Source organism: Pinus tabuliformis, chromosome X (assembly GCF_031772625.1).
Source record: "Pinus tabuliformis cultivar Carrire ecotype Pingquan chromosome X, CPIR1, whole genome shotgun sequence".
NCBI lineage: Eukaryota > Viridiplantae > Streptophyta > Pinopsida > Pinales > Pinaceae > Pinus > Pinus tabuliformis.
This window is the reverse complement of record NC_142308.1, coordinates 151,650,658-151,722,746: the sequence shown is the minus strand read 5'-3', so window position 1 is coordinate 151,722,746 and position 72,089 is coordinate 151,650,658. Positions and strand designations below refer to the sequence as shown.

The 72,089-nt window shown below is 35.6% G+C and overlaps 1 protein-coding gene across 1 annotated transcript; it reads right to left on the bottom strand.

The window, feature by feature from the left end:
- Positions 1 to 39,888: 39,888 nt before the first annotated feature.
- On the bottom strand, positions 39,889 to 44,239 carry LOC149138900 (peroxiredoxin-2-like). The gene is made up of 3 exons (XM_089447477.1): positions 43,782 to 44,239; positions 41,645 to 41,724; positions 39,889 to 40,314 (listed from the first exon to the last, which is right to left on the bottom strand). Exons 1-3 carry the CDS (start codon positions 43,934 to 43,936, stop codon positions 39,959 to 39,961), a joined length of 591 nt encoding a protein of 196 aa, XP_089303603.1. The 5' UTR covers positions 43,937 to 44,239; the 3' UTR covers positions 39,889 to 39,958.
- Positions 44,240 to 72,089: the final 27,850 nt, after the last annotated feature.

Below are 72,089 nucleotides of genomic sequence, written 5' to 3'. Positions count from 1 at the left end.
AATCACTAGGCGATCAATTGGATAGACTAAAAATGTCTGAACAACCGTCGACATCTAGGACTGTGTCAAATGACACGGCGACGGCAGAATTACCTGCCGCAAATCCAACAATGTTCGCTGGCATACCATCTGTCCCAACTAGCTCTCAATCGCTAGAAGGAGTCCACCAAGAGACTGTCTCGACAGTATGGTCTGTTCCTGTTTGTTCCGGAGTAATGTATGGTAACTCTCATGGTGAGACTCATCAAATTGACCCTTTTGGGAATCAAATTAGGCCATCCAGTCCTCCAGGACAATCAATTGCCTTGAGTTCTGGATTGCTACCGTATGGGGGGTAGTATGCCCTTTCATTACCCCCTCCGGGAGGGTACCCATACGGGAGTTCTCAACCTTATTCAAGTTATGGTGGAATTGCAACGAGTAGTTGGGTACCTATGCTATCCCAGCCACCAAGAGTTGTATATTCTATGCAACAGTGTGTACCTGTGACAAACATCCCAACTACACCGGCTATTGTGACCGTGTCGCAAGTTCAAACAATGCCTGTTGTGTGTCAACCTCAGATTTCTCAGGTTCTCATGCAACAGCCCCTTGACCCTGCGACCCAACCACAATCATCTACTGGTGGGGCAACACAAGTACAGTCGGGTACAACTACCCCACATCTTGGTCCAATGGTTAGTATAGCGCAACAACCCATGGTGTCGCAACCGTGGATAGTGCAATACCAACAGCCGCAATTCCAACAAGTGTACCAGGGTTCTGAACAGCAAATCTTTGCGAATACGGGACAACCATATATTCAAAATGGTCAAAATCAACCACTTTATAGTGGTCAAGTCCATCAACCGTATCAATCATACCAACATCAACTCCAGTATGCTGGTATGCAAAGACCAACTGTTCAGGCGATTCCATCGTATCCTGGTTACGCTTCACCTAACTTGAATCAATAGTTACCATTCGTGGCGACTTTAGAGTTGCCTGATTTACATCGGTTAACCAATGATCCAATTGCTTACGCCCCATGGTGGCCAGTGATTCCGCACAAACTTCCATCCGACATTCCTAAATTCAATGGAAATCCAGGTGAAGACCCGTCGAATCATGTGATGACATTTCATCTATGGTGTTCGTCGAACACTTTGAATGATGATTCGATAAGGCTTCGCCTCTTTCAGAGGACATTGACAGGTCCAGCGGAAAAATGGTATATAGAATTGCCTAGAGCTTCGTTCGACAATTTTAGCTCCCTTGCTACGACATTCTTAACCCACTTTCAATTACCAATAAGGTATGAAACGGGAATAGAGATATTGACCAACTTCAAACAGACAACCGCAACTCATATATCAGATCATATACATGAGTGGCGACGTCGACGAAGAATGGTTAAAACATACGTTCCTGATCAGATTTTAGCTGAGTGGTTTATAAAGTCGTTACTTCCGGCCATAACGGAAGATGTGGCAAAGGGAGGAGTCTGTTGTAGGGAAAAGTATCCGACTCGGATGACCCTATCCCACTCTAAGGGTGATAGTTCCTTAGCAACAACTGTAAAACAAACTACTTAAGGTTTACTTCTTTATGAAAGCAAAAGAGAATGGAGAAATGCACTAACCGTTGCCTTGCGCTTAATGTCGAATCCAAACTCTTCTCTTTGGCCGCTTGCTCCTAGCTCCTTGTTATTTTGCTTGCCCAGCTACAATGAGATCCTGCAAAATAACAAAGAAGGAAACTACAAGAGGCATGCAATCATAACTGGTTCATGGATTAGTGTAAACCAAACATGCAATCATCACAATATATTATTGAAACAAGAGCACATAGAAGAACCTCAATAGCTTTTATTAATGAAGAAGTAAAGGTTCTGAGAGTATTACAACCATTGAAGGCTCCAACCCAGCAACACCTCCCAGCAGAAATAATTTCTCCTCTTCACCTCTCTCAAACAATCACCCAATAGCTCTATAGTGAAACCAACAGCATATCATTACTTTGCACAAAATTCCAGCCTCCTGAGCTCATAGGAGAGAGCTCAATATATAGATGAATTGAGAAAGGATGAGTCAGCTTGCAACTGATGTGTAGCTGCCTTGTGTCCTCTCTCTCTTCAGTTAATCTTCAGTTGATCTTCAGTTCTTGAGTCCACTTGGAGAACCTTGCTTCCACTTGGAGAAACAGAGCCTCTGACTCATCACAAGGTGAAATACCTGATCCAAGTGTCATTTTTGGAAGATTCCAGAGCAATGACTCAGTGTGCCACTTGTCCCATCTCACTCAGCGCAGGTGGCCTTTGTTCCACTTGCTTTGCAACGCAGGTACACCATGGAGCAACTGAGTTTCAGCGCAGAAACCTAGTGGAGCACCTGCTTTGATTTCAGGATTGCTTGTTTTTGAGTGTTTTCAGGTGGAGAACTGATCTGAGAGCTGTTGGTTTGCTGACCTTGTTCCTCTAGGGGTAGGAACACCATGTTTAGGGAACTTTGGATCCCTTGGATTATTGACAATTCATGCTTGTTGCTGTAAGGCACAAAATTGTCTATAACAGATGCCCCCTAAAGTATGAGGTCGTTTATCGGGTGAAATGCTTTATTGAGAGGATCCGAAGTTCATTCAATCTGCTGAGAAGTGTCCTGTAATAAGATACAATACGATACATTATTTTTCATACATTTTCATGATCTAGCTAAGGCGGGCATGAAATGGATGAAGGACAATGTATGGCAGTGGATGGGACACGGTTGACTCTTTGCAGAACAACATCTCTTGAACATATAATGACACTGATGTGATGGATCGGTAGCATTACCCCAAATGTGGATGGTGTGGCGAGGACCATGGTGATGAGACCGGTGAATGAAACAACCCAACCCGATGTGATACGGAGGACAAAGTGTCATGTTCAAGAGCGACTTGCTACCATTAAAGCTGTGAGGTTCTCCCAATTTTTCCCCAGTCATTGCTGACCAGTACCTCTTTATTTTTGTCAAGCTTGAGGAGGATAACATATGCTTGTTCTATAACCTGCCCTTCGGGCAAGCCCATCGCTATGTTTTAACGAGCCTAGCGATAGGGAAACTCGTTATCGTCTAAAGACAAGTTTGTCGCTATTTAATGAATTTAACGAGTCTAACGACAAGGATAACTCGGTCCTTTTCATTTTTAGAGAGTCTGAAAAGGTACGTAAAGTCAACTCCAAAATTCCTTTTTCGTCATCTAATCCCTTCAGTCCGGAAAAGTATAAAACAATACAGAAGGGATGAATTTTCGATTGCTTTAACGAGCCGAACAAAACAAGCGCTCGATCTTTTTGTGCAATAATCCCTCAGGTCCAAAAAGATTAAAATCTAGAGGAGGGATAGCTTTCCGATCGCTTTAACGAGCTGGAAGGCCAAAACTCGGCAATCTTTTCATATTTTACGAGTCAGTGAAAAGAGCTTAAAGACGACTCGTCTTTCGAGGAACGAGTGATGAACAGGGCAGCAGCAGATTCCAGGTACAGGTTGGAATATTCCAATCACGGCAGTGTCACAAGGATGGCTTAGTGAAATCACTCTTCGCAGCTGTTCCTCAAAACGGGTAAACAAACATATGGAGATGAACGGTTGGCCAAATGAACGGATGGAGGTGAGACTGCAAGAACACGACCAAGGGCTTTAATATGGTTGTCAAAGGTTACATTTACCAAGGTTATTTACCGGTTCATTGTTTCTGGGTGAGCTTGAACTCTAGGGGAAGATTGCTCACAACTTATGTTTATTTTTTAACGAGCATGAACTATGTGCTAAAACTGCTCGGTTCTTGCGTTTATTTTTTAACGAGCATGAACTGTGTGCTAAAACTGCTCGAATATACCAGTCTTAATACAAGGAACGCCTCAGGTGAGGTAGTCATATTTAAGGAGCTATACCTCACTAGTTACTCCGATTTGGCAAGTTTTAACTTTTGCCCCACATCCTTTCTTTATGCAAGCTGGAAACGGCTAATCCTACGAGTTTAACGGGTTAGACCTACAGGTTTAAAGGGAGGACCTAAAAATTTAAAAAATAAATAGTCGTCCCGTGCTTGCATTCCAAAAGGTTCGCATGCCCCCAGGTATAAAGTATAATTTCTAGGTTCGTCCTCTTACTTATTATCCGAAAAATGGTTTTGTTCGCTGCCGCAAACTAAACTCTTTTTTCCGGCGATGTCTATTACTAGGTTGCTAAGGATGGTGACTACTTGTTGCAGCAACTTCATCTCTTTCTTTGGAGGCTGCCCCTACTTATCCTTTAAAACATATGTTTTAATGGGTGAGGCTTGAACTCTAAAGATGGTGGCTACTTGCCGCCACAAATGGATCTCCTTCCTCAGGAGAGCCTAATTTCTAGACAAAGGGAGCCGATTATTTCGCTCACATAACTTTGACAAAAGAATTTTATCCTAGAACAACCCTCTCTTCCTTCCTTCGGACAGGGTACGGACTAGTCATATTCTTCTGCGGAAATTAACTTTATACCCAAGGTTTCCTCTGCCCAAGGCAGGCCAGGGTGCATGCCCCCTGGGTCCCAGTTCTTTCTTCCGAATCACTCGCATTCATCGGGAAGTAGAACCAGGGGTGGAGGCATTCCTTGAGTGAATAAACCGTTAAGGGATGGTATTTGACTATTTGCGATGCGTGATCCTGGAAATGAAAGTTGGTCTACGAGCTTGACCATTCTTCCTTCGTGCGGAAAACACATAACTCTAAAGAGTGGGGACACTATCGCCTCCATGCAATATATATAGTCTCGTCCAAGGAGTAAGTTATACACTAAGGGTCCCTGGACGACCATGATGTTCATATGAACTGTCTTCCCTTTCAATGTAACTGGAACATTGGGGAGAATCCCTAACAGGTGACTGGTTCCTTTATCAAAACCTGATAGATTTCTCATCTCAGGTAAAAGCGCCGGGCAACCCAGTGCTTTCCAAGCAATAGAGGAAAGGATACTCACAGATGCCCCTTCATCAATGATAGTTCCAGCCATCACCATTCTGTAGATTTGGACGATGATTCTGAATGGGATACTGGCTGGTAACCGGGGTCTGCCTAGTTGATTCCAATCAAAGGATACAACTAGGTTGCTTGGTGGTGGGATCGAATATACGGCCGGATACGACCCTGACGATGTTCCTTCCTGCGATAAAGGAATGGGCGCATTTCCCTGACGCTCATCAGAGTCTGTGTTGATGAAAAGAATATGGACGGTGTCATCCTTATCCTCTTCAGTGAGGGTGTCATTTGAAGATGGGTCTTCAATGACGGAGTCATTTGAGGACGAAACCTCTGAAGGAAGAACCGGGTCAACTGCCGTTTCGACCTTTAGACTTTCGTCTGGTCTGGATTCAGTAGGTTCATTCTCAATGACCGACACTTCAGCTGACCACTTGATCGGGCCAGCTGGATTTTCAACTATCGAGGGACTTGGCACGAGTTTTTGGTATCCAGGAGGAAGTCGTAACGGTGAAACCGGACGATCTTCCAAAACTCTCTTCGCCTCATCTAAGAATGGACATCGGTGGATGGCGTGATCGCCTTCACACAGCATACAGGGTGATCTTGGTCTCCCTTTTTGTCCTTCACTCTCGCTAGTTGACGGACTGCAATCAACATGACTACCAGAGGTTGATGCTACCGGATTGTGCAACCTGGGGGACCAGTCCCTTAGTATCCGGGGAATACAAGGACAATCACGATGGAAGTGGGCCCCTTTGCAAATGACACATGGCGATTTAGGCCCGGTCGGTGCAGTGTGTGGATTTCTGTCAGATGTCTTTTGCTTGCCCCCAGTCGCCTTCGCCATAGGCCCCTTCTGCTTCTTTTCTTTCTTCTTCTTTTCCTTCTTCTCCATGGGAGGCTGACTTTTGCCGGCTCTACCTTGCGAAGATGAAGGATCAGAGGAAGAATTGTAAGAAGTGGAAGGCTGGTGGGTAGCTCTAGACTGGTCTGACTGTTGATTCGACTGCTCAGGATTAGTGGTGATTTGAACTACATTAGTTGAAAAGAGCCATACGGGTAGGCCAATTGTCAATCCTGGAAGCGACAATGTGGCCATATGAGGCGCACCAACATCTCCCCAAGAGGAGAAGGGATTGGGATTTCCACCAAGGTGACTTCCTTGGTTGGTGGGCTCCATACTTTTCAACTGAAAGATCAACGTGGGAATAACAGGTGATTATGTTCCGTTTAAAATAAATTTTATTAACGACGCTTTTAGACACAAACTTGCTTTTTCATGTTTTAAGAGTCGAGAAAAAACTAAAGATGACTCTAGTCGCCTTCGATGTTTTAACGAGCCCGAAGTGACAAATGCTCGGATGGACTTTTTCAGTTATAGAGTTTGAAAAAGGCCAAAAGAAAATTCTCTGGAGTTCTAGGCAGAGGGTGTGCCAAACTTTTCGCGAAACCACAGAATACGTTTTACGGTACGGGTGGTCGATCTTCGTGAATGCTGTGTTCACTGCATCGCGATCAGTAGGGCAGCCGACACGGCTTCCTATGGATAAAGGATAATTTCCTATAGGGGTCTCCCAATATATACGCGACGGTACGTGGGAGCACAAGTCCGTATTAGTGCCACCGACTCTCAGGAGGAATCACCCACCTTCGTAGAGATCGACAGTCACTATGTTTAACGACGCCTGAACACGTCTCTACCTAGACCTCTATTTGTTTTTGTTATGTTACAAAGCGTTGTTATGTAAATTGGATTTATTTTAATGTTGATCTTGCTTAGCAGTTTGCCTTTAAGGATCACCGCGAGATGTATATGACAAATTCCTGAATGCAGTCTAAGATGAGAAGCAAACTTTTCAATCTTTCAACTTTGAAAACCTTAACTACTGAGGGAAAAGAAAGGCAAATCTTTTCACACAGATCATAGAGCACACACTAAATGCAAATTTTTCCTAAATCGTCAAGCAAACAGTCAAATGCAAAATGCACAATGCATGTATTTTCTTTTCCCTTTCTTAATGTGGATGGGTTACAAAAAGAAAGTTGTTATATAACTTTGATTTCGATCTAAAGCGAAAGTAAACAAGCTTGTCCAAAATCAAAAGACACCTTAAGATTCACTTGCTCAATCACTGGAAATACATGAAATCAAACCATAATGACGAAAGTAAAATGACTAATCAGCTATGGACAGCAAACAAGCTAACTCTTTAGACCAGCAAAATGCCTAACACAGGTTCAGATCTAAGAGGCCAAAAGCAAGACTAGTTTACTCTTCGTTATGGGAAATTGTAAATGAGTAAGAAATACAAAATAACAAGTACAATTTCGTTATATAACAGAGGCGGAATGATGGCAAGTAATATTGGTTTCAGAATAGGTGCAAGACTGGTAACTGGCAGCCAAATCAATAGTGAAAACAGGCAAGAGAAAGGGAGGAAACCCCAAATGCACTAGGCAAATTTGGGCCAACGCAGGTGCTGCACAGCCAATCTGGCTCTCAGCGCAGGTAGCCCCTTCGGGACCTGCGTTGCAAAGCAGGTAGCCTTTGTACTACCTGCTTTGGAAAACGAAAGTTGCGTTTTCTCAGTTTTCGGGTCACAATTTTCTCAAAAATGCACAGTTTTTGCTCAAATCAGAAGCAATCAGTCAAGCACACTCAAAGGGATGATTAGGAAGGTGAAAAGCTATCACTAAGAGCTTACAAGGATCCTTGTAGATCAGCTCTTCAAATCATGAACTTGCTCAGAAATGAGCTAGAGTAGCTGCCCTCTACTTCGCTTTTGATATAGTCAAAAGCTTTTCGATTTGGTACTCTTTTGTTCAGGAAATGAATAGCAAAATACTACAAACACAATCAAACGGATACGATCCCCAGTGGAGTCGCCAGTTTGTTGTAGGGAAAAGTATCCGACTCGGATGACCCTATCCCACTCTAAGGGTGATAGTTCCTTAGCAACAACTGTAAAACAAACTACTTAAGGTTTACTTCTTTATGAAAGCAAAAGAGAATGGAGAAATGCACTAACCATTGCCTTGCGCTTAATGTCGAATCCAAACTCTTCTCTTTGGCCGCTTGCTCCTAGCTCCTTGTTCTTTTGCTTGCCCAGCTACAATGAGATCCTGCAAAATAACAAAGAAGGAAACTACAAGAGGCATGCAATCATAACTGGTTCATGGATTAGTGTAAACCAAACATGCAATCATCACAATATATTATTGAAACAAGAGCACATAGAAGAACCTCAATAGCTTTTATTAATGAAGAAGTAAAGGTTCTGAGAGTATTACAACCATTGAAGGCTCCAACCCAGCAACACCTCCCAGCAGAAAGAATTTCTCCTCTTCACCTCTCTCAAACAATCACCCAATAGCTCTATAGTGAAACCAACAGCATATCATTACTTTGCACAAAATTCCAGCCTCCTGAGCTCATAGGAGAGAGCTCAATATATAGATGAATTGAGAAAGGATGAGTCAGCTTGCAACTGATGTGTAGCTGCCTTGTGTCCTCTCTCTCTTCAGTTAATCTTCAGTTGATCTTCAGTTCTTGAGTCCACTTGGAGAACCTTGCTTCCACTTGGAGAAACAGAGCCTCTGACTCATCACAAGGCGAAATACCTGATCCAAGTGTCATTTTTGGAAGATTCCAGAGCAATGACTCAGTGTGCCACTTGTCCCATCTCGCTCAGCGCAGGTGGCCTTTGTTCCACTTGCTTTGCAACGCAGGTACACCATGGAGCAACTGAGTTTCAACGCAGAAACCTAGTGGAGCACCTGCTTTGATTTCAGGATTGCTTGTTTTTGAGTGTTTTCAGGTGGAGAACTGATCTGAGAGCTGTTGGTTTGCTGACCTTGTTCCTCTAGGGTAGGAACACCATGTTTAGGGAACTTTGGATCCCTTGGATTATTGACAATTCATGCTTGTTGCTGTAAGGCACAAAATTGTCTATAACAGAGTCGTAACAGAAGAGCAGGTTATCGCTCGTGCACAATATTTGGACTTAGTATATACTCAGTCCGGCACGCTCTATGACAAAATACCAGACGCCCCTAGACCAGAGTTTTCAATCCCTCCTCCTCCTAAATCAAACAATGACTCTCATGCCGGTGATGGCGTGATAGGCACGGCAAACACGAATCCGAAAAAGACCCAACAAAAGAAGGCCCGTAAGGATTCAAATCAAAATGCGCATGAAGAAATTCTTGCTTCGGAAGTAAATGCCGTATCGACAGATAAGGGCAAAGAAACCAATCAACCAGGAAGCAAGAAGAATCAAAACGAAGGGAAGAAAGATCAAAGAAAGTCATCTCCTTGAAAAAATCCTCGTAGAAAGGAGAAAACGTCTAGGAGATGTCACATATGTGACGATGATCATTGGACGGCAGTTTGCCCGTACAAAGCTGAGTTTAAAAGATTCGTAAAGAATCCGCACACTCCAGCCGTATTGACTGATCCATTTCCCGACCCAAGTCAGAATCTGGTTGACAGTGGAAATGCTTCCCCATCACAAGTTATGATGTTGTCAAGTTTTAAGCGCCAAGATGATGCTTTAATTTCAACATTAGACAAAAGCCATGGGAATTCACAGTCGTTGAATGGCGAGAGAAAAGGTCGATCAGGCAGTTCGACAACAACTTCGACAGAAGTTGTGCCGCCATCCAACACGAGAGGCATTCCAACGATCCATGGAGGCAATCATCCTCTCCAATATATCGGAGTAATTTTCCTAAAAGGCCCTTCTTTAATGGGCACTTTTGCCCCACCATCACCGAGTAATCTTACGGAGATGGGTGCAACGGGATATGAAGCCTTCTATTTTTAATGGATCTAAAGGTTTCGAGGATAGTTCCTATCTCAAGTCAACCTCGTTTAAAAAATGAAATAAAGAGTAAAGAGGATAGTTATTTACGATGTCAACCTCATTAAAAAAATGAAATGTCCCCTTAAGAATTAGAGGACATATGCCTCGTCCGCATTTTTATGCTGGGGGCATCAGAATTGAGCAGTTTTAGCAATGTTCATGCTCGTTAAAAAATAAACGCAAGAATTGAGCAGTTTTAGCAATGTTCATGCTCGTTAAAAAATAAACGCAAGAATTGAGCAGTTTTAGCAGAGTTCATGCTCGTTAAAAAATAAACATAAATTGTGAGCAATCTTTCCCTAGCAGTTCAAGCTCACTCAGAAAAAATGAACCGGTAAATAACCATTGAGAAAAGTAACCTTTGAAAGCCATATTAAAAGCCCTTGGTCGTGTTTATATGCCATCACCTCCATCCGTTCATTTTGACCAATCGTTCATCTCCATATGTGTGTTTACCCATTTTGAGGAACAGCTGCGAAGAGTAATCTCACTTAGCCATCCTTGTGACACTGCCGTGATTGGAAAATTCCAACCTGTACCTGGAATCTGCTGCTATCCCTGTTTATCACTCGTTCCTCAAAAGACGAGTCTTCTTTGAGCTCTTTTCACTGACTCGTAAAATATGAAAAGTTTGCCGAGTTTTGGCCTTCCAGCTCGTTAAAAGGACCGGAAGAGCTATCCCTCCTCTAGATTTTAATCTTTTTGGACCTGAGGGATTATTGCACAAAAAGATCGAGCGCTTGTTTTGTTCGGCTCGTTAAAGAAATCGAAAATTCATCCCTTCTGTATGGTTTTATACTTTTTCGGACTTAAGGGATTAGAAGACGAAAAAGGAATTTTGGAGTTAACTTTCCGTACCTTTTCAGACTCTCTAAAAAAAATGAAAAGGACCGAGTTTTCCTTGTCGTTAGACTCGTTAAAATGATTAAATAGCGACAAACTTGTCTTTAGACGAGAACGAGTTTCCCTATCGCTAGACTCGTTAAAACATAGCGATGGGCTTGCCCGAAGGGCAGGTTATAGAACAAGCATATGTTATCCTCCTCAAGCTTGACAAAAATAAAGAGGTACTGGTCAGCAATGACTGGGAAAAAATTGGGAGAACCTCACAGCATTAATGGTAGCAAGTCGCTCTTGAACATGACACTTTGTCCTCCGTATCACATCGGGTTGGGTTGTTTCATTCACCGGTCTCATAACCATGGTCCTCGCCACACCATCCACAATTGGGGTAATTCTACCAATCCATCACATCAGTGTCGTTATATGTTCAAGAGATGTGGTTCTGCAAAGAGTCAACCGTGTCCCATCCACTGCCATACATTATCCTTCATCCACTTCATGACCGCCACCCTGAATCATACATCACAGTTTGTTTTCACCTCATCACAATCACTAGCTCCGTTCCGTGTCACTGATGTGGGATTCATTAAGGCCCTCCTTTAACGGATCACTCCTTGTCGACATCAGCTCATTATCCAAGGAGTTGATCTAGGAACACCCCCTTCAGTACTTTGAAGCTTGCATGCCTCAATGGCAAGTTTCTCACTTCCGGCGACAGGTATACATCAATGACCTTCGACCAGAAGATTTTGCATGGTGGTCGACGCCAAGTCCTTTATTCCTGCCATGTGAATTGTACTGCCGTACCTTGAGGGTCATCATCCTTATCGGTGATTCCTCTCGCGCTTGTTAACGGTTTACATCATTGACCGGTAATCAAGCGATGTCTTTCCATGTTCGACTTCAAAAAATTCTCACATGGATCGACTTGTACATCGAGTGAAGATCGGAAGAGATTGAAGACCCCGGATCTAGTTTCATCCATCCGCGCTGCGATATATATTCAGGACATAAAGACATTTGATATGTACATCATTACAGCAGATGATCATCCTTCTCAAAGGATGATAATTTCAGCAGAGAATTATCAATCTACAATCAGACAATCGTCTGTTCTATGTACCAAAATGTATTTATAAAGCTGAGCATGGGAATGCCCGCCTCAGCTAGATCATGAAAATGTATGAAAAATAATGTATTGTATTGTATCTTATTACAGGAAACTTCTCAGCAGATCGAATGAACTTCGGATCCTCTCAATAAAGCATTTCACCCGATAAACGACCTCATACTTTAGGGGGCATCTGTTATAGACAATTTTGTGCCTTACAGCAACAGACATGAATTGTCAATAATCCAAGGGATCCAAAGTTCCCTAAACATGATGTTCCTACCCCTAGAGGAACAAGGTCAACAAACCAACAGCTCTCAGATCAGTTCTCCACCTGAAAATACTCAAAAACAAGTAATCCTGAAATCAAAGCAGGTGCTCCACTAGGTTTCTGCGCTGAAACTCAGTTGCTCCATGGTGTACCTGCGTTGCAAAGCAAGTGGGACAAAGGCCACCTGCGCTGAGCGAGATGGGACAAGTGGCACACTGAGTCATTGCTCTGGAATCTTCCAAAAATGACACTTGGATCAGGTATTTCGCCTTGTGATGAGTCAGAGGCTCTGTTTCTCCAAGTGGAAGCAAGGTTCTCCAAGTGGACTCAAGAACTGAAGATCAACTAAAGATTAACTGAAGAGAGAGAGGACACAAGGCAGCTACACATCAGTTGCAAGCTGACTCATCCTTTCTCAATTCATCTATATATTGAGCTCTCTCCTATGAGCTCAGGAGGCTGGAATTTGGTGCAAAGTAATGATATGCTGTTGGTTTCACTATAGAGCTATTGGGTGATTGTTTGAGAGAGGTGAAGAGGAGAAATTCTTTCTGCTAGGAGGTGTTGCTGGATTGGAGCCTTCAATGGTTGTAATACTCTCAGAACCTTTACTTCTTCATTAATAAAAGCTATTGAGGTTCTTCTATGTGCTCTTGTTTCAATAATATATTGTGATAATTGCATGTTTGGTTTACACTAATCCTTGAACCAGTTATGATTGCATGCTTCTTGTAGTTTCCTTCTTTGTTATTTTGCAGGATCTCATTGTAGCTGGGCCAGAAAAAGAGCAAGGAGCTGGGAGCAAGCAGCCAAAGAGAAGAGTTTGGATTCGACATTAAGCGCAAGGCAACGGTTAGTGCATTTCTCCATTCTCTTTTTCTTTCATAAAGAAGTAAACCTTAAGTAGTTTGCTTTACAGTTGTTGCTAAGGTACTATCACCCTTAGAGTGGGATAGGGTCATCCGAGTCGGATACTTTTCCCTACAACAATCACGGAAGCAAAAGATCCTGGTTAAATTTGGGTGTTGATTCAACTTAGATCAAATTTGAACTTCGAGATCAGGTACATTAAGGGAAAGGAGAATAAGGTTGTAGACGCTCTTAGAAAAAGAGTGCTGGTAAATCGCATTACAACTACGATTTCATATGGGACAAAATTGTAGGAGCGGATATTGTAGGAAGGGCAGCAAGATCACAAGTACCGACAACTTAAGCATAGGTTACAACATCAGGGCATACGTGATCAAGATGTGGATTGTCATCTCATGACAGATAGCTTGGTTAGATTCATAAACATGATTTATGTACTAGACGACAGTGAGATCAAGAAGCTTATCTTGAGGGAATTTCATGTGAAGTCATATTCAGGTCACCCGGGATATTAAAAGGCTTTGAAACTGGTGAAGAAGTTTTACTACTGACTGAACTTGAAAAAGGAAGTGGCTGAGTTTGTGGCTAGATGTTTGGATTGTCAATAAGTAAAAGCAAAGTGCAAGCATCCATGTGGGTTATTACAACCAATTCTGATTCCAGAATGGAGATGGGAGGTCATTTCAATGGATTTCATTACATGAATGTCAAGGATATCTAAACAACATGATTCCATTATGGTTGTGGTTGACAGGTTGAGAAAGGTAGCTCAATTCATTGTGGTGAAGTCTATGAACTCAACAAGTGACATAACTAAGCTTTTCATTAGGGAGATAGTGAGATTGCATGGTGTTCCTAAGAAGATTGCATCTGACAAAGATGCCAAGTTCACTTCTTGGTTTTGGAAAGAGTTGTTTGCAAGTATGGGTACATAGTTTGATTTTAGTACAACTTATCATCCACAAAAAGATGGACAAACATAAATGGTTAACAGGATTCTTGAGGACATGTTGAGGATGTACGTTATGCATCAACATAGGAAGTGGGAAGCCTTAGAGAAATTTTGAGGTCTAAAATGGGCCACAAAAAAAATGTACTACAAAATCAACTTTATAAGAAATAATAGGATTCAGTATGATGATGTCAAACATGGCATATGATTACCATTTTTTGAGTAAAAAAATAAAGAGATTAAAAAATAAAAAAAAATAGAAAACTTACTTTTCAATTCGTATTTTCAACTTATCTCCCTATGGTTTTACACAAATTTCGTGCAGGAGCACTCATTATATGAAAAATTTAATTCCTCATCTAAGGAGTACCCATATTGCATACTTTCAATGGACCCTACTACACAAAAAATGAGAAATACATGAAAAACATGATTGCAATCACTTTTTTCATGTATTTCTCATTTTTTGTGTATCAGGGTTCGTGGGAAGTATGCAACATGGGTACTCCTTGATTGAGGAATAAAATTCTACATCCAATGAGTGTTCCTGCTCAATATTTAATTAAAATTGTAGGGAGATAAGTTTAAAATATGAGTTTGAAAAAGTACTTTTTTCTTTTTCCCCTCTAAAATTTGATGATGTAATCTAATTTTATTTTATTATTTCCACTATTATTTTATAATATTCATTAGGAGGCCCATTTTATACCTCAAAATTTCTCTAATGAGCATCTACCACTAGTTGAGTTTGCTTATAACAATGGGTATCAGGAGTCCTTGAGGATGAATCTGTTTGAGGCACTTTATAGGCAGAGTTGTAATACTCCCATCAACTGGAGTGATCCAGTGAAGAAGGTACTTAGTGGAATGGATACGTTGGCAGAGATGGAACAAGAAGGTTATTAAAAGGAATTTGAAGGAAACATAAGGCAAACAAAATATTTATGCAGATCATCAGAGGGTGTTTGAGGAGCTTTAGGTTGGGCAACATGTGTACTTGCACATCAAGCCCAAGAAGAGCTCCTTCAGGACTGGATCATTTGCCAAGATGGCACCTCAGTATTCCGGGCCTTTTGAGATCATTTAGAGGATTGAACTAGTTGCCTACAAACATGCACTAGCTCTGACAGTGAAATTCCATGATGTTTTCCATTTTTCATTTCTTAAGAAGTATGTCCAAGATGTTGATAATGTGATTGACCAATCTATATTGTAGGTGGAACCAGAGGGAGAATTCTAGCCATAACCATAATGCATATCGTAGCGAAAACAACTCATGCTCTGAAACTGAGAAATCAAGTAAGTTAAAGTGTAGTGGAAGCACTTTGGGCCCAATGAAACTACATGGGAGAGGCTGATCAGATGCAGGCATTGTATCCTTCATTGTTTGTGTTGGGTTTGGAGCCTGATTATCTTCTTAATTCAGAGGTCTCAGCCGTGTTGGACCCTAGTTCCTAAATGGGGAGGTAACCCCATTCGTATGATAGCCGCCATGGGGGTTCAATAGAGGTGATGACTAATTTTAAATATCCTCCCCCTGGTGGGGGTTTGGGGGAAGTGCCCCCGAAGCTAAAAATAGACGAAATTTTTCCTTGTAAAATATTGTAATTTTGTATTCAATCTGGGTCGTTCATTAAGAGAATGATCTGACTGTAGAAGTTATGTTAATTTATGGTTTTTTCCCTAGAAGGAAACCCTCATTTCATATGAGGGAATTGCATTGCAATTGTGTAGTATTATTCAGAGAGAGAGAGAGAGGAGGTTGTGTGAGAGCGAACAAGAAATTACAATGAATTTGTTGTATGTTGTATCTATTCATTTTTATAGATAATTTAAAAGGAATGACTGACTGTTTATCCATGGACATAGCCCAAATTGGGTGAACCACATATATTTGTGTCTCTCTTATTTTATGTGTTTTTATATTTGAGTTTCCACAATATTTTATGTGTTCCATTGCTCTGTAATATATAATTTTTTAACAGATAGTATCAGAAGTGAAGGTCTATTTAGCTAATAAACTCTCAGAAGAGAAGGGTTCCTCATTCAAGTGGGAGAAATGGCAGAAGCTGGTAAGTTTAAGGTCAAGAAATTTAACGACCATAAATACCAGTTGTGGAAGATGCAGATGGAAGATTATTTGTATCAGAAAGATCTATACCTATAGCAGAATGGGAGATTCTTTATAGAAAGGCACTAGGAACAATACAACTATGTTTGGTAGTGTCGGTGGCATTCAACATTTCAAAGGAAATGAAAACTGAAGGTTTAATGATGACATTGGCCAAAATATATGAAAAACCCTCGACCTAAAATAAGGTATTTCTTATGAAGAATCTATTTAATATGAAGATGTCAAAAGGATGATTTGTTGCTGATCATTTAAATGACTTTAACATAGTTACCAGTCAGTTAAGTTCTATAGGGGTAAATTTTGATGATGAAGTTAGGGCTATGTTATTTTTGTGTTCATTTCCATGAAGTTGGAATGACCTAGTCATGACTATTAAAAAATCCGTCCTTGGTTCAAGTATTTTAAAGTTTGATGATGTTATTGGTGTCATCCTTAGCAAGGAAATGCAACAGAAAAACTTCGATGAGACATCAGGTGTTTTGACTATAGAGATTAGGGGAAAAAAATGGAAAGAGGAAGGAACCTAGGAAATTGCAGTAAGTAAAGAAAAGACAGATCCAAATCTAGATAAGGGATAATGTGCTGGAAATGTGGGAAGAAAGGACACTTGAAGAAAGACTGCAAATCTCAGAAAAGAAAAGAAGGAGATGGACAACAAGAGAACAATCATGAAGAAAATGTGACAGGTGATGTGTTGCAAGATGCTTTGATTCTTTCATTAGGAAATATTATTGATGCCTGGGTGGTTGATTCAAGGAATTCATTCCATGCTACACCTGATAAGAAACATTTTCATGACTTTGTTCAAGGAGGTTTTGTATATGTTCGTTTGGGTGATGATAAACCTTGTAAAATAATTGGAATGGGTAAGGTTTTTCTAAAGAAACAAAATAGAGACCAATGGATATTGAAGGAGGTAAAGCATGTTCCAGATTTGAAGAAAAATCTAATTTCAACAAGGCAATTAAGTGGTGAAGGTTGTGTAACTACATTCACAGAAAAAACCTGGAAGGTCACTAAAGGAGCCATGGTAATAGAAAAAGAATAAAAGGTTGGCACATTGTATTTATGTAATGGTATTTCTAATTTTGTTAATGGTTTAACCTCCAAAGGAGAAGATATGACATTTTGGCATCATAAGCTTGGGCACATGAGTGAGAAATGGATGCAAATTCTTCACTCAAGAAATTTGTTGCCAAGTTTGAAGCATGCTAATTTGGATTTCTGTGAGAATTGTGTTTACGGAAAACATAAGAGAGTTATATTTACCAAAGTTTGGAAGGAAAAGAAGAGAGAAAAAATAAAGCTTTTGCATACATATGTATGGGGACCATCTCAAGTATCATCTCTTGGTGGCTCTCACTATTATGTTACTTTCATTGATGTTGCAACTAGAAAAACTTGGATTTACTATATTCAGAATAAATCTGATAAATCAGATGTATTTGATACTTTCAAGAAATGGAAAGCTTTGGTTGAGAATGAGACAGGAAATAATTTGAAGTGTCTCAGATCAGATAATGGAGGTGAATATTGTAGCAAAGAGTTTGATAAATACTATTTAGAACATAGAATTCACAGAGAAAAGAAAATTCCAAGAACATAACAGGAAAATGGTGTGTCAAGAAAGATGAACTAGACAATCATGGAGCACACAAGGTGCATGAGATTGCATGTAGGATTACCCTCAAGATTTTGGGTAGATGTTGTATATACCATTGTTTATCTAATAAATAGAGGGCCTTCAAGTTATTTGGATGGTGGTATTCCATAAGATGGATGGGCAGGTAAAAAGGTAGATTACTCATTTTTAAAGACTTTCGATTGTGAAGCCTTTGTCTGCATTAATAAAGAAAATAGGACAAAGATTGAGGAAAAATCAAATAAATTTAACTTTATTGGATATGGTGTTAATGATTTTGGTTATTACTTATATGATTATGAAAATCAAAAAATCATTAGGGGTAAAGATTTCATATTCAATGAAAAGGTCTTGTATAAGGATCGAATGCAGGAAAAGGAAAAAAAAAGAATATACAGTGCCTAATGAGATCACAAAAAAGGTAAAGGTGCCCGAAAATAATAATGATGAGCAACCACAACAACCACAAAACAACAGGCACCTCAAACACCTAAAAGTGGTGTTAGAATATCTATCAAGATAAAGCAATGTAAACTTTGAAACGGGAACTGATACTGTTACCCGTTTTGTGGAGATAGCAAAAAAGTGACCCGATTTTGAAAATGGGTGATGCAGAATACACATGTTTTTTTTAGAGCATAGTTTTTTGCACTTTCATTTTTTTTATGTACATTGCATTTTAGAATGGTAGCGATTTTCATGCTAATTTTAAAAAATGGTTATTCTGCATCAGACCCCTTTTTTAAAACACCTATTTTTTGACTTTAAATTTTCTAATGTATGAAATGTAAATAATTATTTCGTAACCCTTTTTTTAAAAGACCTATTTTTTGACTTTAAATTTTCTAATGTATGAAATGTAAATAATTATTTCGTAAATTTAATAATTTTGGAAGTGATCTTCTTCTTCATATTTTCTAGTTTTTATTTTTTTTATTTTTATTTTTGTAGTGGGGCTTTTATTGATTTGCATATTTAAAGAAGAAGGTCGATATTTTACATTTTCGATATTTTACATATTTATACATCATTAATTAAATTTTCAATCCACATGAAATAATTGTCTCTAAAAAACAAATATAAAAATATATATAAAAAAGACAAAAACAAAAAATAAAAAATGTTAAAAAAAATTTATATCATAAACCATAAAAGAATTTGAAAAAAAAAACAAAATTATATATATATATATATATATATATATATATATATATATATATATAAGTAAATATTGAGAAATAAAAAATATATATATTAACAAAAACTAGAAAAAAAATAGAAACAAACTAGTTTAAAAAAAAAAATAGAAAAATAACGAAAAAAATTTAAAAAACTAGTGAAATCAATATTAAAAAAAAAAAAAAAAAAACAAAAAATGTAAAAAAAAAAATCTCACAAACCATAAAGAATTTGGAAAAAAGAAACAAAATTAATATATATATAAGTAGAAATAGAGAAATTATAAAAAACATTATAAAAAACTAGGAAAAAATAAAAATAAAAAATAAAAACAAACTAGTTTAAAAAAAAAATAGAAAATTAACCAAAAAAAAAATAAAAAAACTAGTAAAATTAATATTAAAAAAACAAAAATAAATTTAAATTATAAAAAAATAAACCCAAAAAATAGTTATTTTTTATTAAAAAAACAAAAAATACAATTATCTTTTATTAAATATACCTATTTTATTTAAAATAAATAAATAAATATATATTTTTTAACAATCCTGTCTTTTATTAAAAAAAAAAAAAATTAAACAAATTTAATTATTATTATTTTTTAATTTAAAAATTCAAATTATTAAAACTACATTTTATATTTTCAAAAAAAAACAAAAAAAATTAAACCTAGTTTAAAAAAAAAATTAAATTTACATTTTTTTTAAACTATTTTTTTTAATTAAAAAAAAAATTATAATGTTTTTTTAAACAATATGTTATTTATTTCAAAATATAAATAAATAAAAAAAAATTAATTTTTTTAAAACAAATTTTAATTTTTTACTTTAAAATTTAAAAAATTAATAATTTTTTTTTTTAAATTAATATATTAAAAAAATTAATTATAATTATATGTGTTATAAAAAATTTAAAAAATATTATTAAAATTTTTTATTTTTTATTTATTACATTTTTTTTAACATATTAAAAAAAATAATATATATATATATATATATATATATATATATATATATATATATATATATTTAAAAATAATAAATTTTTTATTTATTGTTTTATTTAAAAAATAATATAAAAAAAACACGGCCCCAAGGGCCGGCTAGCGAGGAATCTGAGGTTATTTCGGGGCATTTAATCTGATTGTATCCTGCGAGGATTTTCTGGTGTTTTAGATCGAGGGATTCGGCCGGTCAGCCATAGGAATTCTGCGCAATTTGAAAGGACTTTCAACGGATTTTTCAGAGGACTTGATTCAATTATATTTTGAGGATTTGAGGATTTTCTGGTGCTTTAGATCGAGGGATTCGGCTGGTCAGCCGTAGGAAATCTGCGAAATTTGAAAGGACTTTCAACGGATTTTTCAGAGGACTTGATTCAATTATATATTTTGAGGATTTTATAGTGTCATCGATCGTGAGGCTGTAGCAATGTCAAATATGGCGTACACCTATCTTTTCAAGTATATTATTATAGGAGATACTGGTAAGAAATGCTTTTCATTGAGAATGTGGAAAATGAAGTTCCAGTGTCACATTTTCAAAAATTAAGTATGATTCCCATTCTAAAATTATTAATTTTAGATTTCCATTCTAAAATTAATTGCTATTTTTCTTTTTTTAAACATTATTAAATATAAGTTCATTTATGGAAAGAGAACATTAGGGTTAGATATAAATTCATTTAGTAAAAGAGTAAAAACATCGTGAAAGTTGAAAAGAGCGGAGAATTTAAAGCTTTTTATTCATAAGGAAGGTAAAGGACGGCGGAGAATTTAAAGCTTTTAATTCATAACAGCGGGCATTTCAGTATCGAACGATTTTGGAACTTGTTGCTTCACTAATTCTACGGGTTTTGTCTAGTGTTTTCTTCTGAAAACTGTTCTGATTTTTTTCCGCTTACTCAGATGTGGGTTTCCATTATATAATTGCGTGTCTATTTTATTTTTGATCTGTAGTATATTTGAATGCTGTTTTGATTTTAGGCAAAGTTAAATTATGGCCTTTCTTGGTATGCAGGCGTGGGAAAATCATGTCTTCTCCTTCAGTTTACTGATAAACGATTTCAGCCTGTTCATGACTTGACTATTGGCGTTGAATTCGGAGCACGCATGATAACTATTGAGAACAAGCCCATCAAACTCCAGATCTGCGTGCAGGCCCCTTGGGCCCCCGACCGTGCCACCAGCGGGCGCCGGGAGGGCCGTGGCCGATTCCGGGAACCGACCACGCCCTCCCGCCGCCCGCTGGTGGCGCGACCGGGGCCCAGTGGGCGACGGGAGGGCGTGGTCGATTCCCGGAATCGGCCACGGCCCTCCCGCCGCCCGCTAGTGGCGCGGCCGGGGGCCCAAGGGCCTGCGTGCAGGCCCTTGGGCCCCCGGCCACGCCACCAGCGGGCGGCGGGAGGGCCGTGGTTCGATTCCCGGAATCGACCCACGGCCCTCCCACCGCCCGCTGGTATTATTTTTTAAATAAAACAATAAATAAAAAATTTATTATTTTTAAAAATAATTTTTTTTTTTATTATTTTTTTAATATGTTTTAAAAAAAAATTAATAAATAAAAAATAAAAAAGTTTAATAATATTTTTTTTAATTTTTTATAACACATATAATTATAATTAATTTTTTTAATATATTAATTTTAAAAAGAAATTATTAATTTTTTAAATTTTAAAGTAAAAAATTAAAATTTGTTTTAAAAAAATTAAATTTTTTTGATTGATATTTTGAAATAAATAACATATTGTTTAAAAACAAAAGTTATAAAAAAAATTAAAATTTAATTTTGATTAAAATATTTTAATCGATTTTTTTATTAATTTTGTTTTTATTAATTTTTTTTTAATAAATTAAAATTTAATAATTTTTATTACTACTAATTAATGGATTTTTTTTTCAAATTGAAAAAAAAAAAATTACATTTAAAAAAAAATTATCTTTAATTTTTTTTTGTTTGTTTTTAAATAAATAATGAAAATTTAATAAAAAAAATTATTTATTTATTTATTCTTAAATCAAAAAGATTTTTTTTTTAAGTTGAAAATGTTCTTTAATTTTTTATTTTTTATTTTATTGGAAAATACCTATATTTTTTAAATTTCGATTTTTTTTAGGTTTTTTTTTAATAATTTGAGCTTATTTTTGTCTTTTTAGTTTTTTCTAAATGTTTTTAATATTAATTTTACTAGTTTTTAATTTTTTTTTTTTGTTAATTTTCTATTTTTGTTTAATCTAGTTTGTTTTTTTTTTTTGGCTAGTTTTTGTTAGTGATTTTTTTAATCTTTATATTTTTACTTACTTAAATTTATATATATAATTTTTTTATTTTTTTTATTTTTCCAAATTCTTTTATGATTAAACAATTTTTTTTTTAATATTTTTTTATTTATATTTTGTTTCATATATATGTATTTTTACATTTACTTTTTAAGTAATCATCATTTTAATCTTAATTTCACTAATTTTTATTTTTTATTTTTGGTTAATTTTCCATTTTATTTTTTTTAAATCTAGTTTGTTTTTAATTTTAATTTTTTTTAGTTTTTTGTTAATGTTTTTTTTTTAATTTTTCTATTGTTACCTACTTAATTTTATAGTTTTTTAAATGTGTTTTTTCTTCTTTTTCCAAATTTTTTTATTGTTTACATATTTGTTTTTTTTCCCCAAATTTTTTTAGATATGTTTTTTTTACTATTTATTTGTTTATAATTTGTAATTTCTTTCTAGTTTTTTAATTCTTATTTTTGATAGGTTAATTTTGTTTTGTTTTTTTTTTTTTTTTTTACATTTTACATTTTTATGATTGATTTTATTTTTGATGTTTGATTTTTTTTTTGTTTTGTGTTTTTTATTTTATGTTTTGTTTTTAGTATATATTTTTATTTATGTTTTGTTATTTTTATTTTTTTGTTTTGTGTTTTTTCATTGTTTTAATTTTAATTTTAATTTTAATTTTTATTTTTATTTTAATTTTAATTTTTTGAAATTTTAATGTTTTTCGGGGTTATGATATAATATTTTATGCTATTATTTTGAAATGTTGAAATTTCACCCTTGAAAAAAAAATTGTTATTCCAGCATCAACACTTTTCGTTTTGAGGGTGTTTTTTGCACAAAATTTACCATTGAGAAAAAAAAAATGTTATTCGAACATCAACACTTCGTTTTGAGGGCATTTTTTGAACAATTTTTGCACCAAAAATTGGTTTTCACCGTCATTTTTAAAACATGTGGAAAATTTAGCTTGGAAAAAAAAGGTGTTATTCCAGCATCAACACTTTTCGTTTTTAGCACTGTTTTTTATGTTTTTTCGGGGTTTTTTTGCCAGAGTTCCCGTTTTGAGTTTATAGTTCCCATTTGAAAGTTTACATTGTTATAAGTATACCCCCTGAACAATACTCTCCTTCATTATACTATGTATTGTTGACTTAGTTTAGTGAACCAAAAAGGCATGAAGAAGCAATGTGGATAAAAATTAGGAAGAAGTAGGAGAAAGCCATAGAAGAAGAGATTGAATCCTTGATGCATAACCAGACTTGTGACTTATTTAAGTTTCCTGCAGGTAAAACACCATTGCAAGATAAATGGGTTTACAGGTTCAAGGAAGAAGATGGAGGAAAATAGAGGTATAAGGCTAGACTTGTGGTGAAGGGGTTTGCACAAAATAAAGGTATAGACTTTGATGAAAATTTTTCTCCTGTTGTCAAAATGACTTCAATCAAAATTATTTAAAGTCTAGTGGCAATAGAAGATTTTCATCTTGAGTGGTTAGATGTAAAGACTATCTTTCTCCATGGGGATTTGGAGGAAGAAATATATATTCATCATCCACAAGGGTATGAGGTCAAAGGGAAGGAGAAATTAGTGTGCGGGTTGAAGAATATATTATATGGCCTAAAAAAAGGTCCAAGGCAATTGTATCTAAAATTTGATAAGTTTATGTCTGAGCAAGGTTATACTAGATGTCATTTTGATCATTTTGTTTATCTTAAGAAACAAAATGATTTCAACCATATTATATTGCTATTGTATGTAGATGACATGCTTGTTGAGGGTCTAATATGCAGGAAATAAATTTGCTAAAAGAAAAATTGGCAAATTCATTTGCAATGAAGGATTTGGGTGTTGCAAAACAAATACTTATCATGATAATAACTAGAGACAAGAAAAATCACAAATTAACATTGTCTCAGAGTGAGTACATGGAAAAGGTGTTGGAAAGATTTAATATGCAGAATGCAAAACCAGTTAGTACACCTTTGGCTAGCCATTTCAAACTAAGGAGATTTGTCCCAAGACCGAGTACGAGATGGATTTTATGTGTAAAGTTCCATATGCATCAGCGGTTGGAAGCTTGATGTATGTAATGATCTGCACAAGGCCTGATATTGCACATGCAGTGAGAGTTGTAAGCAGGCATATGAATAATCCAAGAAAAGAGAATTAAATGGAAGTGAAGTGGATTCTCAAATATTTGAGAGGTACCATGAAGAAAGCATTATGCTTTGGTGGTTCAAACATTTCTCTACAGGTATATGTTGATGCAGATACGATAGGTGATAAAGATAACAAGAGAAACACCATAGGGTATGTGTTTAATGTAGGTGGAACAACTGTCATTTGGGTTTGAAAATCGAAAAACATTGTTACACTATCAACAATGGAAGTAGAGTATGTTGCTGCTATAGACATTAGTAAAGAAATGATTTGGTTACAAAGGTTTATGGATGAGTTGGGAAAGAAGCAAGAGATGGGCAGGTTATACAGTGACAACCAAAGTGCCATTCATATTGCAAAGAACTCAACATTTCATTCCAAGACTAAAAATATACAACTAAAGTACCATTTCATATGGTTAGTGTTGGAAGATGGACAATTGAAGCTGAAAAAGATATACACTAACAAGAATCCTACAGGCATGTTAACAAAAGTTGTAACTAAGGAGAAACTGAGATCTTGCTAAGTTTCAATTATTCTTCAAGTATGATGATGAAAATGAGACACAACCAGGTCCAAAGTGGAAGCATTATCTAGCAAATGAAGCAGCGATGTATTTGTTAAAATCAGTCTCCACGTGGGATATTGGTGGGTGTGGAGCCTAATTATCTTCTTGATTCAGAGGTCTCAGCTGCATTAGACCCTAGTTCCTAAACAGGGAAACAACACCAACTATATGATAGTAGCTAGGGGGGTCTTGGGGGGGGGGACGACTACTTTCAAAGAGCCCCCCCCTGGTGGGTGTTCAGGGGATGCACCTCCAAAGCTAAAAATAGATGAAAAATGCCTTGTAAAATATTGTAATTTCGTAGTCAATCTGGGTCGTTCATTAGGCGAATGATATGACAATAGAAGTTATGTTAATTTAGAGTTTTTTGCCTTAGAAGACAACCCTCATTTTATATGAGGGAATTGTATTGGAGTTGTGAGTATTATTCAGAGAGAAAGAGAGAGGAGGTTGTGAGAGTGAAGTGAAAATTATAACGGATCTGTTGTAGGTTTTATCTCTTCATTTTGCTGGATAATATAAAAATAAGGAATGGTTGTTTCTTCGTGGACGTAGCCCAAATTGGGTGAACCACACATATTTGTGTCTCTCTTTTTTTATGCATTTTTGTGTTTGTGTTTCTACAATATTTTATGTGTTCCATTTCTTTGTAATATATAATTTTTTAACAACTTGTTGGTTCAAGAAAATTAAGTTTCGTATATGTATATGTATAAATATGGATGTTGTTGTAGATGTCGTAATGAGATGTATTAGAAAGCTCGAATACACGAATGATTTTCATGTTCATTATGTTGGTCATGGTTTACAATTTTTTATCATTATAAATACTACATCGAGCTATGTTAGAAAGCTCTATGAGTAGTATGTTTTATTTTCAGCGGCTTGCTAGTCATAAGTGTCATAGAAGACCGAGGACAGTGTTCCCCCAAGGGGGGAGGGTTTGTAACAACCCTTCGATTATTTTCTATGTAAATAAAATAAGGGCATGGTCATGGGACATGTGTTTCAAGTTGAGTTTTGGGAAAAACATAGCAATAGGTATCACTAGTGATTAATTAATGGCTATGGAAATTGGTAAAGGTATTAGCAAAGGCAAAGTGGAAATAGTTGGAATTTTATTTATGAAATAAAGTAAAAAAAGAGAAAAGGAAGGTGAAGAGACACAAATTTGCATGAGAGGGAAATTGAAGAAAATAGAGGCCTCAATGGTAAAAAGGCTTCTGAGGATCAATTCACAACCTTTCTTTATCAGTTTAGTTTTGGAGCTCTCTTTCTTCTCTCATACTCTTGCACACTTCGAGAATTATTAGAGCATGCTTGGAGCACTCTAGTATTCACTTGGATTTGGAAAAAGAAGGAAAAGGAAATCATGAAAGCTCAAGGGAACAGTTAGATCAACAACTACAATTGGATTACTTTACAGGTAACAGGTTGCATGTGTGATTTCCTTGCTGATTTTTGGATGCATGATATATGCATGTGATTTTCTAGCTATGTGATGTCATTACCATGGAAATTTTCATGGATTTATAATGGATTTATCCATGCCTTTCCATTTCCTGGATAGCCATGATGTTGTAGGTTTTCTCCTCTTTATTATTTTCTGGTTGGTGCTCATGTTCCTTATGGCTGTGGGTTGGAACAAATACTCTGGAATCCCTAAAACAACTTGGGTTGAGTTACTAGTCCTGGAGCCTAGGTTGGGACAAACACTCTAGAGCCCTTGGTGGGGTGAGTTACTAGTACTTGGAGTTGGGTTGGAAAAACACTCTAAAGCTATGGAAGCCTATGGGCTGAGTTACTAGTTCCTCGAGATCTGGACAACTTGGGTAGAGACCGATCTGGTTGGTGTTAGTGATGTTCAACTATAGAGATGGAATCAATGTTGTTGAGGTTTGAGGTGGTTTTGGCCTATACAAGCCTTGTTTTGGTTTATCCCATGAGATCCCACATTCATGCTTGGAATATGGCACGGGGGTGATTGATTGAAGAGAGATCTAGTTCAGTCCAATCTATGGTTGGATGGTACATGGAAGTCCCTAACTTGGTTGGTATTTTCATATATAAATAAGATCTATTATTTTGTTGTGATTCATGTATACTTGTAGTGATTGTATTGGTGATGTTATAGTTGAGTTGCCATGATTCCTATGCTAGTTATTTTCTGGTTATATGATGTGTACCATATGTGGCTCTTGTCATGAATTCTTTAGTTATTGATTGGTTAATGAATGTATGTACTAATAAGTGTTTTTGCAGCTATGTGGAGAGGGTATACAACCTTCATGATGATTCTCTAGTAAACTTATTGAATTAATGATAAAAATATGTATTTATAACCTACATGTACTAGTAAACAAAGTGTGTATAAATGAAAATTGGACCTCCAACTTCCCATGGTCGTAACTTTGGCATATGATCTCCCTTTAACTATCATAAAACCTTGTTTCGAAGATCTCCACAAGGAACCCAAACATAAAATATATGAATAAAATTTGGCACTTTTCTAGTCTCTTTTTTTTCCCTGAAAAAGTCGTTTAGGCCCTCAAAATGACCTCAAAAGTTTAGAACCTGAAAAACTGCCAAAAATAGAAAGTTTTATTAAATTTAAGGAAATGAAATTGAAAAGGAATAGTGTTGGGTCATGTTAGGCCGTTAACAATGGAATAATGTGTCACTTGATGTTTGTAGAGAGTTCTAGACACGTGGACCCCATTTTCCATTAGTGCATCTTGGAAATCAGGTCTCGCATAGTAACTCTCATCTCATGCGCACCCTAATGTGTAGGTTAAAGTGGGTAAATATGGGATGAGGCAGTATCAGAGCTTCCAACTTCAAACACTTGGACTGAATGGGCTAGATGTGATTGTTATGCATACATTTTAGTTGTCAATGTGTTTTCTGCGCATGCATTGTGATGGTCACTATTATGGCCTTGTGTCATTATGATGTTGATGTTGAGATGATTGATATGTTTATTTCATTTATTTACATCTATTATGCTAATATGGATTGACTTTTGCAATTGAGATAGCCTCCCCTGAACTTCACTGAGGTGTGTTTCTTATGTTTATATTTGGTTATCTGACATGGTATGTTTGCAGGAAGTAGAAGATCAGATATGACAAGCAAAATGGTGGATTACAGTTCATGTGACTCCCCTTTCAGATTATATGAACAACACAAAGATGATTATTCTCGTAACATAGAAGATACTTTGAGAAGTTTAAAGGAAAATATTAGGAGTTGCAAGGCGGATAATGACATAATCATTTAGTCATAGGAAAAACTTTCCATAGCTAAAGAAAAGCAAGCAAATGTCAATGCAATGATCCTTCAGAGTCTCTTAGATTTGTAGAGATAGGGATAGCCATGGATTAGTTATGTATATGAGGAAAGGAAAAATGGGGCACACGGTAGCAGGTCTCATGGAGAACATGGGTCAGAGAGGGATGACACATTCAGAGGTGGTAGATGGATGGATACACCTAGCAGGAGAGGTAGTGGTTATGGGTTCTATTCTAGTTCTATATTAGAGAGACAACATGGTCATCATCACTATCATCCTTATAGGAAGAGTGAGAAGAAAAAATTATCAAATGAGTTTAAGAAAGCTAAGCCTCCTACATTTGATAGAGAGCTGAAGAAACTAGATGATTCAAACTCATGGTTGCTTGGGATGAAGAAGTTCTTTGAGCCACATGTTTATTCAGAGAATATGAACACCATGATAGCTATTTTCAGTCTCAAGGGAAAATTGGACATCTGGTGAGAATGTGTGAAGCATGTCAGAGGCATACACATAGAGGATTTAAGTTGGCATGAGTTTAAGATACTCTTTAGAAATAAGTACTGATCAGAGAGATACTATGATGGTAAGGCCAAGGAGTTCTACGAGTTGAAAATGGGTTCTATGATAGATGAAGAATAAATGACTAAGTTTTTGGATCTATTGAGGTATCTACCATATATTAAGGATGAGAAGATGAAGGTTCAAAGATTCGTTAGTGGATTTCCATTAGAATTTAAGGATTAGATTGAGTATGATGAGCCTCAGACATTGGAGGAAGTCATTGGGAAGTTGAAACATTGTTATGAGAAGTCTAAGCATAAGTCAGAGCCTAAGCAGGGTTGGAAAGGTAATGAAAAGACTAGGGGAAAATGGGATAATAAGAGAGGAAGACCCTAGGATGTAGGTAGCAAGAAGAATCCAGTGCCATACAAGAAATTCAATGTAGTTGACAGAGGACAAGGATTTTAGTCTGAGGAGTAGAACATGGGTGATGGAAGGAAGTGTTTTCAATGTTAGACTTGAGGCAAGGATCATCGCAAGAGATATTTTCCATAGCATCAGGGTGGAAAACCTCAGATTTATAATGCTTAGGAGGCACATATAGTTGGGGATGTTGGACATAGTATTCCTCGAATTTATGCAACATTGGATAATAGGAAAGCTTATCATTAGGCATCTATTATTGAGATGGAAGGTAATCTTCATGACTAATTTGTTTATATTTTGATTGATCCTAAGTCTAATTATAGTTATGTTAGTCTTGACCTGGTGGGTAACTGTGGCTTGAATAAAGAAGTGCTTGCGTAATCTTGGTTGGTGCATTTGGATATAGGGACCAAGAAGAGAGTTCATCATTGGGTGAGATCTTATGCATTCGAGTTGAATGGTATGCCTACATCAACACATCTGAATGTGCTTCCATTGAGACCATATAGCATGATTTTGGGCATAGAATGGTTGTACCTTCATAGGACAAAAGTGGACAACTATGATACGGCTATTGAGTGCTTGGATGATGATAGAGAGAGGAGAATATTATAGGGAAATAAGAAGCCTACATCAGTGATAATGGTTACAAGTATGCAAGTAAAGCGCAGTAGAAGGAAATGATATGTATTGTTTGCAGTTCATATTTCTAGTGACAAAGGAAAGGATGTTGATTTCTGAAGAGGTATTCAGTTTTGCAATAGTTTCAGGATGTGTTTCCTGTAGATATTTTAGAGTTTCCTCCTCATAGGGAAGTGGATTTTTCTATTGATTTTTTGATAGGAGAAACACCAGCGTTGAAGGCACTGTACAGGATGAACACTCCAGAGTTGGTGGAATTGAAGTTGCATCTTACGGAAATGCTTGTTAAAGGATACATAAGTCCAACTGTGTTTCCTTGGGGTGCACCAGTTTTGTTTGTGAAGAAGAAGGATGATACTCTCAGGTTGTGCATTGAATACAGGCAGTTGAAAAAGGTGATGATCAAGAACATGTATCCTTTGTCACATATTGTTGATTTGTTTGATCAACTGAAGGGAGCAATAATGTTATTCAAGATTGACTTGATATAAGGATATCATCAGGTACACATCAAAGAAGAGGGCATCTACAAAAATTCATTCCATACTAGGTATGGGCACTATGAGTTTGTAGTAGTTCCTTTTGGTGTTACTAATGCTCTTGCTACTTTCATGTGTTTAATGAATAGTGTGTTATGTCCTTATCCTAACAAGTTTGTGATAGTACTCATTGATGACATATTGATATATTCTAAGAATGAGGAAGATAATGAAAAACACTTGGAATCAGTGTTAATATTGTCAAAAGAGCATTGGTTGTATGCCAAGATTAGTAAGTGCAGCTTATTTCAGACAAAATTTCATTACTTGGGACATTTTGTTTCCAAGGAAGGTATAATAGTGGTCTAGAAATAGATCAGAGCTATCATCAAGAGGTAAAATACTAGAAATGTGGATGAGGTGAGATTATTGATGGGATTACCATGTTACTATAGGAGGTCCATTAGGAACTTGTCACATATTTCCTACCTATTACATATTTGCAACAAAAAGGGAATAAGTTTGAATGAACTGAGGAGTGTGCAACTAGTTTTGACCAATTGAAGCAGTTTCTTACAAATGCTCTAGTTTTGAATATTGTAGATCCTAACAAAGAGTTTGTAGTACATATTTAAGGAGTTTCAGGTTGGGAAACATGTGTACTTGCGCATTAAGCCTAAGATAAGTTCCTTGAGGATTGGGTCAAGTGCCAAGCTGGCACCTTGGTACTACGGGCCTTTTGAGATCCTTGAGAGGATTGGACCAGTGGCCTATAGACTTGCACTATCTTTGACAATGAATGTCCATGATGATTTCCATGTTTCATTACTTTATAAGTATGTCCAATATGTTGATCATGTGATTAACTGGTTTGTATTGCGAGTGGAACCAGAAGGTGAATTCCAACCAGAACCACAATGCATATTAAAATGGAAACAACTCATGCTCTGAAACCGAGCAATCAAGTAAGATAAAGTGCAATGGAAGCACTTTGGGCCCAATGAAGCTACATGGGAGATGGTTGATGAGACATTGGTTTTATATCCTTCATTATTTTCTAGTTCAAGCAAATGAATTTTTGGTATATGTATATGTATATGTATATATATGGATGTTGTTGTAAATGCCACAATGAGTTGTGTTATAAATCTCCAATGAGTAGTATGATTGTCATGTTTGTTATGTTGGTCATGATTTACATTTGTTTATCATTGTAAATACTGCATTGAGCTATGTTATAAATCTCCATGGATAGACTGTAATATGCTTTTTCTTCAGCGGTTTTTTGGTCATAGGTGTCATAGAACTTCGAGGACAGTGTTGCCCCAAGGGGGAGGGGTTTGTAACAACTCCTGGTTGATTTTCCATGTAAATAAAATAAAATCAAGGTCATGGGACATGTATTACAAGCTGAATGTTGGGAAAATCATAGTGATGGGTATCACTGGTGATTAATTAATGGTTATGGAAATTGGCAAAGGCATTGACAAAGGAAAAGTGACAATAATTGGCATTTTATTTATGAAATAAAGGAAAATAAGAGAAAAGGAAGGTGAAGAGACACATATTTGAATGAGATGGAAATTTAAGGAAAAATGAATGAAATTGAAGAAAATAGAAGTCTCAATGATGAAAAGGCTTCTGAGGATCAATTCACAACCCTTTTTGTTAGTTCATTTTTGGAGCTCTCTTTTTTTCTCTCATACTCTTGCACACTTAGAGAATTTTTGGAGCTCTCGTTTTTTCTCTCATACTCTTGCACACTTAGAGAATTCTCATGCATTTCCTATCCTATTACATCTTTGCAGTGAAAAGGGAGGAAGTTCAAATGGACTGAGGAGTGTGAAACTAGTTTTGAGAAGTTGAAGCAGTTGCTTACAAATGCTTTGGTTTTGAAGATTGCAGATCCTGACAAAGAGTTTGTGGTATGTGAATATGCTTGAAACGAAGGACTTGGTGGAGTCCCATTGCAGGAAGGACGAGTGGTATATTATGAGTTAAGGAAGTTGAATGAACACTAACAGAACTATGTGATTCAAAATCTCAAGTTGGAAACTATCATTCATGTGTTGAAGATGCAGAGACATTATCTTCTTAGCAAGAGGTTTGTCTTGATGAGTGATCACACTTGGCTTAGGTATTTTTTTGACCAACCTAAACTGAATGCCATGAAAGCTAGATGGTTGGCTACTCTAATTGAGTTTGACTTTGAGATAAGGTACATTAAGGTAAAGGAGACTAGGGTTGCAAATTCTCTTGGCATATGAGTGTAGGAAAATCACATTGCAGCTACGATTCCATATGGGACAAACTTGTAGGAGTAGATCTTGCAGGCAAGGAAACAAGATGAAAAGTACCAACAACTTAAGAATAGGTTACAACACAATAGGGTACATGAAATCAGATGTGGATTATCATCTCACGATGGATGGTTTGTTGAAATTCAGGAACATGATTTATGTGCCAGATGAAATTGAGCTCAAGAAGATTATCTTGAGGGGATTTCATGTTAAGTTGTATTCAGTTCACCTAGGATATCATAAGAATTTGACAGCAGTGAAGAAGTTTTACTATTGGCTAAACTTGAAAAAGGAAGTGGTTGAGTTTGTGGTTAAATGTTTGGATTGTTAATAGGTAAAATCAGAGTGCAAGCATCCAGGTGGTTTATTACAGTAGATTTTGATTCCAGAATATAAATGGGAGGTCAATTCCATGTATGTCATTACTGACTGTTGATGGCATCCAAACAACATGATTCCATTATGGTTGTGGTTGATAGGTTGATAAAGGTATCTCACTTCATTGTGGTGAATTCCACAAACTCAGCTAGTGACATAGCTGAGATTTCATTAGGAAGATAGTGAGATTGAATGGTTTTCATAAGAAGAATGTATCTGATAGAGATGCCAAGTTCACTTCTAGGTTTTGGACAAGAGTTGTTTGCAAGTTTTGAGATAGAGTTGGCTTTTAGTATAGATTATCATCTATGGAAAGATGGAAAGACAATGAGGGTTAACAGGATCCTTGAGGAAATGTTGAGGATGCATGTTATGCATCAGCATAGGAAGTGGGAAGAGTATCTACCACTAGTTGTGTTCACATATAACAATGGGTATCAAGAGTCCTTGAGGATGGGTCTATTTGAGGCACTTTATGGGCAGAGTTTTAATACTCCCATCAGCTGGAGTGGTCCAGTGAACATGGTACATATTGGACCAGACATGTTCACATAGATGGAATAGGAAATGTAGGTTATTAAAAGGAATTTGAAGGTGTTGAAAATGTAGCAAGAAAATCTTAGTTTGAATTTTCCTTCATCAAACTAGAGAAAATTCGAATTTCCATTTCAACAAAAATCTTGGAGGTATTTAACTAAAGTGACATGGGAATTGTCACTTAGTTAACTCAGTTAATTCGAGTTGGGGAAGCTTGACTTCAATTCAGTATGATTGATTTCTAATTTTGTAGCAATCTATTTCAACTAAATTGAGTTATGGTCAATTAAACTAGTTCTAATTGTTAGAAGAACTAGTGGAGGTCAAGTTGTGGAAGTGAAACTTTAACCATAACCAATGATCAACCAATTAACTAATCAATTAGCCCAAAATAACTGATGCATGTAGAGAATTCAAGTTACCCAGTTGAGATGGATATTCCAAGGTAGCGTACTATCATTTGTAGATTACTCCAATGTGTACATGTGGTGCATGCTGTCAGAGGAAGGACCTAGAGGAATTGCACAATCCAATTGAGGGAATTTCCAAAATAATAGGGGATAATTTCCTCAAGGAATAACACAATGAAATAGGAGCTTAGAGGGCTTGAAAATTGGCTAAGTGTTGTCTAGAGTCAGTCATTCAGGAAGAGGGATAGACTATACACTTGCAGGTTCTTCTCAGGCTTGAGCAAGCATATGCATTCATCTCTATTCTTTGATTACTTCAATACACATAGGAAGGGGTTTTGAACAGTTTCTTTCCCATAGATAAATATCTATGCATGTGTGATGTTCCTTTTGTATGTATATTATTTTTGTTCTATATTGTGAATTAACTTTTGTGGATCAGTAAAGTAGCTTCGAGTCTTGTGATTTAGTAAATTTCATGAGAAGTTTGGAATCTACATATTAATTTCTACATAAGACAACACATGATAGGTAGAAGAGTTATGTGGATTGACACTAGGTATTTAAGGAATTTCATATTAGGGAACATGTGTACTTGCGCATCAAACCCAAGAAGAGATCCTTAAGGATTGGGTCATGTGCCAAGCTGACACCTCAATATTGCGAGCCTTTTGAGATCCTTGAGAGGATTGGATTGGTGGCATACAGACCTGCACTACCTATGAAAGTGAAAGTCCATGATTATTTCCATGTTTCATTACTTAAGAAGTATTCCATGATGTTGATAATGTGATTGATTGGTCTATGTTAGAGCTAGAACCAGAGGGAGAACTCCAACCAAAACCACAATGCATATTGTAGCAGAAACAACTCATGCTCTAGAACCAAGCAATCGAGCAAGTTAAAGTGTAGTCAAAGCAATTTGGGCCCAATGAAGTTGTATGGGAGATGGATGATCATATGCAGGCTTTATATCCTTCATTATTTACCGATTCAAGCAAATGATTTTTGGGTATATATATATATATATATATATATATATATATATATATATATATATATATATATATATATATATATATATATATATATATATATCTATATCTATATATCTATATCTATATCTATATCTATATCTATATATATATGGATGTTGTTGTAGATGCTGCAATGAGCTGTGTTATAAAGCTCTAATAAGCAGTATTATTTTCATGTATGTTAGGTTGGTCATGGTTTACAGTGGTGGATCATTGTAAATATTGTATTGAGCTATGTTATAAAGCTCCATGGGCAGTATGTTTTGTTTTCAGTGGTTTTCTGGTCATAGGTGTTATAGAACACCAAGGATGGTGCACCCCAAAGGGGCGGGGGCTTGTAACATCCCCTGGTTGATTTTCTATGTAAATAAAATAAGACCAAGGTCATGGGACATGTATTCTAAGATGAATCGTGGGAAAAACATAATGATGGGTATCATTGGTGATTAATGAATGGCTATGAAAATTGGCAAATGCATTGGCAAAGGCAAAGTGACAATAATTGGCATTTTAGTTATGAAATAAAGGAAAATAAGAGAAAATGAAGGTGAAGAGACACAAATTTTCGTGAGATGGAAATTTAAGGAAAAATGAAGGAAAATGAAGAAAATAGAGGCCTTAATGATAAAAAGACTTTTGAGGATTAGTTCACAACCTTTTTTGTTAGTTCAATTTTGGAGCTCTCTTTCTTTCTCCTATACTCTTGCAGACTTAGAGCATGCTTGGATCACTCTAGTATTCACTTGGATTTGGAGAAAGAAGGTAAAGGAAAGCAAAAAAGTGCAAGGGAACAATTATATCAAAATCTACAACTAGATTTCTTTGCAGGTAACAAGTTGCATGTGTAATTTCCTTGTTGATTTCTGGATGCATGATATATGCATGTGATTTTCTGGCTATGTGATGTCATTAACATGGAATTTTCATGGATTGAAAATGGATTTAGCCTTGCCTTGCCATTTCCTAGATAACCATAGTATTGTGCGTTTTTTCAATTGATTTTTTTTTATTGGTTCTCATGTTCCTTATGGTTGTGGGTTGGAACAAACACTTTGTAAGCCCTAAAACAATATGGGTTGAGTTACTAGTCCTAGAGCCTAGGTTGGGACAAACACTCTGGAGCCCTTGGTGGGTTGAGTTACTAGTCCCTGGAGCCAGGTTGGATAAACACTGTAGATCATTGGAAGTCTATGGGTTAAGTTACTAATTCCTGGAGCCCTAGACAACTTAGGTAGAGACTGATCTGGTTGGTGTTAGTGATGTCCAACCATAGAGGTAGAATCATTGTGGTTGAGGGTTGAGGTGGTTTGGCCTCTGAAATCCTTGGTTTGGTTTTGTCTTAGTTTATCCCATGAGTTCCCACAATCATGCTTGGAATATGACAAAAGGTTGATTGGCTAAAACATAAATTTGGTTAAGCCCAATCTATGGTCAGGTGGTACATGGATGTCCCTAACTTGGTTGGTAGTTTCATATGCTAATAAGGGTTATTCTCTTACTATGAATCATGTACTTGTAGTGATTGTATTGATGATATTATAGTTGAGTTACCATGATTCCTATGCTAGTTATTTTCTGGTTATATGTTGATTATATGATGTGTACCATCAATGGCTCTTGTCATGAATTGTTTAGTTATTGATTGGTTGATGAATGTATGGAACAATAAGTGTTGTTGTAGCTATGTGGATAGGGTATATAGCCTTCTTAATGATTCTCTGGTGAGTTTATTGAATAAGTCACTACATACATACATATATATATATATATATATATATATATATATATATATATATATATATAATATATATATATATATATATATATATATATATATATATATATATATAGATATATATAACCTACAGGTACTATGTACACAAAGTGTTTATATAAATGAGTAATTTGGACCTCAAACTTCCCAGGGTTGTAACAATGGCATACAATCTTAGTTTGACTATCATAATACCTCATTTCAAAGATTTCCCTAAGGAGGTCAAGCAAAAACGTATAAAATAGAATTTGGCACTTTTTCGGTTTCTCTATTTTCTCCGAAAATGTTGTTTAAGCCCTCAAAACGACATTGGAAGTCTTGAACTTGAAAATTTTCCAAAAATAGAAAGTTCTATTAAATTTAAGGAAATGAAACTGAAAAGAAATAGTGCTGGTTCAAGTTAGGTTGATAACAATGGGATCATGTGTCACTGGGTGTTTGTAGTCAGTTTTGGACATGTGGACCCCATTTTCCATAAGTGCATCTTGGAAATCTAGTCTCACATAATAAATCCCATCTCATGTTCATGTTGTTGATGAGCAGGTTAAAGTGGGCAAATATGAGGTAAGGTGGTTACCATTTGGTTGTGCAAAGAGCAAGTGAGAAAAAAAGTAAAAGGGAGTCATAAATGACTAAAAGTAGGAGCCCGAGAAATGAAGTCAATGGAATATGTATGATCCCAAAAAAGGTGAGGGAATAAGTCAAGAAATATGTGCAAAGTTGTCCAACCTAGAGTACAATAGAGAGAAAATGAAAAATTAAGATCATTATTTTGTAAATGTGGTTGATTGGCTTTGTTGTGTGATAAGCAGTAATTTGTAGTAGTTCTACCATGAAAAGTATGAAAAAGGCCTATAAATGAAATCCCATGAAGACATGTGAATCTACTCAATCTAATTGTGCAGTAGTATGATGTGCAGTAGTGAATCTACTCAATCTAATATCTAAGCATGACATGCTGAAATATTTTTTGAATTCTGAGTTGTAAAGAAAAGAAACATAATATGGCCTCGAAGAAAACAATGTCTTAAGCAAAAAATAAAGAAATAACATATAAGGACTATAGATAAAATAGAGCTAAAGATTCAGAGAAGGGATTGATAGGAAGAAGCAAAGGAGAGCTTGAGGAGACACAAATTGGATCATATATCAAGAAAAAATGTATAGAAAAGAACACCTATGGATCTGAGTTTAAAAATGCATGAAAAAGGGATCTAATAGGTAGCCTAGGGTAGTTCTTGTGTTTCTCAGGGGATTGTTGTCTCCTTTTGGTTGGTGTCAGTAAAGCAGTTTAGGTTGATGCTTGTATTTCTAAGTGGATTAGTGTCTCCTTCTTGTTAGTGCCAATAAAGCAATTCTGGTTGTTGCTAGTAAAACATTTCGGGGTTTGGTTCCTACTTTTGGTTAGTGCAAGTAAATTAATGTAACAGTAGGCTGGTGCTACAAGACCATTCAATAATAAAAGAAGTTTCATATATATATATATATATATATATATCTGGTGTATTTTTATGTTTGTTGATGTGATTAATATTATATATGCATTGAAGTGTTTTGATTGGTTAAGGATGACCATCATATTGATTCAAACACAGTGTTAGGTCACAACAACAACAACATAATGTCCACTCAATTAAAAAATCAATAATAAAACTATTAAGCCTATAAAATTCAAATAATAAAAATAATAAGCATGTTGAATTCAAGTTGTCACTATTACAATTTTGTTTTTGTTAATAAAATACACCCAATTTCTTTGTTTTTTTTTTTTTTTTTGCATATTTCATAAAATAAATTTAAATAATTAGACTCATATTTGTAACCATGATATTTCAAAACTTCCATTATAAACAATATTATAAAGAATTGGATCCATTTTAACTTTGGAAAAGATATTCTTTAGATTGTTGTAGATTTATAAATTTTATCATTGACTATGGCCATAGATAGTGGAATTTCTCTTGCAATAATTTGAGTTGCCTATAAAAGTTTGTTTGTTTGTTATTTTTTGTTTCCCTTTCTATGTAATTTCCTGATTCCATCCTAAGTGATTACTAACCTAACCCTAAGAGTGTTTAGAGAATAAAACCAATAACCTCTTAATAGAAGATGTGCTTTAACAAAAGCACTCTACCAATTGAACTAACTGTATTGTCTATAAATATCAAATGTCATTAATGACATTTCTTTCTCCTTTCCTCACACACTCAATTGACTTATTTTGTTACTGAGATATTAGAGAAAAAGATTCTCACTTGACTTATTCTATTACTATGATATTAGAGAAAAAAAATAAAAGTTATCAACTTAACAATTTTAAGTTTGGAAATTATCTCCTTATCTTTTTTATCCCAAATTTATTTAACATTTTGTAATTTTATTTTATAATTTTTAAAATTTTCATTCAATACAATAAATTATATATACATATAAAACGTATATATTAATATTTTTCTAGAAATAGTTACATTTGTAATTTATGAAATATTGAAGAACATAAGTATGAAGGTTGTATAGATATCAATTAAATTGATCTCAAATAATTGGAAAGAATGATTATCATCCTTTTGTTTGGAATTCAGTTTCGATGTTTTTAGGTCTCACATATATATTATAGTATAATATATTTAACATATTTTAAATATTTTTTAATTTTCAAAAATATTTTTTTATTAAAAATGAGTACATTATTTTTTAGGAAAGTTTTTATTGACTTTTTTATTTTATTTTTTTAATTCAAAGCTAAATTGATTCTCAAGAGAATATGCTTAGCATAGGCTTTTGTTAGGTTGCATTGACTTTTAATAACTTTGTGTCCTGTGGTTCTGTGCCCACCAATTTTCTAATAAGTTACTCCATAATAAGTTCCTCATTATTATTTATAACATTTATTTATAATTCTTTTTTTTTCTTAAGTTGACATGGCTAATCATGTAAATGTTTGCATTAGTAAGGCATTCTTGCAATAGTTTTTTTGGTTATATTTATGAAATGTGTGCATTAGTAAGGCATTCTTGCAATATTTTTTTGGTTATATTTATGATGTGTGCATTAGTAAGACATTCTTAAAATAATTTTTTTGATTATATTTATGAAACCTGCAGCTATATCAACAACATTATTAATTTAATTTTATTAATTTATGATATTTAAAAAATACGTAAAAAAAACCTTTGAGAGATTTACAAAATTATAATATATATATATATTTGAAATATTTAATCAAATCATTTCATAATCCTATTTTAAAACCCATGAATAAGGTGTCAAAAAAATGCCTATTTTCACGTTAGAAGTGCATGCACTAATGAATGAGTACAAGCAACCTACGTGCACATGCAACATCCTTTAGACAGCATTCTGTCAAACCACACCCAACGTTCTTTACTGGGTGCTTCCGGAGCGTCTACTAGTTTACCGGTTGCTTCCAGTGTCTTTGCAGCGGTAGAAACTTTGTGAGTTGTCATGTGGTGCACACCTTCTTCAAGATTTGCTATTTTAACTTCAAGATTATCGCAAATCAGTGCATACCTTTGAGATCTGATTCCTAGTCCATCCTCTGTCAAATCTAGTTCAAGCCCCAATGAATGTGTGTAATTTGCAGAGCCATCAGAAAGAAATTTTACATGTGTGTTCTCTGGGTATGAGTTTGCCCATTCTTTCATCACAAATGGGTCATTCACTGAAAAAAAAACCATCAACAATGTATCAGTGGGTATGAGTTTGCCCATTTTTTCATCGCAAATGGGTCATTTACTGGAAAAAAAAACTATTAGCAATGTATCAGTGTCAGTAAGAAGTAATTTAGAGCATTTTTATTCCGCATTTTTATTTTTATTTTTATTATAGAATTATGAATATTTTAGAATTTTATGGATAACAGTGAGATAAATTATTTAATTTTTATTATCTGTTTGACTCCAAAATATTTTAGAAATCTACAATCAAAATAAATTCAATCCTTTCTTGTTCTCTGTTTTTTCTATTCATTTTCACTCTAATATATAACAGTGAAATAGTAACAAGTTTATATTTTAAAAATGGAAGTTTTTGGATATGTTACTAATCTACATTGTTTATAATTTTAAAATAGTAAAAAGTTTATATTTAAAAAGGGGAAGTTTTTGGATATGTTACTAATCTACATTGTTTATAATTTTAGAGATAGTCGGTTCTAAAATATTTTAAATACCTAATGGACATGAAAAATGGACATGAAAAATGATCATGTTTTTAGATATGGTATTAATTTAGTTTATTTATGGTTTTAGAAACGCAAATAGAGTTGATTTTAAAATATTCTACATATAAAAAAATTATGAACAAATCATATAAATCAGCATAGATCCATCTTAAATGAGTCTAAAGGGATCAAATTTCTTCAAGTGTAAATTTGGGAGTTATAAATTAATTAACTTAGATTTTCAAATAGTTTATTTAAATCTCTTGTTGAAATATTTTTGAAAAATATAAAATTTAAACATTTGATTCACACATTTCTTTTATTTCTAATTACTTTACAACATATTCATTTTTTTAATTATAGTAGATATTATTTTTCTATTTAGACAAATAATTTTTTATTTTATTTTAAAGGGGCACGAAACTTATAAGATTTAAACATTTGATTCACACATTTTTTTACATATTTTTCTTTACTTCTAATTACTTTACATAGTATCCATTTGTTCTTAATTACAGCCCACATTATTTTTCTATTTAAAACATGATTTTTAATTTTTATTTTAAAAAAGTAAAGATAGACAGACAAACTTGCACATTCTTTTATACTTAGCTGTAAAATGAACTTCTAAACTCAAAAATAATTTACTTATAATTATTAAATACAAAATATTATTTTCATTTAATAATTGTAAAATTATATAAATTTATTTATAGCCATTAAATAGAAAATTTTTAATATTGTGTAATGTAGATAGACTCAGATAATGTTCAATTTATCTTTATTCACATTTCAGGACATTTTCAGCTTTAAAAATAAAAAAACACACCACTTATGCAGATAATGTCGTCCACGCCTTTTGCCTTCAATGCCTTGGTACTCTCTATAAATCCCGGAACGTGTTCTCTACTGCCAAAATAAAACAATAAAACAACCTCTCAGTTAAAAAATTTGGTGTATTAAATGATTACAAGGCACATAGTTTGTGCAAAAGCATGGTAGATTTTGGAATATGTAAATTGTATTTTTTTAATAATTTTAATAAATGGTAGCTTTTTTAATATTTTTAAAAGATAAAGTCAAATATAGTTTATTAATGGAGATAATTATTAAAAATTAAATTTATATTAGATTTTAGATTTTTGTGATTTATATTGTTTTAAAAATGAATTACAATATTTAATTAAAATGTAAACAAAATTTTAATAATACAATTAATCAAAAAAATCATTTTTATTAACTAAATTTATTTTAATAATAAATCATAAAATAAACCACTAATGGCGTTTTTTATCTAACAAATTCTCATATTCAAAGTTCAAAAAATTTGAAAAAGGAAAAAAGGATACTAACAAATTTGCAAAAATATTTAACATTAAAGTTATTACTTATGAAATATTTATAAAGTTTAAGGATTAAAGTTATTACTTCTGAAATATTTATAAAGTTTAAGGAAAAAATAATAGCAAAGATGTAAATCTTTGTAGATAATTTTTACAAACATTTTTCTGTCTAAGCTAATTTTCTGGGAGATATCAAAAGCTTTTATATCTTAATTTTATCTCTTTTCAAGGCGTATATAAATAAATCAAAATTTTTCGTATTAAAATTTTATCATTTTTCAACCATATATACAAATAAAGAAATAATATTCTTTTTTAAAATTGGTTTACTTTTTCAAATGGGGTTGGGAAAATATTAAAAAAAATCTATAATTTTTTCAATTATCTTTATATTATAAATATTTGTTTAATTAAAAAATTAGTCTTTTCTTATATTTTATTTTAAAATTAATTTTTAATTAAAAAAAATTCTAAATATATTTTGGAGATCGAATTTAAGATTTTATTTACCAAAAGCTCTAAATCTTTTTTCAAGGCAATGTACTAATGTGTTGTGGCTTTATCTATGTTTTGATAGTTTTGTATTAACTTTGTATTATTTTTTTAATTAAAAATGATATAAAATGTATAAATAAATTATTGAAATGAAAAGCATATAATTTTATTATTATTATTATTATTATTATTAATAAAATTAGTATAGATTTTTTAAAGTCCAGATTTAATATTGAGCATAAGGGATCAAATTTTTTACGTTTAAATTTTATTAGATTGCAAAATACACTGTGTTATTTTTTCATTGTTTAAATTGTATTTTGAATCATAAATAAAGTATATATAAGACTAAATAAAAATTTTAATCATATTTTTTCTATATATAGATATATATGAAGTTGATATCAACATAAATAAATTAACATAGATTTTCTAATAGTTTATTTAAAATATTTTGTTGAAATATTTTTGAAAAATATAAGATTGAAACATCTTACTTTACAACATATTTTTTTTTTTTTTTTTAATTTTTATTTTAAAAGAGCAAGAATAGAAAACTTACATAAAAATTATAATTTTAAAAACTTACATAAAAATTATAATTTTAAAAATATTCATTTTAATATAGAATATTTTAAAACTTGGTTTAACTCTATATTTTGGAGCTTTTTTCACTGACTACTCCCTTTACCTAAAATCTAAGGATGTAATTCTTTGCTTTAAAATTAATATTTTGAATATAGCAAAATTATAGCGAATAAGTATTACAATAATTAAATGCACAAATAAATATCAAAATCTAATAATTAAGTTTCAATTTAAAATCTAAAACTTATATGTTTTGTTAAGGTATTTCTCGAAAAAAGCACTTTTTGACCTGAAGTCACTTGTTCAATTCCTGCCTAGATTAAAGTGATATATTCAACATAATTAAACTTAAAAATAAAATAAAAATCTGAAACTAACATATAAACCCTAAAATTAAGCTCAAATCATCCGGCAGAAAGTTCAGCAACAGAAAACCATGACTGAGGCAGAAAATTCAGTAACAGAAAATTACTAATTAAAGCTGAAATCTTCCGAACAAAGCAGAAACATCAGTAACAGAATAATTGAAATGTGCTTGACCTGCATACAGGAGTAAAGGCCCCCGGAACGCCGAAAATGACAACCTTCTTTCCAGCGGCCAAAGAATGGACTGAAACACTCCTGATCTCGTTTTCTTCATCTGCATAAAACAGCGCGCCGTCCGGAATCTTAGAGCCAACTGCAATCCGAGCCATTATTCACTAGCGGCGCAATGGAATTGGAAGTCCAGCGACTCGATCTGCCGACCTAAGCCCTGTGATCGACCTAACCCCTGTAAGGAACACGGCGGCAGTCGAGCTGACTGTTCTTGATTAGGTAAAAAATGTTGCTTTGGATCGGAACGACTCCATAACTTTGAAGGCTGGCAGTTTGCATATATAACTTTCTGTGTGGACCTGCCGTAACGAACTTAGAGGATTTTAGGGTAGAATACCCCCATCGTATATTAATGAAGTAGAGCCGTGCGAAGCTTCTGTACGCATGTGTATCAGTTTCCAGCTTTATAGGCGGACAAGAAAATCGCGACAGAGTGTTACAGTTATACATGTGCTAGGAAGTGTTACGCTTTTAAATTAAATTCATTTAAACCAAATATAAACCTAATTTTAAAATGATTTATATTAAGTGTTTATATTTGGTATAAATGGCATGAAAAAGGCTTTATAGATTCAATGGTTTGAATTCATATTCTATTTAAATGGGTTAGGTAGCTCTACATTTATTTTAATTCTGATTTCAGATTTAATTTGATTTCCGATTTATCAAGTTTCAACAACTATTAATTTTTTTTCATTTTAAAAGAGGTGCATTTCAACGAGTTTGATTTCTCTCCACATTTAAATTTAAAATTAAGATAAATTTAAATTAATTTAATTTCTTTTTTAAATAAACCATATTCCACGAGTTTTCAATATTAAGAATCATTTTTATTTTTATTTTATTTTTAAATCTAAATAATATTTAAAAAAAAATCTTTTTTAAATAAACTATATTCCACATAAATATCATGAGTTTTCAATATTAAAGATTATTTTTAGTTTTATTTTATTTTTATAATATAAATAATATAAAATAAACTTTATAAATAGTTTAAATTTATATTCTATTTAAATAAGTTTAAAAAATATGTATTTTTTTTTTAATTTTAAATATATTTCAACCAAATATAAAGCTAATTTTAATAATCTAAAATAAGAGTTTCATATTTAGTTAAATGGCATGAAAAGGACATTATATATTCAATGGTTTGAATTCATTCCAATTAAATGTAAATGATATCATTAAAGTAGAGAGGAAATATACTTTTCACATTTTTAAATTAAATACATTTAAACCAAATATAAATCTAGTTTTAATGATTTATAATAAATGTTTTATATTTAATAATAATAATATCCATTTTTAAGGTCACAACCAAACCAGACACCAAATTGGTGTATGAGACCCCCTTGTTTGTGGGACAAGAGACCTCCCTCCACACACCAAATTGGTGTATGAGACCCCCTTGTTTGTGGGACAAGAGACCCCCCTCCACGCAGGGATTTGACTGCTAAGTCTACAAAGGCATACATACTCTACCCTCTTTGGTTTTGAACTTGTGACCTCTTAGGAGGAAACACATGCTCTTAACCATTAAGCCCGCTCAAGTATAAATAGCATGAAAAAGGCTCTATAGATTCTATGGTTTCAATTCATATTCTATCTAAATGGGTTAAATTATAATCATAGTAAAGGATATTATTAAAGTAGGAGTGCAAACATATTTTTTCAAACTTTTAATTGAAATACATTTAAATTAAATATAAATCTAATTTTAATAATTTATTATACGAGTTTATTTTAATAATTTATGTATTTTAATGATTTATAATACAAATAGCTTTAAGTATCATTTTTTGGAAAAAAAATTGGTTTATTTTTTTATTTAATTTTTCAGTTAGGGATTTCTTGAAATTACAAGTTTAACATGTGAACTCTTCGCAATCCAAGTGGTCCAGGGTTTTTGAGGGTGTTGAATCCATAAAGAAAGAAAGAAAGACAATCATAGATGATAGCATATGAGACATATTGCTTCTTCATCTACTTGATGTATTCGACCCTTTCTGTGAAGCCTCACAATAAATTCTCCAACCTTCTCGACAAACCCCGGGCTCAATAGATTATCCCAAGAGTTTGGCCTTTTTCTATGAAGCCTCACAATAAATGCTCCTAGCTTCTTGACAAACACCTCCCTAAATAAATTATCCCATGAGTTTGGCCCTTTTTCTCTAAATTCTCACAATAAACATTCTGGATAAACTCCTGGTTAAATAGATTATCCCAAGAGCTAACTGCCAGCATATCTGCGTAACTTTCCCTGTTGTCTTTGAAGGCCTCACATTCTAAAATGAAATGCTTTTATGTTTCCACTTTTCTTGAAGAACAAAAAATATATACTCTTTCCTCCCACTCTTTTTTTTGCCTTTTCTAGGGCTGATGAGAATTAGTGTTTAACTGAACAATAAGAATTTTGGCTCTCCAAGAGATATTGGCCTCTATATATGCTTTTGGCTGATGAGAATTAGTCTCTAACTGAACAATAAGAATTTTGGCTCTCCAATAGATATTGGCCTCTATGTATGCTTTTGGTTGATGACTGTGAGTGGGATTAAGCACTTCAATATAGTACTTTTTTTTTTCCTAGCTCCTTATTCTAAGTATGCTTGTGGAACTTCAATAAAAAAAAACCAATTTAAACAACACGAATCAAGATTTGACCATAATATTTTTCGCCAAATTCAAAATAAAAATCCATAAAATTTTCAAGAACAACTCCTTTATAATAAAAGTTTCATATTTAATATAAATAACATGAAAATCGCCTTCATATTCTATTTAATAAATTCAAAAATACCTTTTCAAAATTCTAAATACATTTAAACCAAATATAAACCTAATTTTAATCATTTATAATAAGAGTTTCATATTTAGTATGTATAGCATGAAAAGAGCATTATAGATTTAATGGTTTGAATTCATATTCTATTTAAATGAGTTAGATTACAAACAAGAGGCGTTGCTCAGCAACAAGTCCCTGCCGCAATGCTGATTGTTTAGGCTGTTATTTGGAAATTGAGACATTGTATATTTATTTTGCGAAAGGGCACTTTATCTGTATGTGGGAAAGCTTATTAGATGAGGCACCAAGGAACAACATATTGTTCAAAGTGCTAGCAAATGTAGACAGAATCTAAGTATCCCAACTTAAAAAACCACATCCACATTTATTCCAGCGGCCATAATTTGTTAACAAATGTAGATAGAGTGGTTGATGCAATAGCACTTGGTGCATTGTAAATATCTCAACTCAAAAAACCACATCCACATTTATTCCAATGGCCATAATTTATAATTTTATTTGTTTAAAAAATGAATAATTAATATAAGAGAAAAAAAAATGAAATAAACATTTAAGCCCACATTTTTAATGAGGAAATATTATATGAAGAAATAAATGCTAATTGAAAAAAAGAAAAAAATGAAACAAACATTTGAGCCTGCATTAATGAAGAAGTAATTGATAATTGAAAAAAAAAAATGAAATAAACATTTGAGCCCGTATAATGGCCTTGCATGCAAGGCACGTGCCCCCTCTTGAATGACCCAGAATCAGTGTGCCAAGTTACCTTGTTTGGTCCACCACCTGGCCAACATGCCTTAAGCACCTGGCCAGCATGCCTTAAGCCATTTGAAGGCGTATAATCTATGGCATCCTTAATTTTTTTAGCATATGAAGATTAAAATGACCTGCTGTGGTGGCAGTTAGAGGGGCAGATTCTCCTTTCCCGTGAGTTTGCTCTTGCTAAAATCATAGGAACTTAGTATACCAGACTTGCAGGTGGTTGGTTATGCTCTTGGTGTTATAGTGGCAGCTATGAAGTTTGATCCTTGATCTCCCATAGATTAGGCCTGGCAATTACCGATTCACCATGTGATTAAAAAAAAATGTTTGAAATATCTAGTGGATCCAGTTGAAGCACCCCTTATAGTTCCAATTCCTACTTTTAAAATATGTGGTTGAAGTGGATCCAGTTGAAGCGCACCTTATAGTTGCCCCGTTATATACGGGGAACAAATTGCCTTAGTTGTCCGAGAAAAAATACCAGCAACAGAAGCAAGGGTCATTAACAATTGTGCAACTTCCACTAAACGACACCACCTCTGATGTTATGCCATCGAAGCTATCTAGTCGGGGATGTACTTATTTGGGTCCTCGTGTACTCTGCTTCTCACTTCTTACCTAGGTTGCATTTCTTACGTCTTAAGGTTACAGAAAGAGAAGCAAATTTGTGGAATGAAAGCAGATTGTGTTAATGATGCTCCGGTCTTCAAAAATGCATATATTGGAAAAATAAATTTGCTGAAGATAACAATGTGTTGTGCAACCAGGTGTGTTATGGTTGCAGGTGGGTTTTCTACTTATTGCTTTGCTAATTCATTAGAGATAGTGTTAGTAAATTACTATATTTTCACTCTAAATATAAATAGAAACAATTATTTTGTTTTTCTTGTTTGAATTATAAACAAAAACAATTATTTTCTTGTTTTTACTTGAATTAGTAGAAATGAATGAATTTATAAGAAATTTAAATACATATTAAAGATCAGTTGGTATTTTTCTAGAATTAGGATTCACCGCTTGAATTAGTAAAAATGAATGAATTTATAAGAAATTTACAAATAAATGAATTTATAAGAAATTTAAATACATATTAAAGATCAGTTGGTATTTTTCTAGAATTAAGATTCACAGCTTGAATTAGTAAGAATGAATGAATTTATAAGAAATTTATAAATAAATGAATTTATATGAAATTTACATGTTTAAATTAGTAAAAATGAGCGAATTTATAAGAAATTTACATGTTTGAATTAGTAAAAATGAACGAATTTATAAGAAATTTAGAAGCATCTTTAAGTTGAATAAGTTGGTATTTTTCCAGAATTCGGATTCAACCTAAAACAATGTAAATCACTATATTTTCACTTTAAATATAAACAATAACAATTATTTTCTTGTTCAGACTTGAATTATTAAAAATAAATTATTTTTTGTGAAATTCACATGCATCTTTAAACTCTCAACATTCTTACTACCTAAGGCAGAACCTCCTTCCATCGGACATCTCCCTTCCTCTCTTTATCAGTCGAGCAACTAAAGTTCCTCTCCTTAAAGGTTCGGGTAAGGTCTGGTGGGGCCAGTCAAGGTCTGGAGGGCTTGCGCTTCTGAGGGCAAGGAATGTATATCACTTGTCTGTAATCAGACAAGGTGGGTCCGTCAAGCCGGTAGAGCCATGCCGGTAGAGATTGGTTGGATTGATAGTAGTGGAATGAGCCAGTAGAGAGTTGGATTGATAGTAGTGGAATGAGCCAGTAGAGAGAAACCCATCCCATATGGGCCTGTAAGGAGAGAAGCCCAGTAGCTGGGCCAGTCAAGAAGGATGGTGCCAGTCATGAACCAGTCATGTGCATGAATCAATAAAGAAAGAAAGAAATGACATATATAATTCATTCATGCATAATGACATATATAATATATGACTTGAAGAAATGGGAGAAGGGAAAGAAATCGATCTCTCATTCATGGCATAATGACATATATAATAGCAATAAGAATGACTGCTATAATTCCTCTCCCTTAACGATCGAGCCCTGCCGGGGGCATCCTCCCCTGTTAGTCAAGCCCTGCCGGGGGGAAGGTAAGGGTGGGTAGTACAGATTGGATCCCTCACCATATGAATAGTGAGTGACCCCTATGAAGAAGTAAGGGCCCTCAAATGGCAGGTGAAAATCTCAGTTGGTATTTTTCATGAATTGGAATTATAACAATCTAAACGTTATAGAAACAAGTATAATTAAGAATGTTTCTCTACAATATAACAAGCAATTTTTTTAGAAATTAAATTTAACAAACTTATATATGTTAAAACAATGATGGTGTACTTACCGATTCTGATAAGAATAGAAGGAAACATAGCTGGAATGATAATGGGTACAATAAATGATATGGGTGCAATAGATATGTGAGAACTATAATGTTTCTATAGTTATGATACAGGCACAATCAATAGCAATTTGAATAAGACGATGTCAAAATCCTCCAGAAAGTCTTGCCACCGTGTATGGAAATTGCTAATAAAACATGCTGAACCCACAAGCAATAGTTTTGACCCAAGCAATAGTTTCGACCAGATGGAGTTCATTGTAAAGCTAGTAGCAACCCCAGAATCGTTGCAAAGCTAGTAGCAACCGGACCAACAACCACTACTTGCAAGTAAGGCAACTACCTTGATGCATCAAGTTACACAAAAACCACTGCATAATGGTAGTCTTCATCTGTATTTGGCTTCTAAACTATCGTTGCAGGGGGGAGGTTTCTAAACTATCGTTGCAAGGGGAATTCGGTCAAATGCTTGCTTGTGCTTATGTTATAGTAGGTTGTTCCGGATAAACCGATGAAACAATTGGCACGTCGCCACTTGCATACTCTCATCACTCACTAGCAAGCTTTTACTTGCCACTTGCATACTCTCATTACTCGCCATTGGCAAGCTTTTATTTGTTATTTGTTTATTTCCACTTTTTTTTACTTACAGAATGAGATATAGATATATATATCTTACACAATGATATATATTTAAACATTAATTGCTTGAAAATTAATGTTTACATTAGTTTACCAACACTTTACTAGTTTCCAAATGCTAAACAAATTTATAAATATAACCTATAGTTTTGCTTTTTTACCTGGGAAAAACCAAATAAGATAGCCAAATAAATTAGATCTAAAAACTTTATTTATTAATGATATTAAGCACCTGAATTAATACTAAGTTTAACCATATCGATCACTATAGTCCGAGCCGGCCAGGACTAATAAAGCAGTGGATCGAATATAGATAGAAATCAGTAGCAATAATTCATATTCTATTTAAATGAGTTACATTACACTTAAAGCAGTGGAGCGAATATAGAGAAATCAGTGGCATTAAATGATTGAATATTTGAAAAAATATTAAATAGTAGAGTCCAACACTATAATTTTTTTTACTAAAATAAAATTGATTAAGTATTTATTAATTAGATAAACTTTGAAAAATGTAGGGAAATTTTTATCATCTACCTAATTTAGATTCATATACTATTAAATGTTAAAAAATGCAATTATTAAATATTTACACAAAGCCTTAAAATGTGGGATTCGGTCTTTATTATTTAGATAAAAGTCTCGAAGGAAAAGCGGCGGATAAATATTCACTATTTAAATAATTTATGTTTTAGCGGATAAATATTCATTGTTTAGATCATTTATAATTTTGACTTATATAATATTAAAATAATCAAATCCGGTAAAAAAATATATATATTGAAAATTATCGAATTTTGGGAAAAACAAAAGTTATGTTTTAGTTATTTATAATAATTATTACATTTGTGAGATTTTTTGGAGTAAGATTTTCAAAATTTAGATTTAATTATTAATATTTTTAAATGGATAATAAAAATTTATTTTTATGAAATATTTTAGAATATTTTTAGTAGTTATAAATTATAAGAGATTATTTCAAAGGTAGTTATGTTTTTTTTATCATTAAATTGATTAATTAAAAAAAGTGTCATATAAACCAATGTTATTTTATTTTAAATTGGTTTTTTGGACATGTGCTATCGATAAATTGTGGTATTGGCCCATGGTATTGTAACAAAGCCTATTTATATATAAAAAAATATGAATCATACATGATTCCATGGTATTGACCCATAATATTGTAACAAAGTCTATTTACATGTTAAACATATCTATATGTGAATTTATATTATTGTTGTGTTATCTCTCTCTCTCTCTATATATATATATATATATATATAAAACAAGTACAATAATAATTTAAGATAAAATTATAATTTATTTTTTTAATGTTTTTTTTTAAATATTAAAAATGTGAAATGTATTATAAAATAGATGTTTTGATGTTTATTATGGATAAATATTTATTGATGTTTACCAATTCTTTAATATATATAATTACAAAAGTATATTTCATATGAAAAGAATTTGTGTAAATATTTAGATAATGTAAAATTATAAATTATTCAAATCAATAATACAAGGGCCTGGTTAAACTATTGGGAGGTCAACGAGAATGATGCATTGCAAAAACATAAATAACATTAAAGATATTGTTACTTCTAAGTTCAAAGAAAAATTGTGGTGTGAGAAAGATTTAGTGGCTAAAAGAAAATTAAGTTATTATAAGAAGGTCATCAACCCCAGCCTAGAAGATCAAAAGTGTCTCTCTATTTTAACTAGCTCAAAGAAGAAAATTAATATAGCAAAGATTAGAACGAATTCTCATGAGCTCCATAGTCAAACAGGTCGTTGGGCAGTTCCTAAAACACCATGGATGGAAAGGATCTGCCATATATGTGAGAATAGGAGCATCGAGGATGAAAACCACTTCCTCTTAGAGTGCCCTGCATACAACCACATTAGATCTTAGTTTCACAATCTTTGTTACAATATTGACCTTCCTAGCCTTTTACAATGTCAAAATTATAGTGAGCTCGGGAGGCTTCTCTCCAAGCTTTTTGAGCATAGGAATAAAATCTTAAATCAAAATAAATAATTTGTTTATTTAGGTCCAATAGATCATTATTTGGTCTGACGTTAACCATCATCATCATCATCATCACAATTAAAAATAAGAAACATACTAAAACATGCATTAATAAATTTAGTTAAAATTATTAGATATTTAGAATTAAAAAAGACAATTCAATAAATTAGAATGGTATACAATTAAAAATGGACCAAATCATAATTTAAAAAATATAAAATTAAAATAAAATAAATAAAATAATATTTAAACCAACTTAAAAAAGAATAGTTAAGTATGGATTAATTTTAATCTTAATGGAAGTATAATGATTTAGTATAATTTGTTTTAATGGTTTTAATTTTATATATATATATATATATATATATATATATATATAGATATATATAATTTTCAAAAATTAAGTATTCATTATTTGGATAATTAAATTAAGTAATTAAATTTTTAAACTTATTTAAAATTTGAATTAATCATATAATTTACTTAATTTAGAATCTTTAATATATACACATAATTTTCAAATTTATTTTGATGGTTTGATTATCTATCATTTATAGCAGTGATTGGGATTATGAATTTCGAAAGTCACCATGCAAGCATGGCTTCTGAATTTTCGATAGAGTGCAAGATGACTTAGGGTTTCTTTTTTCCGTGCTAAGGAGCCTACCAAGGCAAGCCTCTCTCCTGTTTTTCAACCCCTATTCGTATGCGAAGGTTCAAATGGAAGACGAACTACTGGACTTTTTCAACGATTTGTATGAAGGACAAATAATCTAGGCGATTCAACATGGGGTTTCATGAGGTCTCTCCACGCCTTATAGAAGGGACCCTTGGCCGACGAGATGATAATGATTGGATCAATAGTGTCATTAGCCTCCACATCCCCTGAGCCTATATTGGAATCCTCACAAAATGGTTTCTCTCCTTTGTGGAATCCTCATGAAACTATTCCGTCTAAGGGACCCAGGATCCAAATCGCTCATCCAGTCTCTTCACACTTTGTTTTTGCTGACCCCATGGAATGTATCCAAATTTGGTTGGAGCTAGGTGTCATGTCTTTGTTAGGTGGTGGAGATGGATCAGACTAGGGTTAGGGACAACTCTCGAGCAAGCTTGTGGGGATGTCTCGGTTTGAGACTGAGATTTTTGGCATGGTGGATGGCTTGGACTTTAAGTGCTTCCTAAATATTCCTTCTCATAACCCGTTGGTGTTTTGGGTTTTGGGTTAGTATGTGGCTTGGTCCTTTGATGGCCTGGCTTCAAAAGAAGACTCCCAAAGGTTTCCCTCCTTTGCAATTTCTCAGTCGAAGGTTTTTGCAATGGAGGATTTGTGGTAGACTCATCAGTGTTTGGAGGATACATGCTCTTAGCAGATGGGGGGTTAAGCCATGCCCCTCCAGAATTTGTGTTGGCAACATCTATAACAGGTATTGAAACCCTCCCAAGTGTCTTTAATAACTCTACTCCAGGGCTCAAATATGTGGTGGATCTAGTGGTACGACCAAGAATTAGGGCTTCTGTGGGGTCGTTGCCACCCACATGAACATAGAATAGGGGTGGAGAAAGTCAAACCCTAAGTATTAGGCCTAGAAAGAAGAAGTCTTAGTACACAATCCAGAAAAAGGGAGCACACAAAATGGTGTTTGTTGGTGATATTTAGATGCATGAGGTTGAATTGAATTTTGAGCTAGCCATGGTGGGTTAGGCTAAGGGTCACTGTTTCATCATTTCTTCTATCAAGGCCCGAGAAAACAAACTTGGGGACAATGAATTGAATGGAGTCCTTCATTATTGTCTTTAGCAAGGGAGTGGTTTTTTCCAAGTTCTTTTCCAGGGAGCATGTGGCATAGTTCCTATCAAAAAGCTAGAAAATGGAATCAAACCCAATTATGTTTAAGATATGGTCACCACTCTTCGACACAAAGAGAGAAACCTTAGAGAAATCACCCATATGGGTTCATTTTCTAGCGTTTCCCATGCAATTCTAGTCTTAGGATTCTTTTAGAGAAATCAAGAATTATTTTGGGGAATTTCGTGATGTAGACATGTCATTCCGTTCAACAGGGTTTATGACAATCACCTGTATACTAGTTAAAGCTGACACAAGGGAAGGATTGGTGGTAGAACTAGATATTTTGAGGAAAAATTACTCTCACCTTCAGATTATTGATTATGAGGGGATCCCTTTTTTATGTAGGCAGTGCCATAAGACTGGGCACATCATGAAGGATTTCTCCCTTCCTTTCCATGGGCACAAAGGGATCAGGGATGATCCTCTCTCCAAAAAAGGGTCTCCCTCAATAAGATTCAATTACAATGGAGGAAGCCAGGCATCTTAGTTAGAAGGAGGAGATAGTCCCCCCCCCCCTTACTAGTTTCATTATTCGTGATGAAGCATCGAGTTTCCGCAAGGAGGAAAAGAAATTTGAGCCACCCCATCCACCCCCCATCTCGATGGTACCTTCTTTATGGGAAGTGTCAATCATGGGAAATTTTCCTATTTCAACTCCTTTATCATATTTAGTTGATTCATTTTTTGTTCTACAAAAAGGATGCAACTGCTCAATAGGTTGTGACATTGACATTCCTTTTTTTTGTGACATTCCCCTTTCCTCTTCTTCCCTATGTATTTCCCCCTAGCCTCATTGACTACCTTATCGATTGTTGTCTCAATCAAAGAGAGCTATTATTCTATTTCCTTAGACTCATCGTCTAGATATTTTCTTCATCTGAGGCAAGCTCAGAGCTCAATAAAGCCTCCCTCTCTTGGACTTGGAAAATCTTGTCTAGTCTCGGAGGGGAAAGTGAGGGGTAGAAAATATCACTTGGAAAAATCCCAAGTCTAAGTTCATCTAGATATAGTTTATGGGGAGAAAAAATCCATCATTGGGGTGCTTAGAGTAGTGAAGTCCCTGGGTGGGGTTCCCCTATAATTATCTAATCCTTCAACTATAGGGAACTAGCCAACCCATCTAAAAAATTGGCCTTGCAAAGGGTTGCAAATTTATTCCCCCCTGATATTCTTTTATTTCAGGAAACCTTAGGGGATGAGGCCTTTGTTACAAAAGTGTTGGAAGAACTCAAATGGTCTAGCCATTACATGGAACCCCCAACAAGTCAAATTTTTAAACCAATGACGGATGCAGTTAGTGTTCGGTATGGAATTTATTGATTCGAAGCAAGATATGGAATTTAGTGTGGTCAACATATATGGGTCAATCTCGAAGTGACCTCCTTTTTAGGAATCCCTTCTCCATAAACATCTTCTCTCCTCCGAGAACTTGATTTTGGGAGGGGATCTTAACTTCTCCTTTGGGGTGGCTGAATTTCGTGGCTCCCATGCATGACTTGACCACCTTACATATTTTCTCAAGCATACTTTTATTGATAAAAATTTGATGGATGTGGAACTGACAAAAGTTTGTCCAACTTGGAGAAATCATAGAATAGGGGATGCCAGAGTGGCCAAAAGACTTGATCGTTTTCTTCTATTTGAATCTTTGGTGGAAAGGATTCCTTTAATGTAGAATTGGGTCAGATAAGGGGGTGAATATGATCATTACCCTATATTATTGGAAATAAGAGGGATGGGAAAAAACTAAAGAGCCAATTTAAATTTAATGCAACATGGTTTAAAGAAAATGAATACTTAGATATAGCGAAATCTACCCGAGCTCCTTTTGATCCTAAGTTTGGGGTCTCTATGGAAGTTAAATTTTGTAAGAACATTTCTCAAGTTAAAAAGGTCATGCTTAACTAGGATGCTCTCAAGAGAAGACAAGACAATCAAGAACTTAAGGATATTGAGAAGGAATTAGAGGACTTGGGAAAATCTGAGGATGGGGGGTACCTCAGTGATGATTTGAAGGCTAGGCTACTTCTTCTTGAAGCTTGGAGAAGGAAATTATTAGAGCCTAAAGAATATTCCTAGAGGCTAAAGATTAGAGCCATATGGTTGGATGTAGTGGAGGAAAACAAAAAAATATTCCAGTCCTATGTTAAAGGGAGGAAAATGGCCAATGCCATTTGGAAATTAGATAATTAAGAAGGTGGTTTTGCCTCCACCTTTGAGGATCTGGAAAATATGGGTAAGAAACACTTTGGAAACCTCTTCAAGGCTAACGAGAGAAAATCCATTTCTAAGGTGATCAAGTTGGCCCACTTATTCCCTAGATTTGTTGAGGAAGAGGACAATAAAAGTTTAACAGAGGAAGTTTTTTGAGGATGAGTTACAAACATTTGTCCACAATTTCCAAAAGGACGAGACGAGGGCAATATGGGTGGCCGATAGAGTTCTCCCTAGGGCTCTAAGATTTCTTGGGGAATGATTTGCTGGTTATAAACCTGAGATTTGGTTACTAATATTAGAAACCCAAGGAATTTATATTATAAACACAATAGATTATAAACCAAGGGATTTACATTAAACCCTAGGATTAATATTATAAACCCTATGAATAATATTATACCCTAGGAATATGAACTCTTAACTTAATAAACCCATGGGATTGATATTATAAACCCAAGGCACTAAGAAAACCAAGGGATTAATACTAAAAACCCAAGGGAATAATATTAAACCCAAGGGATTAATTTTGTAAACCCAACTTATATAAACCCTAAGATAAATATTATAAACCATAAAACAACAATGGTTGACCATGGTTGATTTTCATATTGAGACATTCTTTGTGACTATGTGATTTTGGACCATGGTTGACCATGATTTATTTTCGTATTGAGAGAATCTTTGTCACAATGCAACATTGGACCATGGTTGAACATGGTTGATTTTCATATTGAGACAATATTTGTCACAATGTGACGTTGGACCATGGTTAACCATGGTCAATCATGGATGACCATGGTTGTCACAATGTGAAATTGGACCATGAGACAATATTTGTCACAATGTGATCATGGTTATTGACCGTGGTTGACGATGATTGACTATGGTTAATTTTCATATTGAAAGAATCTTACCACAATGCAACATTGGACCATGGTTGACCATCATTGACCATGTTTTATTTTCATATTGAGACAATACTTGTCACAATGAGACATTGGACCATGGTTGACCATGCTTGATTTTCATATTGACCAAGATTGATTTCCATATTGAGCCAATATTTGTCACAATGGGATGTGGACCATGGTTGATTTTCATATTGAGAAAATATTTGCAATAATGTGATGTTGGACCATGGTTGACCACGGCTGACCATGATTGATTTTCATATTGAGAAAATCCTATGATAAACCCTAAGATAAATATTATAAACCAAGGTATATAAACCCTATCATAAATATTATAAATGGTAAAATAAACGAAGTTGACCATGGTTGATTTTCATATTGAGACAATCTTTTCACAATGTGACGTTGGACCATGGTTGACCATGTTTGACCATGGTTGATTTTCATATTGAGATAATCTTTGTCACAATGTGACATTGGACCATGGTTGACCATGATTGACCATGGTTGACGATGGTTGACAATAGTTAAGCATGGTTGATTTTCATATTGAGACAATCTTTGTCACAATGTGACGTTAGACCATGGTTGACCATGATTATAAACCCAAGGGATTTATATTAAACCCTAGGATTAATATTATAAACCCTATGAATAATATTATACCCTAGGAATATGAACCCTTAGATTAATAAACCTAAGGGATTGATATTATAAACCCAAGGGAATAATAAACCCAACGGATTAATAAACCCAACGGATTAATACTAAAAATCCAAGGGATTATAAAGCCAAGGGAATAATATTAAACCCAAGGGATTAATATTATAAACCCAAGGGATTAATATTATAAACCCAAGGTATATAAAGTCTAAGATAAATACTATAAACCCTAAAATAAACATGGTTGACCATGGTTGATTTTCATATTAAGACAATCCCTGTCACATTGCAATGTTGGACTATGGTTGATGATCCAGGTGGATATTGGTGGCTACCCACCTATTCCACCTAGACCTCCCAATTAGTTTCATTTGTTTCCTTGTTCATTTCAACATTTACTATTTTTAGCAGTTTTTCGAGTCCTAAACTTTCAGAGCAGTTTTGACCCCCTAAATAACGTTTTTTGGGGTTTGCAGTAGGCCCATGGTCATAGGTAGAGACATTGGGAGAAACCTATAGTATTTGGCAAGACCTTTCAAACAAGGTATCGTATGTGCCAAACATAGATAATATGACCAAGTTATGACCTCGAGAAGTTGGCTACCCAACTAACCCCAACGGGGCCCACAAACTCTTGGTGTTACATCTCCTAGGGTTAGGGTTTTGGTTGTTTAGGGTTTTCTCATGTTTTCCAATAATAAATAGAACCCTGAACCTAATTGTAACATAGTTCAGAGGCATGCAACTGTCACATATCTTCTTAGAGATAAGCTACCATCACCCGAGCTATCTTATTTCCATTCTATTTGTAAGCATAGTTCAATATTTTTCTATTAATGAAAAGAAGTGTTTTTCTGTTGCATCTCTGTATTTATGATCATATCTATCAGTTTTTGCATTCCTGTTTAAGTTCGGATCAGTGGTATCAAAGTTGTGTTCTCTTTCTCTGTTTTTCTTTGCATGTCCCCAACGAGGTCGTGGTATAAGGAGTTATGGCTTGATCTGGTTGAACCATTGCAAGATCAACCTCACAAAACCTAACGACCTCCCGTGGCAGAAGAAAAGAAAGACGAGGGGGTAGGAGATCCTTTCAAAATGTTGCTCAAGGAAGCCTTCGAGCGACAAAGGGGTGCGATGATGGATAAATTTTCCCAGATCCTTCGACGGCTACCCACAAGTGATGCATCTTCATCTAGCAGGCACTCTGGAGGCGCCAACCCTTTTAAGGTACAATTTAACTTCGATATTCCCATATTTGAAGGCGTGATAGATGTAGAAGTCGTAGATAAATGGTTAAATCTGTTGCAAGGATATTTTTCGGTTCATGACTTTTCCAATCGGGAAAATATTACTTTTGCACTTCTCAAAGCTGCTCCACATGTCAAGGATTGGTGAGAAACATATTATGAACAAAAGGGTGAGAGTGAACCCTCACTATTTTCAGTTGCACCCAATTGGAATTCTTTCTGAGACACCATCAAGGAACAATATTACCTTGTCAGGAGCAATGAAGAAAAATACATAAAGTGGACCATGCTATGACAAGGAAGGGACCAAGATATACCATAGTTCACAAATACCCTTCACACGAAGTTGGGTATCAAGGATACTGAGTGGCATTTGGTGCTCAAGTACCGTGACTATCTACACAAATACATCTAGGATGAGATGGAGTTCCTGGACATTACCTCGCTCGGCACGTCATATCGGTACGCTTTCAAGATTGAGCAGAAATTTAAACAAAAGAAGTGGACTTTGCATCTGCAAATCTAAAGCAAGGAAAAGGAACCCCCAAACTACAGAACAAAGGATGAAGCCAAGGCGAGGCTACCCAAGACAGCCTGTCGAAGCCTAAAGAAAAGAGGAACACCATGAAGACGAAGAAGGACATGGGAAAATGGTGTGAGTTCCATTAGATCTCCACTCACAATACAAGTGAGTGTCGAGCCAAGCAGTCACTCATGGCCGAAATGAAGGCTTTTGAATCAGACAAAGGTTCTGACTCTGAATCAGAATCTGATAAGGGAACTGACAAATGGATGTAGATCATTGATGTGGAGCCCAGTGCCACTATGGCCATCACCAAGATCCAAAAGATTGAGCCTAAAGATCCAGAGGAGTGGGAACACCTCTTCCACTTACAAATGTGGGTGAAGGGTTCTCCACTGCAGTTCATTGTCGACAACAGGAGCCAAAAGAACCTCAACTTAGCAGAGGTTGTGAAGTGGCTTGGCCTAAAGACTACAACACATCCACAACCATACATCATCATGTGGCTTCACTAAGGATGATATCTTCGCGTCAGCCAGTAGTGTCACCTTCCCTACAACATCAAGCCCTTCACAGATGAAGTACTATGTGACGTTGCTCTTGTTGAAGTTTGTGATGTATTGTTAGGACAACCATACTTGTGGAAGCAACATGTTGTATATGAGTCTAGACCTTGCTCTGTGATTATTACTTTGGCTAATAAGTTGTACAGGATACCGGAGGTAGCCCCGCCTACCGCCATCTCTTTGATCACTGCAAAGCATTGCAGTAAGAGCATTTCCCAGACTAGGAAATTTGTTTTCCTTATGATTTTCCCTTAGGGCAAGAAGAATTTTGTGGCAATGACTTCCAGACAGGGCTCATCTACATAGAAACAACATATGGACAAGTTCGTGGAGGAGTACATGGATATTTCACCTCACCCACAGGGGTACCTCTGCACTGTCAGGTCAAGCACTCCATCGATCTGACCCCGGGTGCATTGCTACCCAATGGAATTATCTATAAACGCTCTGTTCTAAATAATGATGAGATCAAGAGACAGATTAAAGAACTATTGTAGAAAGGGAACATTAGGCCAAGCTCATCACCTTGTGGGAGCCTGATTGTATTGGTACAGAAGAAGGATGGGACCTGGAGGCTCTGTATTGACTGTCGGGCATTGAACAAGATCACTGTCCAGAATATGTACCCAATCCCATGGATTGATGACCTTCTGGACCAACTCAAAGGGGCCAAATATTTCGACAATATTGACTTGAAGTCATGTTATCACCAGGTGCCTATCGAACCCTCTGATGTGTGTAAGCCTACCTTCAAATCCAAGGAGGGCCTTTTTGAATGGTTGGTCATTCCATTCAAATTGATGAAGACCCCTGCAACCTTCATGATACTGATGGACGACATATTGCGACCCTTCACCAATGCATTTTTGGTGGCGTATTTAGATGAAATATTGATCTTTAGCTAGAGTTGGGAAGAGCACCTTTGCCATATTCGATAGATCCTTCAAACCCTGCGACAGCACAAGTTGTGTGCTAACTTGTAGAAATGCACCTTTGGCCTGACCTGAGTTCAATATTTGGGATACATCATTGATGAGTAGGGTGTACATGTGGACCCATCGAAGATACAAGTCATTTGGGATTGGCCAAGCCCAACCACTCTAACAGAGCTCTGCAACTTTTTAGGTCTTTCCAATTTCTACCTTAGGTTCATGTTGGGGTTCTCTCATATCACTTGGACTTTAAGTCAAGTCACCAAGGACGGAGTGAAAGAAAAGTTTTTTTGGTCGAAACCCAACAAAAATCATTCTCTAAGTTGAAGAATCACCTCTGTTCTGCACCAGTGCTCACATTATGAGACCTACAACAACCATTTGAGATTGAGATAGATGCCTCCGACTATGCTATTGGTGCAGTTCTTACTCAGCATGGGAATCTAGTGGCTTACCATAGTGAGACACTTTGAGACACAATCTAAAAGTACCCAACTTACGACAAAGAAATGTATTACATTGTGCAGGCCTACTGCCAATGGAAGCATTGCATTATGGGGAAGGAAACAATCATCCCCACATACCACCAACCTCTACAGTTCATACAAACACAAGGGAAGTTACAAAACGATCACCATAAAAAATGGTCCACCTATCTGCAACAGTTCCATTTGAGCATTAAGTATAAGAAGGGAAACATTCGGGTGGCTGCATCTTTACAAGAGCAATCCAGAATTTGGAAGCATATACCAGACACTCATAAAAGGGAGGCAAATTCCAAATTTTCACCTTCAAGATGCACTGTTATGCCACTTGGGACACATCTGTGTTCCATCAAGTGAGCGTGCGATTTGGGAGGCGCTCTACAGTTGGGTAGCTAGACATTTCGGAGTAGAGAAAATAGTGGTGGTATTGTAGAAGTATTTTTATTGGCCAAAACTTTGTCAAGATGTTGGGAAGTACATTAGAAATTGCACTGCTTACACCATTGCCAAACCAACCATCAAGAAGAAAGGCTTGTATACTGCTCTACCTACTCCTAGTTGGCCTTGGGAGTCTGTCTCCATGGATTACATGTCAGGCCTTCCTTTCACTAATCACAACAACAATTGTGTTTTCGTGGTTGTTGACATATTCTCTAAGATGGCCATCATGATGGCTTGTAAGAAGAGTATCACAACAGAGGCCACTGCAAAGCTCTTCTTTAAGCAAGTGTGGGTACACTTTGGGATCCCACAGTCCATTGTCTTAGATCAGGACAACAAATTCGTGAGTGCATTTTGGTCAAGTCTTTGGTCAATGCTGGATACAAAACTTACTAAGTCGACGACTTTCCATCCCCAAACTGATGGCCAAAGAGAGGTTGTGAACAGGATGATCGTAAAAATTATGTGCATGTACAACTTGAAGAATCCACACATGTGGGATGAAATTCTCCCCTATGCCTAACACATCTACAACAAAGCTCTCCACAGCTCAACAGGCCACAACCCCTTTCAGGTAGGGCTAGGATTTCAGCCATTATGCGCCATTGATGTGGCCATACCATTTGCAACCACTAAGGTAGTTTTGACTGATGTCTAGTCCAAATTTGAAAAGGCTAACAGCTTCATTGAGCGCATTCAACACATCTTCCAACAGGTCCGTGAGATATTGGACGGAGCCAATGCTAAGTACAAGCAGTGCCATGATTAGCATCGAGTGTCGCACAAGTTCCAAGTGGGCGATAAAGTTTGGTTACATTTGCAAAAGGAGCACCTTTCTTGACCCCACTGCAAGCTTCACCCACTCTGATATGGGCCCTACAACATTGTCAAGTCCGTCGGTGAAAATTCTTTCGAGCTCATCATCCCACCATTCCTTGGTCTGCATGCCGTGTTCAATGTAGATCACCTTCAGCCATACTTTCCACCATTGTTGGACACATCTAACATTGCAGAACACTCACACCAGTAAAGCTCAACCCAAACTGCATGGAATAGGCCACAACTGATCAGATCATGGAGACAAAGATCAAGAACACTTGCCAATAGAGGATACAGTTATAACGAGTTGCTAAAGTAGGCCAACTCCTTCACTAGGGAAAGTGGTTCACCAGGGACAAGGCTCAACAAAAATTTCCTCACCACATGGAGGCTCTGCACGCAATGGGAACCATTGCTTCCTAAGGGGGGAGGAATGATCTAGGTGGATATTGGTGGCCACCTGCCTATTCCACCTAGACCCCCTAGTTAGTTTCATTTGTTTCCTTGTTCATTTCAGCATTTACTATTTTTAGTAGTTTTTTGGGCCCTAATCTTCGACAACAGTTTTGACCCCCTAAACGAATTTTTTTTGGGGTCTGTGGCAGGCTAGTTGCTATGGGTAATGGCTTGCAGTGAAACCTATAATGCTTGGCAAGACATTTCCAACAAGGTATCATACACAACAAATGGATATAATATGACCAAGCTATGACCCCTGAAAGTTGGTTGCCCAACTAACCCCAATAGGGCCTACAAACTCTTGGTGTTACATCTCCTGGGGTTAGGGTTTTAGTTGTTTAGGGTTTTCTCATGTTTTCCAATAATAAATAGGCCCTTGAGCCTCATTCTAATACATTTGAAAGGCATGTAGCTGCTACATTTCTTCTCAGAGATAAGTTACCATCGCCTGAGCTATCTTATTTCCATTCTGTTTGTAAGCACAGTTCAATATTTTTCTCTTAATGAAATGAAGTGTCTTTCTGCTACATCTTTGTGTTTATGATTATATCTATAAGTTGTTGTGTTCCTCTTTAAGTTCAGATCAATGGTATCAGAGCAATCTTCTCTTTCTCTATTTTCCTTTGCATGTCCCCAACGATGTCATGGTATAAGCAGTTAGGGCTTGATTTGGTTGAACGATTGCAAGATTAGCCTCAAAAAACCCGACGACCTTGCAAGACGGAAGAAAAGAAAGACAAAGGGGGAGGAGATCCTTTCAAAATGTTGCTCGAGGAAGCCCTTGAGGGACAAATGGATGCGATGATGGATAATTTTTCCCAAATCCTTTGACAACTACCCACAGACGATGCATCTTCATCCAGCATGCACTCTAGAGGCGCCACTTCTTTTAAGGTACAAGTTAACTTCGATATTCCCATATTGGGAGGTCTGATAGATGCAGAGGCCGTAGAGAAATGGTTAAATCTATTTGAAGGATATTTTTTAGTTCATGACTTTTCTAATCAGGAAAAGATTACTTTTGCACTTCTCAAAGCCGCCCCACACGTCAAGGACTAGTGGGAAACCTACTGTGAACAAAAGGACGAGAGTGAACCCTCGTTGTTTTCAACCACACCCACTTGGAATTATTTTCGAGATACCATCAAGGAACAATATTACCCTATCGAGAGATATGAAGAAAAATACATAAAGTGGACCATGCTACAACAAGGAAGGGACCAAGATGTGCGAGATTTCACAAATATTTTCCATGCCCTTCGCATGAAGCTAGGTATCGAGGATATTGAGCGGCATTTAGTGCTCATGTACCGCAACTGTCTACGAAAGTACATCCAGGATGAGATGGAGTTTTTGGACATTTCATTGTTCGAAAAAATGTATCGGCACACTGTCAAGATTGAGCAGAAGTTTAAACAGAAGAAGTGGGATTTTGGATCTACAAATCCAAAGCAAGGAAAAGGTGACCCCAAACCATAGAACAAAGGACCAAGCTAAGGCGGGGCTACCCAAGACCACCTGTCGAAGCCGCAAGGAAAGAACAACACCACAAAGATGAAGAAGGACATGAGAAAATGGTGTAAGTTCGATAAGAGCTCCTCTCAAGATACAAGTGAGTGTTGGGCCAAGTAGTCACTAGTGGCTGAGCTAAAGGCTTCCAAATCAGATGTAGGTTCCGACTTTGAATCAAAACCCGATAAGGGAACTAACAAAGGGAATCAGATCATTGATGTGGAGCGCAATGCCACCACCAAGATCTAGAAGGTTGAGCCTGAAGATCCAGAGGAGGGGGAATGCCTCTTCCACCCACAGATGTGGGTAAAGGATTCTCTGTTGCAATTCATTGTCGATAATGGAGCCAAAAGTATCTCATTTCACAAAAGGTCATGAAGCGGTTGGGCCTAAAGGCTACAACACATCCACAATCGTACACCATCGGGTGGCTTCACCAAGGATGATATCTTCATGTCATCCAACAGTGTTGCCTTCCCTATAGCATCAAGCCCTTCACAGATGAGGTATTGTATGACGTTGCTCCTCTTGAAGTTTGTGGTGTATTGTTAGGACAACCATACTTGTGGAAGCGACATGTTGTATATGAGTCTAGACCTTGCTTTGTGATTATTACCTTGTCTAATAAGTTGTATAAGATACAGAGGTAGCCCCGCCTACCACCATCTCTTTGATCACTGCAAAGAGATGCAGTAAGAACATTTCCCAGGCTAGGAAATTTGTTTTCCTTATGATTCGCCCCCAGGGCAAGAAGAAGGTTGTGGCGATGACTTCTAAGTAGGGCTCCTCTGCAGAACAACAATAGATGGACAAGGTCATGGATGAGTACAAGGATATTTTTGGCTCACCCAGAGGAGTACCTTTGCACTGTCAGGTCAAGCACTCTATCATCTGACCCTAGGCATGTCGCTGCCCAATGGATTGATCTATCAATGCTTTGTTATGGAGAATGATGAGATCAAGAGGCAGATTCATGAACTATTACAGAAAGGGCACATGAGGCCAAGCTCATCACCTTGTGGGAGCCTGATTGTATTGGTACAGAAGAAGGATGGGACCTGAAGGCTCTGTATTGAGTATCAAGCACTGAACAAGATCACTGTCCAGAATAGGCACCTTATCCCATAGATTGATGACCTTTTGGACAAGCTCAAAGGGGCCAAATATTTCAGCAAGATTGACTTGAAGTCAGGTTATCACCAGGTGCCTATCGAACCCTTTGATGTGTAGAAGACTTCCTTCAAATCCAAGGTGGGTCTTTTTGAACGGTTGTTCATGCCATTTTGATTGAAAAACGCCCCTGCAACCTTCATGAGACTGATGGATGACATATTTCGACCATTCACCAATGAATTTGTGGTGGTGTATTTAGATGACATCTTGATCTTCAGCTAGAGTTGGGAAGAGCACCTCCACCATATTCGACAGGTCCTTCAAACCCTGCGACAACACAAGATGTGTGCTAACTTGGGGAAATTCACCTTTGGCCTGACCCAGGTTTAATATTTAGGATACATCATTGACGATTAGGGTGTACATGTGGACCCATCCAAGATACAAGGCTTTCGGGATTGGCCAGCAGCTCCGCAGCTTTTGGGTATTGCCAATTTCTACCATAGGTTCGTGTTGGGGTTCCCTCCTATCACTTGGCCTTTAAGTAAAGTCACCAAGGGTGGAGCGAAAGAAAAGTTTTTTTTTGTCAGAAACCCAACAAAAAGTATTCTCTGAGTTGAATAATCACCTTTGTTCTGCACCAATGCTCACATTACCAGACCTGCAACAACCATTTGAAATTGAGACAGATGCCTCCACATATGCTATTGGTGTGGTTCTTACTCAACATGGGCATCCAATGGCTTACCACAATGAGACACTTTCAGACACAGTCCAAAATTACCCCACTTACGAAAGATAAATGTATTCCATTATGCATGTCTGTCGTCAATGGAAGCATTACATTCTGGGGAAGGAAACAATCATCCACGCAAACCACCAAACTGAACCTCTATAGTTCATACAGGCACAAGGGAAGTTACAGAACGATTTCCATCAGAAATGTTCCACCTATCTGCACAATTCCATTTGAACATTAAGTATAAGAAGGGAGACACCAATAACGTCGTTGATTTCCTTAAACAACCACCGGTCATGGCGCTGATCACTATGCTCGGCTCTTGTGGGTACGAGACATCAGGGTGGCCACATCTTTACAAGAGTGATCCAGAATTCGGTAGAATATACCAAACACTCCTTTAAGGAAAGCAAGTTCCAAATTTTCACCTTCAGGATGCATTGTTATGCCAACTAGGAATTATCTATGTTCCTTCAAGTGAGTGTGCCAAGATGATTTGGGAGGTGCACTATAGTCGGGTTATTGGAAATTTCAGAGTAGAGAAAACTGTGGCAGTATTGTAGAAATATTTTTATTGGTAGAAAATTCGCCAGGATGTTGGGAAGTACATTATATCATGCACCGCCTGTGCCATTGCCAAACCAACCATCAAGAAGCAAGGCATGTATACTCCTCTACCTACTCCTAGCCAGCCTTGAGAATCTATCTCCATGGATTACATGTCGGGCCTTCCTTCTAATAAGCATGACAACGATTATGTTTTCGTGGTCATCAATAGTTTCTCTAAGATGGCCACCATGGCGGCCTGCAAGAAGAGTATCACACCAAAGGCCACTGCTAAGCTCTTCTTTGGGCAAGTGTGGGTACACTTTGGGATCCCATGGTCCATTGTCTCAGATCGAGATAGTAGATTCCTGAGTTAATTTTGGTCATTTCTCTGGTCGATACTAGATACAAAACTTACTAAGTCCACAACTTTCCATCCCCAAACTGATGTCCAAACAGAGGTTGTCAACAGGACGATCGTACAGATTTTGTGCATGTACAACTCAAAGCATCCATGCTCGTAGGATGAAAGTCTCCCCTATGTCCAACATAGCTACAACAGAGCTCTCCACAACTCAATATGCCACAACCCCTTTTAGGTAGGGTTGGAATTTCAACCATTATGCCCCATTGATGTGGCCATGCCATTTGCAACCACTCAGGTAGATTCGGCTCACATTCAGTCTGAAGCTGAAAGGGATAACAAATTCATTGATCACATTCAACACATCCTCCAAAAGGTCCATGATATATTGGATAGATCTAATGTTAAGTACAAGTAATGCCATGATCAGCGTTGAGTGTTGCACAATTTCCAAGTGGGCGATAAAGTTTGGCTACATTTGCAGAAGGATTGCTTTGCTGGACCCCACCGCAAGCTTCACCCGCTTCGATATGGGCCATAAACCATCACCAAGGCTATTAGTGAAAATGCCTTCGAGTTCTGCATCCCATCGTTCCTTGTTCTGCACCCAATTTTCAATGTAGATTGACTTCGACCATACTTTTCACCATTGTTGGACACATCTAACATTGCAGAACAACTTAGACCAACAAAGCTCAACCTAGGTTGCATGGAATAGGCCATAATTTATCAGATCATGGACACACATATCAAGAACAATCTTCAATAGAGGATATAGTTATATCGAGTTGTCAAAGCAGGCCAAATCCTTCACAAGGGCAAGTGGTTCACCAGGGACCAGGTTCACCATAAATTTCCTCACCACATGGAAGCTCTGCACGCAATGGGGACCATTGCTTCCTAGGGGGGAGGAATGATCTAGGTAGATATTGGTGGCCACCAAATTATTCCACCTAGACCCCCCAGTCAGTTTCATCTATTTCCTTGTTCGTTTCAGCATTTACTATTTTTAGCAGCTTTTCGGGTCCTGAACCTCTGGAGCAGTTTTGACCCCCTAAACGGTGTTTTTTGGGGTTCAATGTAGGCCCATCGCCATAGGTAGGGGTTTTTGATGAAACATGTAATACTCAACAAGACATTTTCAACAAGGTATCGTACGCGCCAAACGAAGATAATATGACCAAGTTACGACCCCGGGAAGTTGGTTTCCCAACTAACCCCAACGAGGCCAACAAACTCTTGGTGTTACATCTCCCGGGGTTAGGGTTTTGGTTGCTTAGGATTTTCTCATGTTTTCAAATAATAAATAAGCCCTTTAGCCTAATTGTAACATAGTTCAGAGGCATGTAGCCACCACATCTCTTCTCAGAGATAAGTTACCATTGCCCGATCTATCTTATTTCCATTTTTTTTGTAAGCATAGTTTAATATTTTTCTATTAATGAAATGAAGTGTTTTTCTGCTAAATCTCTGTGTTTATGATTATATTTGTAATTTGTTGCATTCCTGATTAAGTTTGGAACACCAAAACTTATTGTAACTTCCAAAATCCATCATAGATATGATGATAAGACTAATAAACCAAAAATCAACTTCAGGGCTAGGCCTGACCATCCCCAACCAATACTGACATTCTGTCAAACACTTGGCATCAATGCAACCTACAGGTCCAAGATACAAGACAAAGCATGAATGACAGAAAACTCTTTTGAAACATGACAAGAAGGATCACCACCTTGTCCCTTGAACTGTTATGACATTAATTATGTCTTGCATCCATCATTTTAACAATTACAAGTAAATACATGAAATAACCATGACATGAACCGGTTAATTAACCAGGCTTGTAACCAGCATAAGACCATGGAAATAACATATTTATAACAACCATTAAATACACATATAAACAAATACAAAAATAAGAGAAATTAGCTTTCATTGATCATAGGAAAATTCGACTAGGTTCAGGTATTCCACATACCACCTAATCGTAGACATGGCTGAACCAAATATTTCTTTCAGCTAGTCACCCCTGTGCCATATTCCAAGCATGAATGTGGGATCTCATGGGTAAACCAATCCAAAAACAAAAAATGGAATCCAGAGGTTAAGCCATGTCCACCCTCACCAAACTGTGATCACACAAAGACCGATGCTCTGATCACAAAACTGAACCAAACTTGGAACACCATTCGGAATCCATCACTATCCTTGAGGAATTTTCCATCTCCTTGTCTCTCAGGCTTTACCGCAATCCAATCTCGGATCACTAGGCCCTAAACTGAGACCAGTCTCTTAGGATTTACTGCAATCCAAACCCAAATCGCTAGGCCCTAAACCGAGACTCCTCCCTTAGGATTTACTATGTATCACGTCAAAACTAGTCAAGGGATTCCTAGGCCTTTGGGAATGAACCTTGAGACCACCTCTGCCCCAGATTCCAAAATCCATCCGGTAAATCTAAAGATAAAAACTAAGATAAACATCCAACACACCATAACATCCAGAAAAGGCAAGTCTAGGCTGAAGAGCACTGTCATAACCCGACAAAACCATGCCACTGATAGCGAGAGAACCATACAACAACATGCAAAGCCATGCATTTCAAAACTGGCTAGGAAATCACACATGCAATATGTTACCTGCAAACTACCTTCGTTGTTGTTCTTTTGCAAAAGAATAAAGATGGAGATGACCAACCTATTTCTTTTTCTAGTAAAGTCATGAGATATGTTGAGCTAAAATATGACATCATTGAAAAACAAGCCTATTCTTTAGTTCAAGCCCTCAAAGCGTTTAGAGTCTATGTCCTTCACTCTTCTATTATTTCCTATGTACCCAATAGTGTTGTTAAAATTGTGTTAACTTAGCCTGATACTGATGGAAGGAGAGGGAGATGGATTACTAAGATATTAGAGTATGATCTCATTATCAAAACTAAAAAATTGGTAAAGGGTTAAGGCTTGGCTAAACTTCTTGTTGCGTCAAATTGTAAGATCTTGGGAATAAATTTTGTTTTTGAAATTATAGCAGAGAAGAATCCCCAAGAACCTTCTGCTTCTACAACAGAGAAGAATCCACAAGAACCTTCTTCTTCTACAACAGAGAAGAATCCACAAGAACCTTCTTCTTCTACAATAGAGAAGAATCCACAAGAACCTTCTTCTTCAAACCAATCAATTCTGATTCATATTGATGAGAAATTTTTATTATCTGATTGGTACACTGATATTGTGAATTTTCTTAGAGATTTTGAGTGTCCATCTGAATTTACAAAGAATCAATTTAAAACATTGAAGTTGAAGGCCATAAAATATTGTATTGTTAATGCAAATCTGTATTGGAAGGATCCTCTTAACATCCTTTTACTTTGCTTAACAGAAAATGAGACAGAAGGAATCATTGATCAATTTCATGTAGGTATTTGTGGAGGGCACTATGCTTGGAGGGCTACAACATACAAGATTTTAAGAGAAGGATTTTATTGGCCTATTTTGTTTTCACAAGTGGGAGCAAAGGTTAGAAGTTGTACTCAATGTCAAATGTTTGTTGGAAAGCAGAGATTAGGAGCACTTCTATTAGTTCCATTACTAGTCCGATCACCTTTCCTTCAATGGGGATTGAATTTCATTGGTGAAATTCATCCTCCGTCAAGTAGTCAACATAGATGGATATTGACTGCCATAGATTACTTTACCAAATGGGTAGAGTCCATTCCAGTTAGAAATGCAACTGATATTGTAGTTATTAAATTTATTGAAGAATACATATTGTCTAGATTTGGATGCCCCCGGAAAATAGTGACAGACAATGCAGTAGCATTCAACAGTGTCAAGATGATTGAATTCTGTCAGAAATACCAAATTTTGTTGCATCATTCTACTCCATACTATCCACAAGGAAATGGACTGGTAGAGTCCTCAAACAAGAGTTTGGTTAAAGTCATAAAGAAAACATTGGAGGATCACAAAAGGAGTTGGGATAGTCATCTCATTTATGCACTTTGGGAAAACATGATTTCTCCAAAGAGATCAACATGTAAATCTCCTTTTCAACTTGTCTATGGTAAGGAAGCTATATTTCCCACACATCTAGATTTTCCTGTCATGAATTTTTTACAAGAAGCAAATGAAGAGCCTGATGATTTTTCCAGAAGAATAAATCATATTATAGAACTTAATGAAGATAGAGATGAAGTTCATTATAAGCTTCGGAAATATCAGAACAAAATGAAAAGTTTGTTTGATAGAAAATCTAGAGAAAGATATTTTAAAGAAGGAGATTTGGTGTTAAGATGGGAT

Coding starts and splice junctions, on each gene's coding strand:
- LOC149138900 (XM_089447477.1), bottom strand. CDS start 43,936: ATGGCTCGGATTGCAGTTGGCTCTAAGATTCCGGACGGCGCGCTGTTT. Junction 41,725..43,781: donor GCCTTTACTCCTGTATGCAG/GTCAAGCACATT, acceptor TTATTTTGGCAG/TAGAGAACACGTTCCGGGAT. Junction 40,315..41,644: donor CGACATTATCTGCATAAGTG/GTGTGTTTTTTT, acceptor TTTTTTTTTCAG/TGAATGACCCATTTGTGATG.